Source organism: Suricata suricatta, chromosome 15 (genome assembly GCF_006229205.1).
Source record: "Suricata suricatta isolate VVHF042 chromosome 15, meerkat_22Aug2017_6uvM2_HiC, whole genome shotgun sequence".
Taxonomy (NCBI): Eukaryota; Metazoa; Chordata; class Mammalia; order Carnivora; family Herpestidae; genus Suricata; species Suricata suricatta.
In genome coordinates, this window is record NC_043714.1 from 16,222,871 (window position 1) to 16,294,959 (window position 72,089).

Here is a 72,089-nt window from a genome sequence, read left to right on the forward strand (position 1 = left end):
ACTTGGACATGCCGAGGATTCCCTCCCCCTTGGCCCGTCAGAGCAGGGGTAACCTAGAGATTCAGGGATGAGTTTTAAGTGTGAGTCACCTGAATCTGTATCTCAGCTTTTATCTGTAACGCCATTGGAAGGGGAGAGTCCATTAGCTTGTATCAAATTTCTAAAGATGAAGGACACTGCCGTTGAGCTGCCGCCCTGCTTTACTTCCCAGGTTCCTGGCCGCTTCAGGCCTCTGAGCTAAAGTGTCATAGCTGAGTCCTTAGTGGCCTCTGTAGCACAGGGAGGGTTAACTTTCACAGTTTTATTTACAACCCCTTCATTCTGTAAGCAACAGGCTTTACCTACTCAGAGTTCAGAAACTGGACGGGCAAGCCTTTTTTGGAAGCTCAAATGAAAAGTGCCATCTTGACAACTTACCTGGGCTCCTTTTCTAAACTTAGAGGTGGTGATAGGTAGAGAGAAAGGGCGTCATTGACGTGAACTCTGTTAGGTAAGGACTGTTATGCCAGCCACACTTGTCTCCCCACACCTCCAACAAAAAGAACTTTGTTAGGACAGATCACCTCACCTAAATAATAAACTCTGGAAAGGAAAAGCAGAAATTGTTTCAAAGAAGCAATGAAGTAGGAAGACAACTAAACTTGCCAGGAATAAATATACAACTTCGTGAAGGGGTTTTAATGAAAGACTAGATTAATGAAAACAAAAGCCAAGATGATGAATAATATGCTTTTGATGTTTTAGGCGGGACCAGATGATATCAGGAACTTTGATGCAGCATTTACAGAAGAAACCGTTCCGTATTCTGTGTGTGTGTCTTCTGACTATTCTATAGTGAATGCCAGTGTACTGGAGGCAGATGATGCATTTGTCGGTTTCTCTTACGCACCTCCTTCAGAAGATTTATTTTTGTGAACGGTTTGTCATCCAGAAACCATTGAGCAAATACAAGCCTACAGATGAGACTGAAACTCCTGTTTGTGTGAATATATTCAAATCTGTTTAACTAGTGCCTCATTTTTACATGTAATGTTAAAAACTATGAAAAATGTATTTTCTGCTGTATGCAAGAAAATAGGGCATTTCAAAGAGCTAAGTTTTGGATTAAAATTTGTATTATTGTTTATTAAGCTTATTTTTAAACAGAAATTTTAAAAAGCTATTGTTCTCAGCATTAACCTATTTTTAAAGAAAACTTTTTGCTAATGACTGTTTTTCCCCCTGAGTTTACACTAACATCTACCGAAGACAGACTATTTCTCAGTAGCCTATTTCAGTTCAGCTAACTGCATTAATGCCTTTGTAACTCTCTACTTTGACCTTTGTTCTCAGATCAGAACTATGCAATTGGTCTGTGGTTAAGAAGAAACCACACCTTTCCATGAGAAGTCATTGATTGACAAAGTCAGTTCTTGGTAGGATTAAAATGTAAAAGCATAGTTAGTACATGGGCTATGAGTTAACACTTTGAATGAGTGTTTGCTCTGCAGATCAAATTAAGAAATCACAAGGAGATCCTTTGCTTTTGAAATACCAGTTCAAATTTGCGAATTATTTTTTTCTGGAAGAAAAGCAAAGACTTAATAGTTAGAAAGTTTAAATATTCCCAAAGATCCAAAGGGTAATAAAATACTACTGGATTTTTTTTAGGTGGTGCCAAAAATGAATGTCTCTGTGTCATGTATTTATATTACAAATACATTCTATTTATGTTCTTTCTGGTCTTTTGATGTTATTGGTAAGCAGGCCTAAATCTCAGTATTTGCTTTTGCAGACAGCTGTGCAAAACTGTTTTTCTAATTGGTTAATAAGTGAAAAATATTGAGCTTTCTAGAATTTTTACCTAATTGGGAATTGAAAAATAGAATAGCAGATTCTGAGTCAATATAAATATATATTTCACTACAGTTTAACAAGTTAAAAATAATTCAGGCGGATGCAATGTCAGTATCTTATTTGTCTTAGAAAGAAAGTACAGGAAACTGACCTTAAAATCAGACTAAAACCCAACTGTGGACTTGTCATGATGAAGAGAATACAGAAACACTAAAAAGAATGCTTGTCTTGGAATTCTGCTTCTTGGAGATTTTTCAGATCCTGTAGGAAACGTTGTGAAAGTTTAGAGACCAAGTTTAAATGCTTCAGGTACAAGCATTCTTTCCATGTATTTTCTTTTGAGGAAAAAAGAAATCGCAAAAGCATTTCACACCAATACCCTTTGGCTTAAAAATGCTCAGCAAAATGGTGGGAGAGGGAGTGTGCTTTTGCTAGTTTCATAACATTTGCATCCAATACACTGAATCTTACTTTAGAGGTAAGACTTTAATAGTGACACTGTAAATATTCGGTTTTTTGGCACTACTGTAAGTTCTGCTTTTACACAAAGCTCTTTGCTAATTATAAAGCAAAATAAAAACTGTAGTCTCCTGTATGATTTATTTTTTACTCAGTCACTCCTTAATTAAACTGCCAGAAATTAAAGTGCAATATTGTATATTTTTAAGAACGAGTTTAAAATATTATGCTGATGTTTACTGGATCACAAGAAATAAAAATCTTATAGTATAATAAAACTAGCAAAAAGATTAATAATCCTCTAATTCCTGTCATTATTTTAAATTAAATTGGTGATGGTTTATAAAAGTCATTACAAAAATGAATCACTTGTATATGTGAAGGATAAAAGTATAAAAATTTTAATTTTAAGTATATGGACACATAAAAATTAGTTTATCTAGATTATCATAGGCTACATTTAATATTTAGGGAACAAAACCTTTTCTAAGTTTCAAGTTTTTTTTCTTTTATAGCATGCTAAGTCTTTTAGAAAAGAAATGTTGTGCCCTTTGAATAGTTGAACCATTTCATGGCTATAACCAAAATAAACTCAGAGGTCTAAATGAAAACTCCCTAACATTCTCCATGTTATCCATACCTCTTACTTTATTGCATATGGTAAAGTATAGCGCTTCCCAGCCATTGTTACATCATCGCACACACTGAAAATTACAAATTTTTGCCACACCTGAGGAGAGGTGCTAAATGATGTAGATACTGGCAGCAGGTTCTCTGTTTAAGATTTTTAAACTCCAAGATAATTTCTGAACTTAAGATATTTAGAGAGGGGGCCAACAAACACTGTTCGGATTTAATTTTAGCAATGGTGAACATTTAAAAGGCAGTTTAAATACTTGAAACATTTGGTACTGTAAAATTTTATTATAAAAACCATTACCAGTGTCTTTAAGCATACCTGTTAACTAGTAATTATCCATAGCATAATATTACAAAACTTTACACAGATATTTTCTGAGTCATTTTTTGGTACATCATACACTATATGAAAAGTAGGAGTGAGAATTACAGAAACATTTTTGGTGTTGCTAGAACGAACTTTCTCAAAATGTTTTGAAATTGATAACTTAATTCCTCATTTATGTAGTTTGGAAGTTAGGTCTGTTTTAAAAGTGGGATTTCCTGCCACTTACCTTTAAAGTCAGTTTTTACTTCTGTGGGTTGTTACAGATTATTCCATATTCCAGGGTGATTGTTCATTTATGTAGAACCCTAGAAGTACATAGACAAGTTTCAGGTGGCTTCAGTACCTTGAAATAATATGCCAAGTTTTGTGTATAAATGACATTGACTTGGGATAGGAGGTGTTACATGGCTCTGTTTCAATGCCCAGAAAGATTCACTGCTATAAAAGGATCGTGTTTCTTCTCTGCCATTTTAGTTCTCCTTTACTTATCTACTATTAAGAGAAATTGCTCTTGGGGCATCTGGGTGGCTCAGTTGATGGAGCATCCAACTCTTGATTTCAGCTTAGGTCATGATCCCAGGGTTGTGGGATAAAGTCCCGCATTGGGCTCCACACTGGATGTGTAGCCTGCTTAAGATTCTCTCTATAAAAATATTAAAAAATTTAAAAAACTTTTTTTTATAGAAATTGCAAACTTCTCTGACAACATTCCAATTGGGAATTTTTCTATCTTTAGCATTTTCGATGTCCTATCAATACTGCATAATCATTCATTTGTAATCCTTTAAACCTAGTCCTTAATAGTTAAAAGGACTCCTGTGCCAAAATATTTTACTATTCCCTTACATCATATGCATTTTTACAGAGGTAATTAAGTCAAAGAAATGTAGCCATCTCAAAATGTACCTTTTAAATAATTTACCCAAAGTCAAAATAGTAGAGAATAGCTTAAAACAATATTACACCAAAAAAAAAAAAAAAAAAAGCCTAAGAGAAGTATAAATTCAGAGTGCTAGTTATAGCAATGAAGTAGCAAAAGAATCCTACAAACAAGAAGTTATTTTTGGGGCGCCTGGGTGGCTCCGTCAGTCAAGCGTCTGACTTCAGCTCAGGTCATGATCTCACAGTTTGTGGGTTCGAGCCCTGCATCTGCCTCTGTGCATACACCTCGGAGCCTGGAGCCTGTTTCGGATTCTGTGTCTCCCTCTCTCTCTGACCCTCCCCTACTCATGCTCTGTTTCTCTCTGTATCAGTAATAAATAAACAAAAAATTTTTTTTGTTATTTTTACATGTACTGAAAATGATGAATCACCGTATGAATCTTAATAATGTAAAACAAAGAATTGCATCACTTTGCATAACCCTTCTTACTGGAAGAGCCAGACATATTTTGTGACTTTACAAATCTTGTGCTCAAATGTAACATGGAAGTTTTTACTATAAATTCTCTTTTGCAGTAATAAATCTCACAGATTTATCATTTTTTCTAACATTTTTCATCATTTTTCATGTTACTAGGAAGCAGGGATTTGCACTTCAATTTTAGATAAGTTTCTGTGGGAAATTCTACACTGAGTTGTCAATATTTTAGTTAACTCATGGAATCCAGTAGGCGATAAAACAGACCTACCCACATAGTCTAATTTGATTTCAGTGTGAGACTTTTTCAGTTCTTTCCAGATAGTAGTTAATATAGCTTTGCTTTGTTGAAATTTTCTCTTATACTTCAATGATAATACAAAAATTACAGCCTACTTTGTTAATGATACATTGATGATGATTATTAATACTTATTTATCTTAGCCATAGCTATATGCCTCAATTAGATATCAAAAGCAAAGCTTCGTATTTGTCAAAACTCATATGACTTTAATACTTATGAGCTGTGCATTTTGCTCTATGTAAATTATACCTCAGTGAAAAATACTCAAAATAAAAACAAAGCTATATATGATAAAATTATAAATCATTTATAATGCTACCATTTTACCACATTATGAAAAAATTCAGGAATTTTCAGCCAAAGAAAAACTAAAGGCAAAAGGGTGAAAATAGCACAACCTGAGCCATGTAAGCACACAAGAATGCACAACAGAGACTTCCATTTTCCAGTTCCCCCTGTAAGGAGCTTAGAAGTTGCCAAGTAAAAAGCCGAACAGACTGAATTATCAACAACTCTTCTTCGATACAGAAGAAAAGCGAGAACACAGGGCAAACTGCTACCCCTAACTGTGGAGAGATGGGTGAATATAGGGAGCTGCAGCTTCCTGGAGCAGAGACACAACCGCCGCGGGAGCCAGTGCAGGAGCAGGCAGACCTGAACCAGATGAACACATTGCTGGCGGCTAAGTGTAGACCCCTGAGAGTTCCAAAGTCCAGGGGGACCCAGTCATAGGGATCCCCACAGTTTTGTGAAGTTGACCACCTAGCTTCTCACAATAAATATTGGGGGGAAATTCTTGTATGTCCAGTAGGAGGAGGAGAAAAGGGACAACTTTTTCTCTTTTTTTTTTTTAAAGAGTGCAAGCAAGGGAAGGGCAAAATGAGGGGGACAGAGGATCTGAAGCTGGCTCTGCTGACAGCAGTGAGCCTGATGTGGGGCTTGAACTCACACACTGTGAGATCATAACCTGAGCTGAAGTCGGACGCCCAACCAACTAAACTACCCAGGTGCCCCAAAGACAATTTTCAAATATGCCAGGACACTCTGATTTTCTTAACATTCTGGTCTTCTAACTTTAGGAAAAACTAGTTAATCAGAACGTGACCTATAAAGATTTTTTTTCAGAGTCTAACAGCCTAATGTGCAAGAAGGAAAGCACCAAACTTACAGTCTGTTCAACTCACGTAGGAGAAGGGAAATACCCAAGTTCAGTCCACATCACCCACCCTGTCCCACCTAATGAGGGAGAAAAAAACTAAGAAACACACTTGTTAAGTTCCTCCAGAGGCATGGGTTCACTAAAATAAAGACCTATCATAGGAGTATAGAACACTCCCCCTCCCACTATACCTCATTGCCACATTTTAATTTGTAGTATATTTATTTGTAGCACTTTCTTTTACCCACTACATCATATTTGGTTACCAAGAAAAATTACAAGGCATACTAAAAGGCAAAAAAAAAAATCGCAAATCAAAATTTTAACAGAGCATCAGAAACAGACATGTCAGGGATGTTGGAATTATCAGACCAGGAGTTTTAAAAAAAAATTATGATTAATATGTTTAGGGCCCAAATGGATAAAGCAAAAACAGATGGGCCATGCAAGCAAAGCAAAGGAAATCCTAAGAAAGAATCAAAAAGAAATGCTGGAGATTTAAAAGACAACAACAAAAACTAACAAATGAGGAATACCTTTGATGGGCTTATTAGTATACTGGACACGGCTGAGGAAAGAATCTCTGAGCTTGAGGATATTCCAGTAAAAACATCCAAAGCTGAAAAGCAAAGAGAACAAAGGCTGAAGAAAACAGAACCATATCTAGGGATAGTGGGACAACTACAAAAGGTGTAATATATATAGCATAGAAATACCAGAAGGACAAGAAAGAGAAACAAAAAATACTGGAAGCTATTATGACAGAATTTTCCCCCAAATTAATATCAGACACCAAACCACAGATTGCAGAAGGTTAGGAACACCAAGCAGAATGAATACCAAAAAAATTATACCTAGGCATGTCGTTTTCAATCTTCAGAAAATCAAAGATAAAATATCCTGAAAGAACCTGGAGGAAAAACATCATCTTACATATAGAGAAATAAAGATAAGAATTACATCTGACTTGAGGGGCCTAAGTGGCTCACTCAGTTAAGCATCCAACTCTTGATTTCCGCTCAGGTCATGATCTCATGATTTGTAGGACCAAGCCCAAAGTCAAGCTGTGTGTTGACAGTGCAGAGCCTACTTGTGATTCTCTTTCTCCCTCTCGCTCTGTCCTTCCCGCCCCCCAAAAATAAATAAACATTTAAGGGGGGGAAGAATTAGACCTGACTTCTCCTCAGACATCATGCAAGGAAGAAGAATGGAGTGAAATATCTAAAGTGCTGAGAGAGAGAGGCACCTGCCAGGCTGTCAGTAGAGGATGCAACTTTTTTTTCTTTCTTTCTTTTTATTTATAGTTATTGTCAAGTTGGTGAGCATGCAACTTTTGATCTGTGGGTTGTGAATTTGAGCCCCACACTGGGTGTAGATATTACTTTAAAAAATAAAATCGTTGGGGGCCACCTGGATTTCAGCTCAAGTCATGATCTCATGGTTCATGGGATTGAGCCCTGCGTTAGGCTCTGTGCTGGCAGCACTGAGCCTGCTTCGGATTCTGTGTCTCCCTCTCTCTCTGCCCTCCCCTTCTCATTCTCTGTCTCAAAATTCTTAAATAAGAAATGGACAGATCCAGCAGGCAGAAAATCGGTTGAGAACCTAGTTGAACTCAACAACACCGTCAATCCACTGGATACAATTGATATCTATAGACTGTTTCATCCACCAACAGTAGAATACATTCTTCTCCAGGTCACATGAAACATTCACCCATATAGACCAAATTCTGAGCCATAAAACACACCTTGCCAAAATTATAAGTATAGAAATAATACAATCTCTGCTCTAAAACCACAATTAAACTAAAAATTAATAACAGATAACCAAAACAGATGGAGATTAAATGACACACTTATAAATAACACATGAGTCAAAGAAGAAATCTCAAGAGAAACTTTAAAATATTTTGAACTAAATAAAAATGAAAGCACAACTTACTAAAATGTGTGGGATATAATGAAAACAGTGCTTGAAGGAAAATTTATAGCATTGGATGCATATATTAGAAATGAAGAAAGATCCAAAATCAATAATCTAAATTTCTACCTGAGGAAACAATGGAAACACTAATTAAATTCAAAGTAAGCAGAAGAAATAATAAAAACTACAGCCTAAATCAATGAAATTGAAAAGAGGAAATCAACAGAGAAAATCAATGAAACCAGAAGCTGATTCTGTGAAAAGACCAATAAAGTTGATAAGCCTCTAGTCAGACTAAGAAAAGGAGAGAGAGACACCTAGGTAGCTCAATCGGTTGAGCGTCTAACTCCTGATTTCTGCTCAGGTTGTGATCTGGTTTCATGAGATTGCGCCCCATATTTAGTTTCAGTGCTTAGCACAGAGCCTGCTTGGGATTCTCAATCTCTCTCTCCCTCGGCCCCTCATCCCCACTCACATGCTCTCTCTCTGAAACAAACAAACAAATAAATATCATTTATGATGTTCAGTAATATTCTATAATAATAAAGTGTAAGTATAGCAATGTAGCAATAAGATGAAATGAAATTTTGGGGTGCCTGGGTGAAATCAGTCGGTTGAGTGTCCTACTTTGGCTCAGGTCATGATCTTTGAGTTTGTGATTTCAATCCCCTGGTCAGGCTCTGTGCTGATAGCTCAGAGCCTGGAGCCTGCTTGGGATTTTGTGTCTCCTTCTCTCTGCCCCTCCCCTACTCATATTCTGTCTTTCTCCAAAATAAATAAACGTTAAAAAAATTTTTTTAAAGAAGCAATGAAATTTTGACTCTAGATATAATTATCATTTTCAGAGAGTTTGCAACATGCAGTAATGCACGAATACTTAAGATTTTAAATGCTATTCTTATGTCTATTTTAGATATTGTATTAAATATGTAAAAACCTATTAGGTTTTCCTGGACTTGGTTGATTAAAAACTCCATTATTACTTTGTCATGGAAATGAATTGTTATGGTTAACTGATTAACCAAGACCTTTATATATATATATATATATATATATATATATATATATATATATGTACCTTTTTGTGAATTGATTCTAAAAACATAAGGCCATCAACAGAACTTTCCATTTAAAATACTATTCATAACCACAGAATTATTGTACAAAAGTTTAATATCCTTTTGCTGTTACAAGTTGATTTTGTATCCAGCAAAGCATTTGCATCACCTCATCACTAACAAAGATTTTATTCCCCCAGAAAAACAAACTCTGTGGTTTTTTGTCAACTTTAGTCAATGTTAAAAAAAATGGCTTCAATTACTTTTATTCTACCACCTGGGTCCTCTTCAAACCATGGAATACATCAGGACAGATAATGGTACCAAGTAATGTTGCAGGGTTTTATTTCTCAATACCCAGGATTCCTTGTCTCCCAGATTCGAAGAATGAAGAGGTGGACACAAAATGAGCAGCAGGTAAAAGTTTATTTGAGTATAAGATGGGAAAGTAAGAATAGTAGGAAGTTCTCTTTAGAGAGAGGGGACATTAGAAAATGAATGCCCAAGGACTGTAGGCAAGGGTACTAACGTTTTATAAGGTTCTGTCAGCCTTCCCACTCCACTTCCCTTCCCCCTTGTTCCTTCTAGGTTACCAGCCTTATTGGCTGGATAACTCTAGGTGCTGGGTTGTCCATTCCTGATTGACCGTTTCCATTGTATGAGGGGTGTTCTATGGCCAAACCGGTCCTTGTGGGTCATAGGTTTTATGGTCTACTTATTTTTAGTTGTCTTTTGTCAAACTCCTGAGGGAACCTGAGGATTTGTAGGTGGTGTCTAGCCTGGGGGAGGGGAGGAGGGTTTGCTGTGGTCAAACACTCCCAGCATTGTTCCAAAATATGTCTCCCTCCCACCCCCCACCCCCCAGGGACCTCAGGTCCTAACCCTTTCCCTCTCTGCCTATTTTATCCTCCCCCCTTTTTTTTCTTATTATAGTTATACTAATGGTGAAGGAGTCAGCACAAGTTTTAAGTTTGCTTTTTTGGTAACAGCTTTATTGAGATTTAATTCCAACACTATACAACTCACCAATTTAAAGGGTACAACTTACTGGCTTTTAGTTTATTTGGAGTCATGCAACTAACACTACAATCAATTTTTAGAACATTGTCATCACCTCAGAAGGAAATCTTAAATGGCTGGATAAACCAAATGCCACATATACCTACAATGGAATATTATTCTGTCTTGAAAAGGAAGGAAATGCTATAACATGTTTTAAACTTGAAGACATTTTGCTAAGTGAAATAAGCCAGTCACAAAAAGATAAGGACCTCACTTATATGAGGTTCCTACTAAAGTAGTCAAATTCATGGACGCAGAAGGTAGAATGATGGTTGTCAGGGTCTGGGAGACGGCGGTAGGTGTGGGGGGGGTGGGTAAGGGGAGTTACTATTTAACGAGTATAGAGTTTCATTTTATATTATGTTGTGTATATGTTACCACAGTTAAAAAAAAAAAACTGTGGGGCACGTGGGTGGCTCATTTGGTTAAGTGTCCAAAATTAAAAAAAATTTTTTTGATGTTTATTATTTATTTTGGAGAGAGACAGAGTACAAGTAGGGGACGGGCAGAGAGAGGGAAACCCAGAATCTGAAGCAGGCTCTAGGCTCCAAGCTGTTGGCACAGAGCCCAGTGCAAGGCTCCAACTCACAAACTGCGAGATCAGGACCTGAACAGAAGTTGAACATTTAACCGACAGAGCCACCCAGGCGCCCCAAGCGTCCAATTCTTGATTTCAGTTAAGGTCATGATCTCACAGTCTGTGAGTTCGAGCCCCGAGTTGGGCTCTGTGCTGACAGCACAGAATTTGGGGTTCTTTCTCCCTTTGCTTTCCCCTCACTTGAGGGTGCTTATGCATGCAGGCAACACTTTCTATCATAATAAACATTTTAAAAACTATTTAAATAAATAGAAATCCTATACCCATTAGCAGTCAGTCTTCATTTCCCCTCAAGTCTAAGCAAACAATCTACTTTCTGTAAGATTTGTCTATTCTAAACATTTCATATAAACGGAATCATACAATATTTAGCCTTTTATTTCTGGCTTCCTTTGCTTTGCCGTGTTTTCAAGGTTTATCCATGTTGTATCATGTATTAGTACATCATTGCTTTTGAAGGCCAAATAACATTCCATTTATCCACATTTATCCATTTATCACTTGTTTCTACTTTTTGGCTATTATGAATAATACTATGAACATTTTATGTGTAAGTTTTTGTGTGAACATATGTTTTAAATCCCCTCATTATATGTGGCAGTGACTAGTTGGATCCTATAGTAATTCCACCTTTGAGGTAGCCCCAGAATGGTTTTCCAAATTAATTACCCCATTTATATTCCCAGCAGGAGAGTTCTCGGTAAATAAACAAAAACCAACCATGGACGCACTTGGCCTGCGAAAACAACAACTAGCAAAAGCTTGTATCTATCTTTCTTCCTCTTCTTAGCCATGCAGTGGTGGATAATCAGTGATTTAATTAAAGGAGGTGGAGAACGACTCGGAAACCACCTTTGTGGGAGTTTGCGGAGGGGAGGCGGTCCCAGCAGCCCCCGCGCCACTAACGTCCGCGAGGTAAGCGCATGCGCGCGAGCGTCTCCTGTGTTCGTCCTCAGGTGGTCCTCGCCTGGTAGAGTTCGGTGCGTGAGGAGAGGGTGCTGTGCGCTGCTGGGCGGGGGTTCCTCTAACTGGAGGCTACGGGTGTGAGTGGGTGAGGTCGTGGATCCCAGGGTGTGAGGCCAGATTCGCTTTTATCCGCTTTGTGTGGTGTTTTTCTGCTGACGCGGCAGGGAGAGAGGACCCGACCTCCTTCGCCTGTTCAAGTGAAATATCACTTGAGTTCTTGAGAGTATGGAAACATTTGTGAATTTTATCCCCGTTCGCTTACTTAATGCTTCTCTATGTCGTTTTCTACTTCTCCTTTCTCAAAAGCGCATCCATTCCCAGGATCGCTGCTTTACACATGATACCCAGAGCTTTATCTCTAGCTTCAATCTCCCCTCCCCACCCCCCACTAACCTGCTGTGCTCCAGGTCCTGATTTACGTGCTTATATATCTGGGTGTCACAAGAACCCGTCAGAATTAGAGCATCTCAAATGAACTTTGCATTATCATTTTCCTTCTCTTTTCCGGGGTTCCGTATTTCTATTAGAGCACCATCATTCATCCACACCCTTTTTGAAAACTCATTCACAGGCTGGTGACCATGAAATCTTTTAAAAGTCTAGAATACGTCTGCTCCAGTTAATTTCATTCCTAATGCCCAGGATTTGGCCATGCATCCCTTTGGGCTATTTCAGTAGCTAGGCAACTGATTATTATCTCTTCCTCTGTCCAACCCATATTCGACAATGTCAGCAGGCATTGATTATCAGTACAAAAATCTGACCATATTTTTCCCTGTTGAAAACTTTGATGGGTTCTTTTTGTCTGTATAATCATCATGAACTTCAAACACTTTTATAATCTGATTGAGACTCACCCAACCATTTTGTTATCAATAGCCTTTCTTCATTTGACCCCAAGAAACCTTATGTTCTAATGAAGCACAGATGAAATGTCCTAAATACAACATACACTTTAAGATCATTGTATTTATGGCCAATGAGAAACTCTGAGGTTTCTCCATTATACAACAGCAAAAAGGACAGTCTCAATTACTTTTCTTTGGCAAGTGGCCTGAATTCCGAGTAGTAGGGGTATGGATTCAATATGTTAATTAGGATGCCAGGGGGTTACCCCTATCTTTGGAAAAGTCCTCCTGTCTTCACCTCTCCTCCAATTAGTGAAATCTTTATTAAATACCACCTTTAAAGTAGAATTCATTGCTTTTCCCCTATGACTCACTGTATTAAACCAAAATATCCCACCTAAACCAATAGAAAACAAAGCCAGAAGAGGCCTTATCATCTAATACAACCCTTTCATTTCCTACAGATGAAGATACCGAGCCAAGATAGCTCAGGTGATTGCCCCATAGCAACTAGGAAATGCTAGATCTAGGACTAAGTTTTCAGATTTTTTAGGTTAACTACTTTACTTAGGTTGAATTTTGAAACAGTTTTAACCACTTTCATTTTTTAAACATCATCGTCTAATATTTATTTCAACAGACATGTTTTGGAAACACCTCTCTAAAGAGATGGTTAGGGTTCCTGTTCTTAAGTTTGAAATCTTGTGGAGAATCTCATAATCTACTGTTCATAAAAAAAAATGTTGAAAACAAAACTTTGTTTTCTTTTGCGTAGGAATTTTTAAGTTGGGAATTTTACTTCATTTCATTTCATTCTCAATTAACAACAGCGTGTAAGATTTTATTAGAGATCGTGAGGTGTAAATTCTAATTTATTTTATTTCTAGGTATTCTCATCTTTTCTGTTGTTTCACCGTCTGTATTCTTTACCAGCAATTGTGGTTTAATCAATTTGTAATAGGGAAGAATCATTAGGAGAAAATGGCAAACCTAAAAATGAAAGAGGCTGCCCTTATCTATCTTGACAGAAGCGGAGGCCTCCAAAAGTTTGTAGATGATTGCAAGTACTACAATGGTACGTTCAGCAAAGGTGACTGTATATTTTAGAAACTTTAAGATAAATTCCTATGTGTAACTACCCTCACTTTTATGTTTGTGAATTTTTACAGATTCAAAACAAAGTTATGCGGTCTATCGATTCAGTATTTTAATAAATCCCTCTGATATTGTTGAATTGGATGCTGAACTTGGAAATCACATCTTACACCAGCCATTAAAAGCTGCTCAAATTTTTCAATCAGTAAGTTAAAGAAAGAAATAATTTTATGCCACATGGAATTTTTGGTAACTTTGTTTGTTTGAAATTACAGGTCTGTTTTGTTGCTGTTAAGACTCTTTCATTAATCGGACAATTACAGACTGAAACTCAAGTAAGTTTTTGTTAAATTTAACAAAGAAAACTAAGGTAAAATACTTTGAATATTACTTGTAAATAAGCATGTTTATATTCATATTTTGTTTATTATTAGTATTTTATTATTGTTAAATAATAAATCAACAATATTTTGTTCATCTAAAAAGGTACTATATTTTTTTCAGAGTTCAATAGACTATCTTAAATACACATCTTTACTTCCTGTATTATCACTTATAACATTAAATATTTTTATAATAAAACATTTCAAACATACCCCAAAATAAAGAGAATAATCCAGTGAACCTTCATATATCTGTCATTCAGATCTAATAGTTTGCAATATTTTGCCGTACCTGCATCATCAACTTTTTCCAAAATATTTTAAAGCAAACCCCAGACATCCTTATGTCACACCTATGTACTTTACTACTAACCTCTAAAAATTGTGGACATTTTTCTTATATAACCACAATGCCATTATGATCCCTTTAAAATAATATTTTGGTATCATCCAGTCTATATGGAAATTTACTCAATTGGGCTCTCAAGCATGTCTCACAATTTATTTGTTGAAATAAAGATCAAAACAAGGTCTACACATTACAATTGGTCCTTATATTTTATTAAACCTCTTTGAATCTAGAGCAATTTCCTCCCCCTTCCTTTTTATACCATTGGGATTTTGAAAAACTTAGATAATTGTCCTGTACAATGTCTCATAATCTGGATTTGTCTGATTGTGTTCTTGTGGCATTTAAAAAAATTTTTTTCAATGTTTATTTTTGAGAGCAAGAGAGAGAGAGAGAGAGAGAGAGAGAGAATGAGAACGAGTGGGGGAGGGGCAGAGAGAGACACACACAGAATCCAAAGCAGGCTCCAGGCTCTGAGCTGTCAGCACAGAACCCAACGCGGCATTCCAACTCACAAACCATAAGATTGTGACCTGAGCCAAAGTTGGAGGCTCAACTGATTGAGCCATCCAGGTGCCCCATGTTCTTGTGGCATTTAACTTATTCTTCCATACCCCACATTTCTGGAAAAAGGAAATTTTCTCTTAAAACTTTCTTAAATTCAGATTCAACTCATTTTGACAAGAATACATCATACTTAGTTTCATGTATTTCATATTACACTACATTAGGAGAAATACTCTATCTGTTGATCCACTTTTAGTGATCCCACAATTGATCGTTAGGTTTGGGTGAAATCAGTCTGATCTCTTCCATACACAGACTCCCATCAACTTCCACCTAATAGTTTTTGCAGCCACCGATGACCATTGCCTAGAATCCATTATTTCATGAAAGTTGCAAAATTTTTTCTAATTTTAGCAACCTTTCTGAACTTATTAGCTGAAATTATTCTATAACAGAAGTGTTCTCTCATCAACTATTTGGTTACCCTGAAATAAAATTTGTGCCAGAAAGGAAGAATGAATGGTTGATTCTTTCCATTTATAAATTTTCAGAGAATAAGTTGAAATCATTATTTTGTGAGCCTCCAATGATGACCAATAATTCTTTTGGTTTTGTTTTTTTTCATTTTTTTTTTATTATGAGGAACTCAAGAATTTAAAATATATCTGACATTTGATATATTTAACATATCTGATATATTTAATGTATTTAAAATATATCTGGTATATTTCAATGACTCTTTATCATTCCTTTTGATATTTATATTATCCTGCCTTTGGTTACTGGGAGTCCCTTAAAGTTTGCTTTTATGTCCTTTTGACAGATCCTATGTTTTAGGTTTTGTAGCTCTCTTGGTTTCTGGCACAAGGAGATACACCGGGTCCATCTGGCATATTTTCCACCCCAGACCTGGAGTCAGCCATTTCTCTTAAGCAGCCTTGGTTCCTGTTGACGAGAAATTGTATTTAAGAGATCACAAAGTGGGCACTAGAAGTGTTCATTGCTATTGGATGGTCATTGTTTTTATAGGTCTTTTCAATGGATGTAGGCAGGAAATGTGTGGTTTTAAAGAAAAATAATGAGTTCATAATGATATTCCCAATTAAAATATAAGATGTAAAGGGTTTGCATCTTTAATTTTATATTCAATTTTTTCTTATGCTTACATTTTGATTCCTAGTAACACTAACAAATCATTTACTTGATTTACTCCACAAATATACTTACTATAGTGTAATGCAAGTGCAATTGGATCTTCAATTTTATTAATACCATTTTTACATTCTTATTAGATTAATATAGTGCTGAAGTTAACACATTTACCTCCTCTGAGAAGTTATAGTCTTGATCTTTGTGAATTTCCTCTTGATTATGCATCTCAAAGATTTTATATGATGCAAGGAATTGTGATTGCAATGACAACTGTAACCAAGTACACACAAGGTGCAAGATTTCTTTGTTCAGATGAAGCATGCCCTCTGTCAAAAGGTATATATTAAAATGTAAAATCAGAACACCAAACAATTATTGTTTAATCCTAAATCATGTTTATCAATAGTTATGAAACATTCATGGAGTAGAAAGAATGAAATAAAACTTGTTGTCTTATGTTTATAGTTTATTTTGCATAATCTTGAAATACATTCTTTCTTCCCCCCACCCCCACCCCCCACAGTTTAACAGTGCTCTTGGATTACTGAAGTACTTGTTGTCACAGATTGTTTCATGACTATTTGTTCGTGCTTCTCCATGCAATGTCCTCTCTCAAACCTTTGCCTTAACTTCAGTTCAGTCCTTCTCAGGACATCTTTTCCATTCATCCCCACTTCTCATTGGGTTGGATGCCATTCCTCTCATCTCTCTCAACAGTCTAAATGAAAACCACATATTGAAATTATCTGTTTCTTATTGCTGCCTTTTGAAACTGTGGATTTAAGTATCCATATCACCAGTCCCTCAACACAGCGCCTGGCAAGAAATAGCCATGCAATAAATGTTAATTGAACTGCTCCTGAACCCACATGCAAAATTGAGTTAATTATGCTTTGAATTAGATTTCTTTTATTTTTTTAATTAATTAAAAATTTTAATTTTTACATCCAAGTTAGTTAGCATATAAATGCAACAATGATTTCAGGAGTAGATTCCTTAATGTCTCCTATCCATTTAGCCCATCCCCCTCCCACAACCCCTCCAGCACCCCTCTGTTCTCCATATTTAAGAGTCTCATGTTTTGTCCCCTCCCCTGAATTAAATTAATTTTAAAGGATTGAAAATGAATAGCTAAATCCAAGAGTAAATTTAGCTTATCTTTGTTTACTTTTAGGATTCGAGTATATAAGAGTGCATGTGCCCGGTGCTACAGAATCTGCAACAGTAAGAAATGACTTTTTGTGTAATCTCTGCTCATCTTCACTTCAAGAAGACAGAAAATTTAGAGTACTTGGTGGTAAAAATGCATTTACATTTTGTAATTACAAATTTTAAAATATTGTTGGATATCTTAATGTGGAAATGAAATTGAATGTGTATTCAAATACCTAATTCTTTTTTTGCTATTTGTTTTAAGATAAACAGATAGTTGAAATAATCACAGCAAAGGCACTACATGCTTTTCAAGGATATTCCAATAACCAGCCATTCAGATTCCAATCTCTTACAGTTTTTCTAAGAGGTAAGTAAGTTTTGTGTGAACTAAAAGCAAATTGCTATAAAATGTATAAAATATGTAATTGACTTGTTTATGACTATCATAAATTGGTACTTCTGTAGCTTAAGAATTGTTGGTCTTTTTTGGAATGTTTTAAAGAGTCATATTTAGCTAATATATCAATTGTTCATTGAGTCATACATCATTTACTTAAAAATATATTAGCACCTGCCATGTCCCAGGCACTGTGCTAAGTCTCAGGGCCACAATTATTTATGGTAGTGGCCTCCCATTAGTCTATGTTGTGTCTTATGTAAATATTGGGGTTATTTTAGAATGTAAACTTCATGAAGTTTTTTTTTTTACTGCACATAGTAAAAACTCAATAAACATTTATTTAAAAATGAATGAGCATGCCTGGGTGGCTCAGTCAGTTAAGTATCTGACTTTGGCTCAGATCATGATCTTACGGTTCATGAGTTCGAGCCCCATGTTGGGCTCTGCATTGACAGTGTGGAGCCTGCTTCAGATTTTTCTCTGCCCCTCCCTCACTCTCTCTTTCAAAAATAAATAAATAAACTTAAGAATAATGAATAAGCTGTGACATATGATTAATTGTTGAGAACTTCGTGAGTAAAGACCTGTGGAATAGACAGAGTCTGCCATGAAGGAAATCATTAACAGTATCAGTCACCCAGGAAAGAGATGAGTCCTCGCTGAAAAGCCAGAACAGTGAAAATGAGGGTGGGCTCAACTTCCTTTCTTGGGTTGAAATTGGAGGAATTAAACTGTTTAGGAGAGAGCTTGGATGCCAACCATGTAGAGGAAACTCAACAGTTAGGAAAGTAGAGACTCAAACAAGAACTCTTTCCACCATGGCTTGACAAGGATGAGACAGGCATGTAAACCCAAATGATAATAGGTTATTTTTATATAGCAATTACTGTGTGCCAGGCACTCTTACATATATTAACTCATTTAGTTGCAACTCTATCAATTAAGTTCTATTGTTATCTCAATTTTACAATTTAGAAACAGAGGCACAGAGGAGTTACTTCTTGGAACTTGTCCAAAGTCATATGGCTAGTATGTGGCACAGCCATAATTCAAATTCAGGCATTCTAGCTTCAAAGTCTATACTTTTATCTACTTAATTCTGTTATATACCATATACGAACAACACAATATAGAAATATAAGTGGCTATCCAACTTATATTTTAGTAGAAAATCTTTTCTTTAAATAAACTCTTACATGGAAACTAAATGAATTTTTAAAGATTTTAATTAATAAATACAGGCCTTTGGGGGTTGATATTAGAAGAGGTAGGCAGATTTTCTGGTGTCCTGGCTTTTCTCTTGATCTTTCCTGGTCAGAATACATCTACCAAACTACGATTCAGTAGAACAGCTGAAAAACTGTTTGCTTTTATTTTCCTCTTGTAATTCATATTGTGTCCTTCAGTTAGTTGTTTTTTGTTGTTGTTGTTTGGTTGGTTGGCCTGCAGTTTTTATTTTCTCAGGTTTCAAGCCTAATTCGTCCCTTCCAGTCTACAGGATACACCAATATGCTCTCGGGAACCCCTCCCCACCAAAGGGGAGAGATAGTGAGAGAGAAGGAAAAAAATGATGGAGAAAATCAATGTTTAATCTTCACAGAGAGGAGCTAATCATATTCCTCCTTATATGCCTTTTTTTCATAACTTTATAACCACCCAACTTCCGTGTAATGGAAGATCAAGATTTTTAGTGTCTGTTTGTAAAATAAATTTTGACTTTGTGCAAAAGCTTTGCACAATCTGTAGATATGAGAAGGCAAACCTAGCATAGTGCAAGAAGGAGATAAGCAAATCTAGATGTGAATTTCAGTTCTGCTACTTGCCGTTTAGTAAATGCCTTCTGCAAATCACATAACTTCTGTTTATTTATATACAAAGTGGGAATAATAATATCTAACATTTTTCAACTATGGTTGAAAATATATGTATATGTAACAATACCTTGGGGCGCCTGGGTGGCTCAGTCGGTTAAGCCTCCGACTTCGGCTCAGGTCAGATCTCACGTTCGTGGGTTCGAGCCCCGCATCAGGCTCTGTGCTGACAGCTAGCTCAGAGCCTGGAACCTGTTTCTGGTTCTGTGTCTCCTTCTCTCTCTGCGCCTCCCTCTCTCATGCTCTGTCTCTCTCTGTATCAAACATTAAAAAAAATTAAAAAAAAAAAAAGAAAATATATGTATATGTAACAATACCTTGCCTATATCATAGACAGTGAATAAAACCTTTTAAAATTATTTTCTTCCCAAATTATGGTAAATTATATATTATATAAGTAAATTATTACTTATAAGGTCATTTTTATTAACATTTCTTGTCATTTAATGCAAAGATGTTTCATCTTAAATAGAATGATCTTGTTATCCTTTCATTGTATTACAGGAAGTCTGTCTAATTGCTATGTCTCATGCTTCTTGAAGTTAATTTATCATTGCCTATAAATATCAAAATTTATCAGCAATAAAATTGCCTCAACTTATATTATTAGTGCCACTCTATATAGGTATTATACTAAACAGAAGTAGATACAACTAACTCAACTACTGAATTGTTACTAGTTCTAGATCATTGAAGTATATAACCATGTACAAGTTTCATTTAGTGAATACATATTTTCTTTTGTGTTTAATAATTTTAGATGAATCTGTGAGTAAAATGAATATAGGAAATGAGTATAAAATTATTGGAATTCCAACCTGTGTAAGGACTTCACAAACTGCTGTCTGTATAGAGGCAAACAGTATCATTTCTTACAACCCAGAAGGTAAGAAAATTGCTAGCATCATATTTAACAAATATTTAAATTTAAGTCCACGTGTTCAGGAATTAAGTATTTTTTCAGGAAATAAGTATTGTTAGGCACACTTTTAAGCACTCAATATATAGTTGTAATCAAGACAAGCAAGGTTTCTTCTCTTAATCATATGGTAGACAGCCAATAAACCTATAAACTAATCAACAAGATGATTCCAGATAATAAAGGGTATGAAAGAAAGAATTGATAATGTAGAACCTCGCCCACAGGAAGCACTCCTTTTTTGGCTTAAGCTTTATTTTTATTTTTTTCATGATCAGCAATGAGAAAATTGTCTCCATATGTCAGGAGTTTGAGATTCACCAAAAAGTTTTTCATCCTACCTTTTATTTTCTAGCTAAGGCAATGTTAAGTAACTTGTTGTCTGAGAAAAAGAACCCAATAACATAGCATCCTGTTCCTCATCTGAGTTCTGAAACAATCAAGAAATAAGACAAAAGAGACAGGCAGATGGGGGCCAAAATATCACGTTTATAACTAGCAATTTCCTTTAATAACTCCAACACAAATAAGCATTAAGTAAAGGAGAGCAGACCTACTCCTTCAACTTTGCACATAAATATTTAAATGTAGGAAGGACTAGTTAAATCTTGCATAGATTTAGATATTTATTTACTTATTTATTTATTTAGGAATCAGTAGATAATCAACCACAATAATGGAGGCTCAAGTTGAGTTAAATACAAGTAGATTCTAGGGGCATCTGGTGGCTCTGTTGGTTAAGCATGAACTCTTGATTTCGGCTCAGGTCATGATCTCATGATTTTGAAATCTGGCCCCATGTCAGGCTCTGCACTGGGCATGGAGCCTGCTTAAGGTTTTCTCTCCCTTTTGCTCTGCCTTTCCCCTGCTCACACTCATGTACGTGCATGTGACTTCCCCCCTCTCTCTGAAGGAAAATAAGTAAGTAAGTAAGTAAATAAATAAATAAATAAATGAGAATATCTGTTTGGGGTGCCTGGGTGGCTCAGTTGGTTGAGCATCTGACCCAGGATTTTGGCTTAGGCCATGATCCCAGGATCATAGGATCTAGCCCACCACCGCGCTCTGTGGTGATAGCACGGAGCCTGCTTGGAATTATTTCTCCCCTTCTGCCCCTCTCACTCACTTGTATTCTCTTTCTCTCTCTAAAATAAAAAATAGGGGGGCCTGGGTGGCTCAGTTAGTTAACTGTCCAACCTTGATTTTGGCTCACATCATGATCCACAGTTCATAAGATCAAGCCCCAGGTCAGGCTCTGTACTGACAGCAAGGAACCTGCCTGGGATTCTCTGTTTCCTTCTCTCTCTGCCTCCCTCCTACTCATGTGCATGCTTGCCCTCTCTCTCAAAATAAACATACATTTAAAGAAACAAAAAAATTTAAAAATAAAAAAATAAATGCAACTATATTCTAGATACCTCTGCTGGTCTTGAAGAGAAAAGCTTCTTAGAAGAATAAAAATATTGAACAAAGAAAGCACTAATGGACAATAGATATTTTAGTGATATTTTAAATATTTTCTGCTGTGAGGTGTTCCCAGGCTTATTGATTTGGTAGAACAGGACTTATATGTAGTTGAGAAAGTGTGCTTTCTCATGTTGCACTCCAGAAGTAGGCAGATTTAACCACCCACATGTGGCAATAGCTACACTAAGGTAGGCTTCCCTTGGTCCATGACCATGGTTAAATAGAAGAAATCATTGCTCGATGATGGCAGTTCAAGAGTTAGGAGAAAGGAACTGGCTTATACATGGATAGCAATTCCTGTCAATGATCAATTGGATGAAAACCTCATTTCAGGAGCTGGACAGAGTAAGGGAGTGGAGAAGACATAGAATGTTACAGTGCAGTGCTTTCAAAGTAGTAGAGAATAAATCTTCCCTTTTATTTTTGTATTTTTATTTATTTGTTTTGAGAGAGAGAGTGAGTTGGGGGAGGCAGAGAGAGAAAGGGGGAGGGGGGGAAGAGAGAGAGAAGGGGAGAGAGAGAGAGAGAGAGAGAGAACGAACCCCATGCAGGCTCTGCACTGCCAGTACAGAGCCTGATATGGGGCTTGAACCCTATAAACTGTGAGATCAAGACCTGAGCCAAAACTAAGAGTTGGATATTAATCGACTGAGCCACTCAGGGGCCCTAAATCTTCCCTTTTAATAACAAAATTCAAATATTTCTCATTCTGCTAGTTAGCCCTCACTAAAGTTAATATTATTTCAAACACAGAAATATAGAAGGTAACACTGCAACACAGGTGCCCCATGATCTGGCTTTGTTTACATAGGTCTTAAAAGGAGAAGAATGAGGGATTTGCTTGTACCCCACAGCCAATATGTGGACACATGGGGTAACTGCTTCCTTTTATTATATTCCCTGAGATGAAATTGAGAGACCAGAGTGACCTCTAATCATAATTCAATATCATTATAAGAACTCAAATATGGTACCACTAGAAGAACTACAATTTGGTAATATTTTAGATAAATGGAATTAGATATCTATAATGTCATTTTCTTGTTTTAAAACCCTTTTTAATATATGTGTTAATATTTACTTTCAGTTCCTTCAGGAATAAGCGACAATTTTAGGTATCTCCTCTCTTTGACTTCCAGCTCATGCTGGAAATTTACAGCGATACTTGCCAATATCTTTGCATCACAAATTGTTCCTCCTGGGACTTACAATTTGCTCAAGCTCTGTTTGTTGATGAGTCTAGTACAGACAAGTGACCGTAACAAGGAACTGAAAGATTGCCTGGATATTTTAATCATAACAAGTGATACTCTACTTGTAGACAGGTAAAATATGTGACATGAATGTTTTCAAATTATAAATTCGTCACAGATTTGCATAAATCCTTTCCATGAGCATTATTGTAAAAGAAATGTTTAGAATTATCTGGGCAGTATAAATATTTAAATAAACTTTTATTAATGGAATTCAAAACTTTAAACACAGAAATGGATAAATTGCATATTTGCTTTCAATATTTTGAGAATTTAACCACTCAAGAGTTTCAACCAGTTTCCCCACTCATACCTTTACAAATACATACATCCTCACAGGCTTCCTTTTACCTCCCTGCAATTCCCTAGCTCAGTGTTCCACTTTTGTACTTTATTTCATTTAAAAATAATCTCCTCCCAAGAAGCAACAAACCATTGTCTTATTTTTCTACAAGATTCCATTCAGTAAAACTCATTCACTGTGCCCAAACAGGACTGTGAAAAGTGCCAGAATTACTGTTCTGGGACTATCATCCTAACTTTGGAATAAGCTTCTACTCAGCATCTTGGGGCTCCCCACCAGCAAGTACCATTTTTAAAGTAATTTAAATGTTCAAAAAGTTAGGAATAACTTAATAATACCTTGGATGCATTTGTAAAGCAAAAACAAATTTATATAATGAATTTTACATTAAAAAATGCAAATTAACTTTGTTGGACAGATGATGTTTTGCTAAAATTCAATTTTTGCAAATTAAATTAAATTTCAATGTAAATGTAGTACTAAGTGCTACAGACTACACCAATTTCATCCTCCACTGATGAGCGTGAGAGTATGTCTTTCCTCACCAACACTGGACATTGTCAAACTTTGAACTGTAGCCATCTGATGGGTGGAAAATGGTATTTTGTTTTGATATGCATTTCTTTAATTAGAAGTAAGTTTTAGTGGGGCACCTGGCTGGCTCAGTTGGTAGAGTGTGCAACTCTTTATGTTGAGGTTGAGTTCAAGCCTCACATTGGGTATAAAGATGGCTTAAAAATAAAATCTTAAAAAAAGAAGTTTTAGCATTATTTAGAGGTTGTAAACACTTTTTTAAAGTAGGCTTCACACCCAATATAGACACCAATACAGGGCATGACCTAAGATTAAGATGTGAGCTGAATTGATTCAAGAGTCAGACGTTTAAGTGACTGAGCCACCCAGGCACCCCGAGAGCTTGTTTAACACTTTTATTCTTTTTCCATAAACCTCCTTGACCATTGTCCACTTTTCTATTGTTTATTTCTAAATTATTTGCAATGCCTCTTGTAAATTCAGACCTTTGTGTCTTTTCCTGTTTGTCATTGACCTTTGACTTTTCCTATGGTATTTGGGGTGTTACGAGAGATTTGAGGTTTTTTTATTTTTTAGTTAAAATTTACATATAGTAAATAATCAGATCTTAAGTATATAATTTGATAAATTTTGATAAGTATATACATGGCTATAACCACCACCACAATAAGATATAGAACATTTCTATCACCTCAGAAAGTTCCTTCAATCAATTCCTATCTCCTTACGTAATTTTTATATCCAGGGTCAATTTTCCTGTTCTTGAACTTCATAAAAATGGAATCATGACAATGCCTCTCTTGAGCCTAGTCTCTTTCACTCTATATGTATCTGAAATTGACCCAGTTGTGTGTATCAGTAGCTCATTGTTTTTAATGAGTAGTATTCCATTATATGAATATAGCAGAATATGTTTATCCTTTCTTCTAGTGATGGACATTGGGTTTTTGCATGTTTTGACTATTATAAATAAGCTGCTGTAAACATTCCTGTACAGGTCTTTCTGTGGGACTATGTTTTCATTATCTTGGATAAATACCTACAAGTGGAATTGCTATGTCATTAGATAGATATATATTTAACTTTGTAGGAAACTGCCGAAAAGTTTTCCAGAGTGATTATACCATTTTACATTCCTACTAACCATGTAAGGTTCCAGTTGTTTCTATCATCACCAACATCTTTTGTACTATATGTGTATGTCTGCTCATCATAGTTGATTGCACCAGTGAGCTATGATTTCGGTGGTATCAGATTTGAAAGCTAAGCTTAAAATAATCATCATCCTTTCTTAGAATTTAAATTTGAGAAATTAAGAGGCTGAGGCAATTGGCAAAGAGATTAGAAAACAAGATGTATCAAGAGTCACCATGATACATAGGAGGCAGGAATAGTCATGATGGGCTATTGGCAAGTCTAAATGTAAACATTCTCAATAAACAAGAGAAAGCAGTCCACAAAGAGGAAGGCTCAGATCAAATTTCATCTCTCTATTGCTTTCTCTAACTTCCTTCCTGGAAGAAATAATACTCTCATATGGATATTCTCATGATATTATTTTAGTACTTATCACATTGTGTTTTAGTTTTTTATGTCTCTCTTGCTAGACTGTGAGGTTTCCAAATTAAGAACCAAGTCTCAAAAATGGTTTTATCCCTAGCAAAAGTGTTCACTAGGGGTGGGTACCTGGCTGTCTCAGTTGATAAGAGCATGTAACTCTTGATCTTGGGATTGTGAGTTCAAGTCCTATGTTAGATGTAAAGATTAAAGTCTGTAGAAAAAAAGTTGCTCACTAAACACTGAATCAAATTTAATTGTGTAGCTGTTATACATTATGACTTCAGAAAATCAAAAATTAAATAATAGTAATGAATAATTTATTTTTTCCTAGGCTTTTGAATTTTAGTTTAAACCTTGTGCCTCGTGGCATACGTCATCCAGTCTCTACTGAAATTTTTCCTGCTCTATCCAGGAATAAGTATGGAACTGGAGCAGTTAGCATTCAAGCTGGCAGTGCTTTGCTAGCGAAAGGTGGTATCTGCTTTATAGGTGACTTGGCTTCACACAAAAAAGATAAATTAGAACAGCTTCAATCAGGTAAACAATATTTTTTTCTAATTAATTTTCACCTTTTTAACTTATAGTCTCATCAGTGTCAAGGAATTACTTAATGGTTAAGATCGTATTGTACATATTTTAGGAACTGAGAAATTATATTTCTCATATATATTTCTTATATGTACTTCTCATTTTACCTGTTTTAATAAAGAAAAGAATTTAATGTGCAAATGCACTGTTTTAATTTTTCCCCTCAGTTGTGAACATGTGAGTTTGTATTGGGCCAGATTTCTTGTCTTGTCTTGTCTTACTGTATTAACTAGGACTTGCACGCTGATGCTGAGAAACAGTGGTGAAAGGAGACATCCTTGTCTTGTTTCTGATCTTCGCAGGAAAGCATTGAGTTTGTTACCATTAAATATGAAATTAGCTGTAGGTTTTTTTATAGATGTTCTTTTTCAAGTTGAAGGAGTTCCCTTTTATGGTGAAATACACATAACATAAACTTTACCATTTTAACCGTTTTTAGAGTACAATTCAGTGGCATTAAGTACATTCATAATGTTATCAATACCACTATCCATTTCCAGAACTTTTCATAATCCCTAACAGAAACTCTGTACCCATTAAACAAGAACCCTACTCCCCTCTACCTCTAGCCACTGGTAACCTCGACTCTACTTTCTTCTGTCCTTATGAATTTGTCTATTTAAGAATCTCTTTTCTTCTTATTGCTGAATCATATCCCATTTTATGTATATATCCACTTTTTAAAAATGTTTGTCCTTTAGTTGAAAGAATCTTAGGTTGTTTCTGCCTTTTGGCTATTGTGAATAATGTTGCTATGAATATTTGAGTCCAAATATCTGTTTGAGTCCCCAGTTTCAACTCTTGGGTGTTTACTTAGAAGTGGAATTGCTGGATCAAAAGGTAATTGTATGTTTAGCTTTATGAGAAACCACCAAACTGTTCTCCACAGCGGCTATGCAGTTTTACATTCCCACCAGTAAAGCATGAGGGTTCTAATTTCTCCACATCAGTCCTATTACATTTTGTACGTAATAAAATATTTTTAAAGGAAAAAGCTTTTTATATTAGTGCTCTTATTAGCAGCTTCTCCTCTGCTTTTGATTAAGAAGCCCAGATTTTTAGTTTACACTGGGCCCCACATAAAGTAGCTGGCCCTTGCTGCTAGAATGGCAAAAATTAAAAAGACTGAAAACAAATGTTATGAAAGATATGGAAAAACTGTAATTCTTACATATTGTAGGTGAAAGTATAACATAGTACAACCATTTCGAGATCTTTTTTTTTTTTTTTTTTACAGTTACTCACTTTTGAGAGAGAGATAGAGTACTAGTGTGGGAGGATCAGAGAGAGAGGGAGACACAGAATCTGAAGCAGGCTCCAGGCTCTGAGCTGTCAGCACTGAGCCCGACACAGGGCTTGAACCCATGGGCAGTGAGGTGATGACCTGAGCCAAAGTCAGACACTTAACCGACTGAGCCACCCAAGTACCCAGTACAACCATTTTGAAAAGTGCTCTGGCAGTTTCTGTAGAGTTAAATATATATTTACCTTATGATCCAGGAGAAAGGTACATATAAAGAAAAGATTCTCTTATCATGTATAAAGAGAAGTTTAATTTGAGAAGTATTTGGAATATGGAATTGTAGGATTGAATCCATAGGTTGAATGGTTATAAGGGGTGAAGGAAGGATAAAAAGGAAACTGTGGTTTCTAGATTCTTTTTTTTGTTGTTTGGGTTTTAAGTAGTTGGATGGTGATTTCCTTAATTGCAGATAATGCACCCAGAGCCATTTGAGGAGGAAAAATTATGAATTTGGTTTTCAACATGTTTAGTTTGAGATATATTTTCCCCTAGTCATTGTAGTTTATATTCTCTATCAATCTTACTCTCTTCTCTATCTTATAGGTGTCTTTCCTTTTTTTTCCACATAAAAGGGTATCCCTTGATTTCAGCCCCTCTTGTAAACCTGCACTAGTATAACCAGTATCTTAACCCTCTGCCTGTTCTACCCAGACACTGACCATAATTCTAGCTACATGCTTTGGACTGCTGTTCTCATCAAGTCATGGGACACATAAACATTCAAATATTTGTCTTGCCTTGCTCTTTTTCAAAACATTTTTAATAAATGTGCATTTATTTATTTTGAGAGAGATGGATAGAGAGCAAGCAGGAGAGAGGCAGAGAGAGAGGAAGAGAGAGAATCCCAAGCAGGTTCTGCACTGCCAGTGCAGAGCCCAACTACGAGGCTCAAAAGCATGAACCATGAGATTGTGTATGACCTGGCCAAAGGCATGAGCCAAATGCTTAACCAACTGAAGCACCCCTCTTGTCTTATTCTTTTTATTAGATCCTCTAATTAAGCCATATCTTGCAAAACAACCAAATTTATTTGTGTCTTTATTGCTCCACATTAAGACAGTAAAATTCTATATAATAGTATTTGTTATTAAAAATAATATTTGTTAGTGATTTATAGACATTTAGACCAAAATGAACTTAAATAACAAATGGGTAATGTCTTTTGACTTAGTTGTGGAAAGTAGAAGCATCACAGTATACATCCCAGGAAAGAAGTTTGGGGATGACATTAATCAACAAATGACTTTTCCAGTTCAGTGCAGTTTTTGGTCTTTTGTTGATATGGATTCATCTTCAAGGAGAAATATGCAGAAAACCAACACTCTCATTGGTCAGATGGTAAGGTATATGTATTTTTTATTTTTAGAGTGTTGTGTAAGGAATTTAATCACAGATTTAGTTCCAGTACTAAATAACAATGCAGTTGTCTGAAATTTTTCATTTTCTTAGTTATGCAAAGCAGGTGTCTACATACTAGAAATTATTATATGACTAGGTAGTAGGGTAGGCTTTAATGAATAATGTGTAAGAAAATAATAGAGTGTTAAAAAAATTGGTCATAGTAAGTTCCCATGCTATCCAGGAATCACTTTAAATAATAATTAATAATATCAAATAATGAAATTTTAAAATAGCTATATAATATATTACTATAATTAATATAAATATATTAAGAATATAAATAATTATAAACAGTATTAATTTATAATTATCTAAAGCATTTGTGGAAATGCTAGAGTTTAATGTTTGCCTTTTACATTTTCATTTGATGTAGGACTGCAGTTCGATTCCAGCTAATCTTGTAGAGGCTTTCGGATTATTGATTAACTGCAATGAATCATCTTCTTGCTACCCACTTATTTCTACTGTGCAACACACTTTAAAGAAAGCCATCGATCCTGAAGAAATGCTTTATGTAGCTTCTAAGAAGTTCACAACTGAAGATTTTGAAAAGGTAGAGGTAGAAAAAATGATTACCAAGGATACATATGCTAAGGTTTCTCAGTTTTAATAGAACTCACTTTGAGCATCCAATTTTCTTTATTTGAAATTTTTATTCCAAGTTCAGCTTTTAAATATTTTAAGGACACTTATAGAAAATATTTGGGATTATAATTAAATTAAAAAATATGTAAGGACATAAATATTAAACTGTTGAGTTAATTCTTTGCACCACTGTCAAAATAGCTTTAAAAATTCTCATTCAAAGGAAAATCAGTAGAATATTTCTGTAGAGAATTATGATGAGAGGCTATATAGGTATACAGTTATTTACATTTTACAGACTATTCAAGAGGATTAACTTTATGTAAATGCCTTCAAAGTTCTGACTTTAGAGAATACCTTTCATGACTCACTAACCCGTTTCAACGTCTTGACATGGAAACACGTGCAGCATGTTCAGAGAGCCCGAGAGTAGAGGTGAAGCTCTTGTAATATTAGCTACTCAGAAATCTTTTTACAGTAGAGTTAAAGTACCTGGATAGGATAGGTGAAAGGGCAGGGAGTATTGGGAGTGGGAATCTGTGAGTCATTAACAATTTTGTTCATACCTGCCTCCTTTGTAGGTAGATTGCATGGGTAACAGGTTGAAAAGTGAGGTGGATTTAAAACTGAATCATGAACTTTGTTTATTGACATAACTTAGAACAGAAAAAGTACAATATTTATGATAAATTATGTCAGAACAGAAAAAGAACAACATTTATGACAAAGTAGCTCTTTTTGTTTAGTATATAAGAAAAAAGCAGTTAGTCTCTAGGAATTAGGGTGAGATATATTTATATATCCCAGAGAAAATTTTGTTATATATATATGTTAGTATATAAGAAAAAAGTAGTCTCTAGGAATTAGGGTGATATATATCTATATATATACATACATATACATATGTACAGATACATACACACACACACACACACACACACACACACACACACACATCCCAGAAAAAATTTTGCCCAGTTTTTCCCTGAAAAACAAACAAACAAAAAACCCTTGGAATTTATTAATTAGCTATTTATTGAATATTTTATGTATATTAGCCTATTTCTGCTCTTTTATATTCTCACAGAAAAATTTTCTTCTTTAAATAGTTCATCATTTAATTGAGACATAAACAAAATATATGAAACCATTAAGGGACAATATAAGTGCTAACCTGGGTGGTGCTAATGATAAGTATTTTAGGAATTCAGGAAGGAAGATCTCAAGCAGAATGCAGGAATTGGGAAGACTTCAAGGAAGTGAGACTTTAGTCAGTTCTTAAGCAAATGTATGATTTAGATGCCAGGAAGGAAGGGCATTCTAAACAGAATTAAAAGTAGGAGCAAAGACTTAAAAGTAGAAATGAATATACATGGAAAACTGTGAGAAAACAAAACTGATTGGAGCAAAAGTTTTATTGTAGAGTCATTGGGATTAAGATTTGGCAAATTTGCAATAAGCCTTGAAACCTCGGCAAAAGATTTTATAGCTGATTCATCAGACTGTAGAGAACAACTGGACTTTACTAGGCGTGTGAAACAACAAAAATGATTTCTCCAGAAGATAAATCTGTCCGTTACCCAAGACAGATGGTACAGAGCGTGTCACTGCTGGCTCTCCGGGAGGCAGACTGAGAGTAGGCCGTTGCTTATTAGCGAGCGCTCCTCTAGCTCTCCGAGCAGTACCTGTGGAAGGGAAGCGGAAGCAGGATTGGGCAGAGGAGGGAGTCCAGCTGCAATGTAGGCCTAAAGCTAGCCCCACTATGAGCGCTGGAGTTAGAGACCCACCAGAATTGTCCTGCTTTGGATAGAAATAGAGGGACTTTTTTATAACACTCGCTCCCACTTCCACTTCAGTGAGTCATTTGATATGGATGGCCCTGAGGGATTCCCTGAAGAAGTTGGCAACTGGAGGCCAATGCTGACAGCACTTTCAGTAGCTGGGGGGAAGTCCTTTCTTGAAGGCAGAGTTAGGTGGCACAATACTGTGACTCCATAGGGTAGAACCTAGAGATGGCTATTGATATTATTAATAGTATTATTATCCAGTTGTGTAGGTCTGGAGGGAACTGTGAAGTATAAGGAGAATAAAGAAGAGAAGACAAATCCAGATCCTTTAAAAAGTTAATTTAACATATAATATTATAGTTAATAGCAACCTTATTATGATTAAATGTTCCTTTTGATTCTGAGTTGAAAAAAGCAGAAAACAACCAGGATGGTGAATAGTCTGGAAATGATGTCATGGATTAAGAATTTAAGGGACTGAGACCCAGTCAGAAAGAATAAAAGCACAAAGCCCAGAGAAAACAGTGCTAATCATTATGTTGAAGGTTTACTGGAGTCTCCAAGGCCCACCTTCATAGTAGTTAACACAGTGCCTCCTACATTGCTAGTGTTCACTTGTGTTTAAAAGGAAAAAAAGGAAGTAAGACCCATAAGAGAAAGTTGTAAGGAAATAAATTGTCAAAGAATTAAAGCTATTCAAAGGGAAATAAGCTGTTGAGGGAAACCTCTCTCTGAAAGGAGCTGAGTGAGCCTTTCTTTATTCCACTGGAAGCAAAGACTTGATAGTCATTCAAGTACATTGCACAGAACATTTCTGCACTAAGAGGGGGAAAGAGATTATTCTGGCTAAACTGTAATAATATTTGCAAGTATGACTTTGATTTAAAGTGCTCAGTGACTTTGGGACAACACCAGCTATGTAATGAATTTTGATGTAAATAAAATACACAGACTTTGGGTTTTTGCAATATAGATTCTATAACAAAGTTTGAATTTCTTAAATTTTTCACATTTTTAATTTAGATGCTGGCTTTTGCAAAGAATTTGAATGTAGAATTCAGTTTGGAGGCAGAAAGAATGATCCATGGCTATTATCTAGCAAGTCGCAGAATCAGAACAGATTCTATAAGTGGATCAAAACTGTCAGCATCTGCATTAAAACATTTGTAGGTATTCAATATAAAACTTCAAAGCCAGTATTGACTTTTAAGTGATGTGTTTATGTTTTACTTGCTTCTTTGTTTGTTTGATTGTTAGTTGGTTGGTTTCTCATTTATCTTGTTCCAAAAGAATTTAAGGTGACTTAACAATTGCTGTTGTTACATCATTTGACCCTCTAATACATGTGTTCACCAAATTATTTTTTATTGGAACCTCTTTATGAGATGTATCTGAGTAAAGTGCATTGATTTGAAATACAAATGATTGATTTTTTTAATGTGGCTTTTTTACATTCTAGGTATTTTTTTAGCTGAACTTAGGAAAAATTCTTTTTAAGTATATTGTTCTGTGTACTTCTAAATACTTTAATAGACTCATCTGTTATCATTCCTTAAAGATTTTTTAAGCTAATTTTTATGATTTAAGTATAGACAGTAAAAGACTAAAATAATGATTAAGGTGTCCAGCTAACTTTACCCGTTGCTGTCCTACTCTAGAGAGATTATCACTGTTAACAGTTTTTATGTATTCTTCCAAAAATTATCCATTTTTTATTTTAATGTTTATTTACTTATTTTGAGAGAGAGAGAGAGAGAGGGCATGCTAGTGAGGGAGAAGCAGAGAGAGACACACAGAGAATCCCAAGCAGACCCTGCACTGTCAGCATAGAGTCCAATGCGGGTCTTGATCTCATGAACCCAGAGATGAGACCTGAGTCGAAACAAAGAGTTGGACACTTAACCAACTAGGCCACCAGGTCCCCCCCCAATTATCCATCTAAATATTAGTGTGTACAAATATGTAATTTAAATATGTGATGTACGTTAAATATATATTTTATTTGAATATGTTATATATTTTTCAATGAATATGTTATTTAAACAAATTATAGACAGAGACAAGTCCTGACTTAAGATGGTTTGACTTAGAATTTTTTTGACTTCATAATGGTGTAAAAATGATACACATTCAGTAGAAATCACTTGGAATTTTGAATTTTGATCTTTTCCTGGGCTTGCGATATGCAGTACAATACTCTCTCTTATTACAGTGACAGTGGGCTACAGCTCACAGTCAGCACGAGAATGAAAGGGGAAAACTGATAACCGAGCTATATCTGTGCAGCCATTCCGTGCTTTGCCTTCAGTGCAGTATTCAGTAAATTATGTGAGATAGTCGACACTTTATTATAAAATCAGCTTTGAAGGCTGATGTAAGTGTTCTTAGCATGTGTAAAGTAGGCTGGAATAAACTATGTTTGGTAGGTTAGGTATATTAAATGAATTTTTGACTTATGATATTTTCAGTTTACAATTGATTTATTAGGATATAAACCCATTGTAAGTTGAGGAAGATCTAACTATAAATATCTATATATTCATATGGATATATTCTCCTTTAACACAAATGGAATGATGTATGATTTATGTATTATAATACTATCAGAACTTAAGGAATTACCTTATTCTGTTTTAATAGTTGCATTACAGTGTGCTTTGATGTGGCTGTATCATAATTTAAGCAGTCCTGTCCTGATATTTCATTTGATACAAACTAATGTATAATCTCAGACAAATTATAAAGTAGGACCAGGAGTAAAATAATCCATTAAATAAATAAATATGTTATAACTATAATATAAAATAAGATAAGTGAAGGACTGGAAGGAAATGTCAGATATAGGTCTACAAGAGATATATTTAGTTAACTTTTCCAACTGTATATTTATCTTCATAGAACTGAAAAAATAGTACTGAAGATAAGAGAAGGTAGAAATCAACTGTGATGTTTTAAAATAGTAAATGGAATTTTGTAATGTTTTCCATTTTCAGAAGTAATACTTAAAATACTCAAATCAGGGGTGCTCAGTCAGAAAAGCATGCAATTCTTGATCTCTGGGTCATGAGTTCATGCCCCACATTGGGTGTAGAGCTTACTTAAAAAAAAAAAAGTTTACTCAAATCAATACTCAAAGAGTCAATACTCGAAGCCTCAGAAATCCTATTTTCTCATATTTTTTTCTCTGTAGCAAAAAGATATTTCTTTAAACTCATATAGCCTCAGTTAACATATGACTATATTAATCCAAATATAAAGCAGAGTTAATTTGAATATGATAAATCTACTTCCCATTGTGGAAATGGGAAGGTGTAGAGGTGTAGGTGGGGTTTATGAAATAGCAGAATAAATGAACTCAGAAGAGTCATAACCCTTAAATTTTTCTCTGACTTTGATACACAGGTACCTAATAACACTATCCTTGCTCTTCTAGAGAAGTAGAACTGAACAGTACTCTCTTCTCTTTCTCTGCAAGGCTTTATACATATTCTGTTGTGGTCAACATTTCCAAGGGAGCTTTGGCAAGGACATCAGAAACATAATAGTCAAATCTGAAAATAAGCAACTCTGGAGTAATCTCGATGAACTCAAATGATGATCTTGGTCTGAGTATGAATGGATAAGAAAAGGTTGATGGCTTATTATAAAAAGACTTGAGGAGGACCGGGTGGCTCAGTCGGTTAAGCGTTCAACTTCGGCACAGGTCATGATCTCACATTTCGTGGGTTCGAGCCCCATATCAGGCTCTGTGCTGACAGCTAGCTCAGAGCCTGGAGCCTGTCTTTGGATTCTGTATCTCCTTCTTTCTCTGACCCTCCCTTGCTCATGCTGTCTCTCTCTCTCTTTCTATATCTAAAAAAATTTTTTTAAAGACTTGAGATTTTATTCTTTTTTATGTTTAATATGAGTAACAATGTAATATGGCTATTAATAATACCGTGAATTCAGGTTGTGTTAATAGACCATAGTATCAAGAGTAAAAAAATTCTAGTTCTGCCTCACCTCTGCGTTGCTGGATAAATCATACCTATAGTACTATACTGAAAAATAATATATTTTAAAACATTTTAAAAATGTTTATTTATTTTTGAGGGGCAGAGAGAGAGGGAGACAAAGAATCCGAAGCAGGCTCCAGGCTCTCAGCTGTCAACATGGAGTCAGATGAGGAGTTCAAATCCACAGATCATGAGACCATGACCTGAACCAAAGTCAGACACTTAACTGACTGAATCTCCCAAGGGCCCCTGAAAAAAAAAAATTAACCAAATCTGGTCATGAGGAGAGCAGTCAGAATGTTGAAAGACCTGAAAATTATGTCTTATGACATTTTTTAAAACATTTTTTAAAGTTTATTCATTTTGAGAGAGACAGAGACAGCATGACATGGGGAGGGGTAGAGAGAAAGGAAGAGACAGAAGCCTAAGCAGGCTGTACACTGTCAGTGCAGAGCCTGACACAGGGTTTGAACCCACAAACCTGAGCTGAAACTAAAGATCAAATGTTTGACCAGCTGAGCCACCCAGGTGCTCCATGTCTTATGACATATTAAAGGAGCTAGAAATATTTTATTTTGGAGAAAAGGAAACATAAGGCAAATAGAAAAGTTGTCTTTGAATATTTGAAGAGATGTCCTAGTTAAGAAGTATTAGGCTTTTTTTATATTCACAGAAGACAGAACCAGTGGGTGGAAATTTTAGTGAAACCAATTTCAGCTTAAATTTATATAATCTTTGTGGGTGAGTCCCACAACTTTCAAATACTTTCTCTGAAATCATAATAACTCTAAATTATATTGTCCCCATTTTATACCTGAGGGTCAAAATTTTTTTGAAAGTAAATGATTTATATGAAGTTATACAGCTAGTAAAGTCTAGAGACTTAGACCAGGTTTTCTGATTTCCAAGTTTGAGCAGTCATTCAAGTACATTACATATGCCTAATGAGAGCTAGAGAGAGATTTTTAAAAAAATTTTAAGTGTTTATTTTTGAGAGAGAGAGAGAAAGTGGGGAGTGGCAGAGGGGGGGAGTAGAGGACCCCAAGCAGGCTCTGTGCTATCCGTGCAGAGCTCAATGTGGGGCTCAAACTCACAAACCATGAGATCATGACCTGAGCTGAAATCAAGAGTTGCATGCTTAACTGACTGAGCCACATAGGCACCCCTGAGGGAGATCTTTTAGGTAATTAAAGTTTAGTTTAAAAATAAAAGATAAAGGAATGTGTTCCCAGTGAACCATAAGAAATGTTTAAAAGAGACTGGTCAGTAAGTAGCATGGGATGTTGTGGAGAAAATTCAATTATCTGATAAGAGTTTGAATTTTAAGGTCTCTTTCAAAACTGAAATTTCAAGATTCTATGAGGACTTCAAATAGATAAAGAACTGGAAGGAAACACCAAAGATAACTATAAGAGTTAATTTTCTTAACTGTACATTGAGGCAGGGGGTGTAGAATCATAAAAATAAAGATAAGATATAGCAGAAATAAAGTCTGATAATAAGTCAAGATACTTGTTTGTTCTGGCATAGTTTATTGAAATTGGTAGGAAAAAAATGCTTTGAAAAGAAACTAGTATTTTTTTAAAAGTAAAAATATGCTGGTCTTTAAAGGTATGGCTTGTGTATACATATAACTTGGTTTATTCCTGCCAAAATATATTTTATCTTTATAATATCAACATATTTGATTAGCATCAATTTCCTTTTTCAGAGTTTCCCTAGCGGAAGCACATGCTCGACTGAACTTAAGGAATAAAGTGCTTAAAGAAGATGTACTAATTGCAGCCTTATTATTTGAAACATCACTCACACTGAAATATGGTAATCTATTATTAATTTGTTAATGATCACTATAAATAATTATACTTAAATATTCTTAGTCTGTTAAAATATCTATAACATTTAATAAATTTTAAACATTTATAAAATAAAATGTTATAGATTTTTTTTAGTTTTTTTAAATTTTTACTTTTTAGAATTTAAATTCAAGTTAGTTAACATATAGTATAATAATGATTTCAGGAATATAATTTCGTGATTCATCACTCACATATAACACTCAGTGCTCATCCCAACAAGTGTCCTACTTAATGCCCCTTGCCCGTTTAGCCCATCTCCCCACTCAGTACCCCGCCAGCACCCTCATTTTGTTCTCTGTACTTAAGAGTCTTATATGGTTTGTCTCCCACTCTGTATTTTTGCTTCTCTTCCCTTATCTGTTTTGTATCTTAAATTCTACATATAAATGAAATCATATATTTGTCTTTCTGACTGACTTACTTCACTTAGCATAATACAATCTAGTTTCATCCATGTTGTTGCAAATGGCAAGCTTTCATTCTTTTTGATTGCTGATTATATCCCATCATATGTATATACTACATCTTTATCCACTCATTAATTGATGGACATTGGGCTCTTTCCATATTTTGGCATTGTCGATAGCTCTGCTGTAAACATTGGGGTGCATATGCCCCTTCAAAACAGCATACCTGTATCCTTCGGATAAATCCCTAGTAGTCCTATTGCTGGATTGTAGGGTAGTTCTATTTCTAATTTTTTGAGGAACCTCCATACTGTTTTCCAGAGTAACTACACCAGTTTGCATTCCCACCAGCAGTGCAAAAGGGTTCCCCTTTCTCCACAGCCTTGCCAATATCTGTTGTTGCCTGAGCTGTTAATGTTAGCCATTCTGACAGGTGCGAGGTGGTATCTCATTGTAATTTTGATTTGTGTTTCCCTGATGATGAGTGATGTTGAGCATCTTTTCATGTGTCTGTTGGCCCTCTGGATGTCTTCTTTGAAGAAGTGTCTATTCATGTCTTTTGCCCATTTCTTCACTGGATTATTTGTTTTTTGGGTGTTGAGTTTGATAAGTTATTTATAGATCATATTATATCCTTTATAAAGGATACTAACCCTTTATCTGATACATCATTTGCAAGTATCTTCTTGCATTCCGTCGGTTGCCTTTTAGTTTTGCTGATTGTTTCCTTCACTGTGCAGAAGCTCTTTATCTTGATGAGGTCCCAATAGTTGCTGTTGTTTTTTTATAATTTTTTTAAATACTTATTTATTTTTGAGAGACAGAGAGAGACAGAGCACAAATGCAGGAGGGTCAGAGAGAGAAGGAGACACAAGATTCAAAGCAGGCTTCAGGCTCCAAGCTGTCAGCACAGAGCCTGATGCGGGGATTGAACTCCCAAACCAGGAGATATGACGTGAACCCAAGTCGGACACTTAACCGACTGAACCACCCAGGCAGCCCAAGGTCAAAGGGTTTTTGCCTGCTTTCTGCTCTGGGAATCTGATGGCTTCCTGTCTTAGGTTCAGGTCTTTCATCCATTTTGAGTTTGTCTTTGTGTATGGTGTAAGAAAGTGCTCCAGGTTGATTCTTCTGCATGTTGTTGCCCAGTTTTCCCAAAACCATTTGCTGAAGAGACTCTTTTTTTTCCATTGGATATTCTTTCCTGATTTGTCAAAGATTAGTTGGCCATATGTTTGTGGGTCCATTTCGGGTTCTGTATTCTGTTCCATTGATCTCAGTTTCAGTTTTGGTGCCAGTACCATACTGCTTTTTTAAAAAAAAATTCTTTAACATTTATTTATTTTTGAGAGACAGAGAAAGAACATGAGTGGCAGAGAGGCAGAGAGAAAGAGAGACACAGAAACTGGAGCAGGCTTCAGGTTCTGAGCTGTTAGCACAGAGCTTGATGCGGGGCTTGAACTCAGGAACCATGAGATCATGACGTGAGCCGAAGTCAAATGCTTATCCACTGAGTCACCTAGGTGCCCCAGTTACCATACTGTTTTGATGATTACAGCTTCGTAATACAGCTTGAAGTCTGCAATTGTGATACATCCAGCTTTGGTTTTCTTTTTCAGGATTGCTTAGGCAATTTAGGTCTTTTTGGTTCCATAAAAATTTTTGGATTGTTTGTTCTAGCTCTGTGAAGAATGCTGGTGTTATTTTGATAGGGATTGCTAAAATGTTATACACACACACACACACACACACACACATATATAATGTTATTTTTAAAATTAGTGAACTTAAGAAAAATTTTTAATGTTTATTTGAGAGAGCAGTGGAGGGGCAGAGAGAGAGGGAGACACAGAATCAGAATCAGGCTCCAGGCTCTGAGCTGTTAGCACAGAACCTGATGCAGGGCATGAACCCCTGGACCCGAACCAGTCAGATGCTTAACTGACTGAGCCACCCACGTGCCCCAAAAATTAATAAATTTTTAAAGTTTGTTTATTAACTTTTGAGAGAAAGAGAAAGAGTAAGCACATGCATGAATGGGGAAGGGGCAGAGAGAGAATCCCAAGCAGGCTGTGCACTGTCAGCACACAGCCTGATGCAGGACTCAGTCCCACAAACCTTGAGATCGTGACCTGGGCCAAAATCAAGCGTTGGGTGTTGAGCCTACTGAAACACCCAGGTGCCCTAGAATAATAAATTTTTGTGAGGTAAGGTCTGTTTCAATTTGAACACTTACTAATTATTTATAGGTAGTATCATTATCTGGTAAGTTCCTAGTTGTGCATGATTCCTTGGATACTTAAACTTTTCCATTGCTTATAGAGTTCTGAAAAAACATGTACTAAATACAACATGAAGTGATTCTAAATTTATCTATCTTTTACTTAAACGTTATTTAATGTTTATTTATTTTTGAGAGAGAGAGAGAGAGAGAAACAGAACGCAAGTGGGGGAGGGACAGAAAGAGAGAGACACATGCAGAATTTGAAGCAGGCTCCAGGCTCTGGCCTGATGCAGGGCTCGAACCCAAGAACCATGAGATCATGACCTGAGCCAAAGTTGGACACTTAACTGACTCAGCCACCCAGGCACCCCAGATTTTATTTTTTAAAGTAATCAGATTTTTTTAATGTAATCTCTACACTCAACGTGGGGCTCAAACTTACACCTCAAGACTCATATGCTCTATTGACTGAGCCAGCTAGGCACCATATCTTTTACGTTCTTATTATTTGTATTTAAAAGCATCCTTGATAAAATCTAACACACATTTTTTAATACATTGTAACAAAACAATTCTGCCAATTTTATTATGACATCCTATCAAAACTAAGATATAATTAGATTTCAACAGAAGACAAAAATTTGTGTCTTTGAATTTAGAAACTATAGTATTAATTATAGGGAGTCCTATGGTAGAATATGGCTAATTTCACTTGGTAACTATTTTGTCAAGACTTTCTTGAAGCATTTAAGAAAGCATCTTTGAGGAAAATAAAATTATGTGAAGATATTTTCCCCTTTAGTTATTTTTTGTTTTCATAATGAATTTCGGTTAGGTATATTGATTTTTAAGTCTTAAACAAAACATGAGATTCTTAAATGCTGGGGGGCCTGGTTGGTTCAGTCGGTTCAGCATCCAACTTCAGCTCAGGTCATGATCTCGTGGTTTGTGGGTTCGAGCTCCATGTGGGGCTCTGTGCTGACAGCTCAGAGCCTGGAGCCTGCTTTGAATTCTGTGTCTCCTTGCTCTCTGCCCCTCCCCTCCCCTGCTCAAAAATAAACAAACACTAAAAAAAAAAAGCTCCTTAAATATTATTTCAATTATAGCAGGAAATTGAAAAAAAGAAAAAAAAAGAAAGAAAGAAACATAGCAGGAAATTGATCCCTACTCAGGGACATTTTTCTTGGATGCAAAAACCAATAGGTTGTGCTCATGAACCAGATTTAGAAGTTGGTACAGAGGGCAGAAGGAAGAATTAAAGAAAACTCCCAAGTTTCTGCCTTGAGCCACTGAATGGATCTCAATGCCATTTACCACAACTAGGAAGAAAGAGGAAAAGGATTGAGAGAAAAACCAAATTATAGATAGATATGTTTGAGACATCCTACAGAGATACCATTAGATTGATAAAAGCATCTGGAGTTTAGGTGAGAGTTCTAATTTAGAAATTTAATTTGGGAACCATCAGCTCAAAGATGGTACTCATAGTCATAGAATGGATGATATTACCTGAAATAACCTATATTGAGACTATACAGAGAACTCCAGGACTGCCCTTGAAGAATTAAAATATTTAGAAATGGGGTTGAGGAGGAGGAACTAACAGAGGAGAATGAGAATCTCCAGCTATAATGTAGTAAGAAAATCAAAAGTAGTTATAGAAACAAGACAGTTTAAGATTAGATCTTAGAGAATCAGGGTAAGATCAAAGGAGTAAAATCCTTAAAGAGGTGAGAGGGGATGGAATCCAGAGCACATGTGAAGATATTGGCCTCTAATAAAAAAAAAAATTCATTATATAGGAGGGAAGACAAATGGATACAGAATCAGCTCTGTAGATTTGGTCATACACTCTACACAAGGTCATCAGCTAAAAACAAAAGGTTTGAGGAGAGAAGAATGGAATATCATAGTCACGGGCAGGAGGCAGAAGAACATTTGTCTTAGACAAGCTCAGCAGGGTTTTCTGGTAGTCAAGTGTGCATCCATTTGAGGTTTCTGTGATTCATTTAAAGTGAAACCAAGAAATGCCAATTAACGTGATTTTCTGCCTAGCAGCCTGAATACAGGCATAAAGTAAATTGTTGGGTTCATGCAGAGTTGAGGTTTTGATAGGGGAGTGTGATAGACTGTTGCAGAGGGGTAAGGAAGTGGGGACATTGGCTTGGGAGCGATTCTTAAATAGGTTCAAAGAAGGAAGTGAATTGAAGGAAACCGATTGGAGGTCACTGGGATAGAAGCAGAAAGTATAAGACGTAGTATAGAGAAGGGGAACATTTGAACTAATGGTTTTGAAGTAAGTTTTTAGTGATTCCAGTTTCCTGTGATCTTCCTATGTGTAGTGGAGGTATTGGGGAAATGGTCCAGACAGAGAGGTCTGGAGTCATTAAATGGGTCATTCACAAGGAAATCACTGAATGGCAGGTATTAGGGAATAGAGGAATGTTGTGAGCCGCGTGCTGAGAGGTGATTGACTTCACCAAGGAAGAGAAAGGGTAATAAGCCCAAATGACACTGGGCATCAAAGGAAAGCAGGGATGAGAATGGTCTGGTAGCAGCAAAGAGGGAGCAAGTTCGTCACTGTCTCCGTCTTGTGATACTAAGGTATGAGGGGTGTTTGGAGAAAAAGCAGCTTCACTTTAGAGAGCCACAGGGAACGCAGTGTTCTCAAGCGACAGTAAGGATTCAGGTAAGATAAAGAGAGCAGTAAAGGGAGCACATGGCAGTCCGAGGCTACGTAAGTGTGCCCTGATGACAGACCGCTCTAGGAAGGTAGGCACTGTCTGCTTGGCTAGCAACCTTACTCCTGCCCAGTCACCACTCGTACTCATTCACTGAATCAACGACGAAACGGAATTGAAGAGCTTAACTCCTACAGTGATAGTCAAAAGTTTTTTTCTTTTAAATTGTGGTAAAATATACGTAACATTTACCATCTCAACCATTTTTAAGTGTATAGATTAGTGGCGTTAAGTACATTCACACTGTTGACACCATTCATCTCTATAACCCTTTCATTTTTTTAAACTGAAACTCTGTACCCGTTAAACAATAACTCCCCAATCTCTCCTTCCCCCAATCCTTGGCAATGACCATTCTATTTTTATGAATTTGACTTCTCTGTGTATCTCACATAAGTGTAATCATATGTGTTTGTCTTACGGCTCACTTCACTTCATAATGTCCTCAAGGTTTATCCATGTGGTTGCATGCATTAGAATTTCCTTCTTATTCATGATTGAATATTCTATTCGTTTGTATGTATGTACACACACACACACACACACACACACACACACACACACACACACACACCGTTTTGTTTATTCATTCATGCACCAATGGACCTTAGATTGCTTGCACCTTTGGCTAGTGTGAATAATGCTGTTAACATGGTGTATGCTTACCTTTTTGAGACCTTGCTTTAAATTCTTTTGGGTATATACCCATAAATGAAATCCCTGGGTCATATTAATTTTTTGAATAAACTACTGTTTTCCATAGGGGTTGCACCATTTTACATTCTCACTAGCAGCAAACAAGGGTATTTTTCTTCATATCCTTGCCAACATTTGCTTTTTTGGTAGTACCCATCCCTATGGGTGTAAGATGGTATTTCATAGCATTTTCCTAATGATTAGTGATGTTAACCATCATTCATGTGCCTGTCTTCTTTGGAGAAATGTCTATTTCTCCTTCACCCATTTTTTTCAAAGTTTAAACAAAATATAATTTATTGCCAAACTGGTTTCCATACAACAACCAGTGCTCATTCCAACAAGTTCCTTCACCCATTTTTGAATTGGGTTGTTTTCTTGTTGATTGTAGATCTTCTTTTAGATGCAGTTTGAAATATTTTCTCCCATTCCATGGGTTACCTTTTCATTCTTCATTGTAGTGTTCAATGCACACTTTTGTTTTGTTTTTTGATGTGGTCTAACTTACCTATTTACTCTTGTTGCCTGTGCTCTAGTGTTATAACACTAGAAGTCTAGTGTTATATAAATTCTAGAAACCACTGCCAAATCCCATGTCATAAAGCATTCCCCCAGTGTTTTGTTTTTTAGTTTTTATGCTTAGGTCTATAAGGAAAGGGACCAACTTTAGTCTTTTTTATGGGTATTATTTTCCCAGTACCATTTATTGGAGACTGCCTTTCCCCATTGGTCTCGGCACCCTTATCATAAATCATTTAACCATGTATTTGCGGGGTTCTTTCCAGGCTGTCTATTTAATTCCATAGGTTTATGTCTGCCTTTATGTTGATGGTTTTCAACAACTGAGAAATGTACAAAGATGTCTTTATCCTCCATCATCCACTTACCCTTTATCAAAGTGTTTCCCTACCTTCTAATACCTTCTCCCCTACTTCTTCCACTTCCTCACAGCACTATTCAGGTTCAAAACTGCAATGACTAGGTCAAGAGATAACAAAGTTCTAGTTTCTACACTTAAAAAGATAGTTTACTTTTGAGAGAGTGTACAAGCTGGGGAGGGGCAGAGAGAGGGGGGCACGAGGATCTGAAGTGGGCTCTGTGCTGACAGCAGTGACCCCAGTGTGGGGCTTGAACTCATGAACTGTGAAATCATGACCTGAGCCAAAGTTGGGACACTCAACTGAGCCACCCAGGTGCCCCTCTAGTTTCTACACTTTAAAATGTAATCATATTTTTTTTGGCTCTGATTAAGTCTGTGCATATAATGAAACTATTTCATGAGTCTCAAAAACAGATCAGCTTTAAATGATTATTGAAATATTCTATTAAATAGGTCAGAACTTAATTTTAAAACTCCTACTATTGGGGGTCTTGGGGAGCTCAGTAGATTGAACATTGTACTTTTTTTAAAGTTTATTTATTTGAGAGAGTGGGGGAGGGGCAGAGAGAGAATCCCAAGGAGGCTCAGTGCTGTCAGCACAGAGCCTGATGTGGGCGATTCCATAAACTGTGAGATCATGACCTGAGCTGCGATGCAGTCAGATGCTTAACCAACTGAGCCCTGCAGGTGCCCTAATCATCTGATTCTGTGTTTCAGCAGGTCATACCATGATCATGGACTCGAGACCCACACCGGGCTCTGTGCAAAGAGCATGCTTGGGATTGTCTTTCCTCCTGCCCCTCTCCCCAGCTTGCGCTCTATAAAACAAAACAAACTCATACTCTTTTGTTGAAAATGTGATTTCACATTCAGCATTTTAAGGAATTCTCACTTACACTTTTTTCCTTCTTAGGGGCCACTGTATTTTGTGTTGCTCCAAATGCAGTATTTCCATTTGAATTGTATAATGAAGAATATTTGGAGCAGAGGGATATCTATTTGACTCAATGCCAACAGCAGCTCCAACAGTTTATTGCCACATACGGACCTGGGACAGCTATTTTCACTAGTGATGAATAGGCAATCTGAGGAAAATTATTTTCTTCACTCATATTTAAGCAGTGGAAAGGTGTGATTTTGAAGTAATGCTTCAGGTAATACTATGTACATGGTACACTAGAAAGCTATTTTAAAAATAGAATCTGGAAACTAAGCAATGTAATTTTAAAAGAATCTGGAAACTAAGCAATGTAAAAAAGTCACTTTTATGTAGTTCCCTCTACTTGTCACAAGATGGCAATAATACTTTATAATATTTACCTAAAAATAAATCATTTTTCTTACACCTATGAATCTGACAAATGACAGCGACTTATATACCAGAAGCCTCTAATTTAAGGACATTTCCTAATTATGTCCATTAGTTTTGTAGGCCCTAATTATGAATTCAGGGAAAGGTTGGAAAATTTCCATTTTATTTAAAACTAGGTTAAATGAAAAAAAAAATTATAACAAATTAAGGGGCAAGAGTTGGCTCTTTAAACCTAGTTGGTTACAAGAAAGGTACCAAAAGGCAAAGACACCAATTTGCAAACCGTCTTAATTTTTGGAAGTAAGAGATCTATTTTGAAAGCGTGGGGGCAGGGAAACACTGAGAAAATGTATTTAACTTGTAAAATCCCCAAATCCTTTTCAGTTTTCAAAGGCGTAGTAAGTTAATTTACTTTTTTTTTTTTCCTTTGGAGAGTGTGAGGGAAGGGCAGAGAGGAAACCTAAAATCTGAAGCAGGATCCAGGCCAACTTGCAACCTGAACCCATCAACCATGAGGTCCTGACACGAGCCCATGTCAGACACTTAAGGGAGCCACTCAGGCACCCCTGGAGCTAATCATAAAAAAAAAAAAAAAAAAGACACTATCATGCCAATTCTTTAGAAACCAGTACTTAATGGTACTTAATGGAGCTTAACTATAAAGGTGGACAGCTCTCTACAGGCCTTTGGACAAATTATTCCTAGTCACTCAACAATATTTACTAACTATTCACTAGTGCCAGAGACTTGTGTTACTTTTTCAGAAAGCAAAGCTAGGGTTTTGTTTTTACCTAAAGCTTTTAAGTATTTTTTGGGCACAAGAGAATCCCAGATAGGCCCCATGCTGTGTGGACATGGAGCTGGGCTTGACCTCATGATCTGAGCCAAAATGGAGTCCACAAAACTAGTTTGTAAAAACAAATTACATTACAGCTCTAGAATTCTAGACTTGCCATATTGAAATTATAACCTGGACAAAAGCAAGTAACTTATGTACTGTAGGACTCAATGGGAAAAGCAAGATTTAGCTAAGTTTTAAGTCTTTACACAGTTAAGAATTCAGCTTTAGAATTCCTGTAAATTCTAAGTCTGGTCAGACTGGACTATCCAGTCACTGTTTCCCTTAACAGAACATGTTATTATCTGTACTAGGATCAGGATTTTTTTTTCCAAGGCAAAAATAAAGAATAAGATTAAAACTTAAACTAAACTATGTAGGTCACAGGTGAAATTTTTACTTGTAAGGGTAATTCATTAAGGTATTTAAGAGATTCCAAATACTTGTTTATTGACAAGAACAGAGATCTTAAAATATGCTAAAAACAAGTCCGACTAGTGATTATGGAACTGGAGATGTTTAAACACTTGATATATTTTAAAGATAGCAGACTTTACTGCCCAGCAATTAAAAGTATTCAAAAGCATGTATTTCTCTACATAACTTTGTGAGGTGATCAAAGGATTAATTCTCATCATCTGCTTCAATTCATGTCTTCCTGACCAATTCTTCACATTTTCTTCCAATTGCATGCCTCTGGGGAAAAAAAAAAATCAGAAACCAACAGTAAAAATCATTCCATAGTCAAAATCAAAGGAAAATCAGACTTATGACACACAAGTGACTTTTTAAAAAAGTTTATTTTTGAGAGAGACAGAGGTGAATGGGCGAGGGGCAGAGAGAGGGAGACAGAATCCAAAGCAGACTCCAGGCTGTGAGCTGTCAGCACAGAGCCCAGCAAGGGGCTTAAACCCACAAAACTGTGAGATCATGACCTGAGGAGAAGTTGGACGCCTAACAAACCAACCAGGTCACACAGGCAACTTTAACAGGAAATGGCCCTAGCCCTTTGGAGTTTCAGACACTTTTGAATCATTAATAGCTGTGATTGCTTGACAAATCAGAATTACTTACCTGAGGCAATGAAGAATTTTTAACAGTTATGGACCTGAACATTCATCTGCAGCCACTTATATGCTGAAAAGAACATGTAACACATTTTATTAAAAAATTGCATTATACTTGAGTGATTCACATAAACAGCATAGATAACTGGCATCTCAGTGTTCAAATTATTTCTTCAAAGAAACTCTCAGCTGGGTAAACGGCAAAAGTAATTTAAGTCATCATTGTGCCAGTTATTGTATCTATCTAGGTCAAAAAACCTACATTTTTGGTACCGCTCTTCATGGAGAGTACCACAAATACATAAAAAAGCACACTGTTTATCATTAACTTTTGGTACCTCATTACATGCAGTTAGACTCCTAGTGGTTTTATCACAGCCATCCTGAGATGTTTTTGGAAATCACAACAATTCATTCATCTTCACCTCACAGCTTCTATTGCACCTGGAAATTAAAATTAAAATATTTTAATTTGTACTTGCCATCTGTTTGGCATCTTACGTGCAGGAATGGTCCTGAAAGCCTTTTTCATTATTAGGAACCCTAAACATATTTATACTTAACAACCTTCCTGACTCCCAACTAACTTTTTAAATAAGAACTAACATTAGAGGCCATATATTGGAATGATTTTGTTAATGCATCTCTCAAAGAACAAAATACTTTTTGCTTAGTTCTACTTTTTTGGTAGTCAAAACAGATAACCCTCACATTTAGAACCTTTGTAATGATTTGAGATTAGTACTTTTGACTGTTCAGGCCCTAATAATTCTGTAAATGGTCTTTCCCAGCTGGGAGTGGGTATATTAACACGGACAGGAAAACCTGTGGGTGTATACAGGATGTTCTTTACTGTGGCGGTATCGATTTTAAGACATGATGGTCCTAACGAGTACCTAACCATTGCTTTTCTGTCTCAGAGCTTGACAAGGATGAGCAATGAGTCAGGTTAAAGGTTAGATATATAGAAAAAAGTGTGTAGACCTCCAACTAAAGCATCACAATGGCAAGTCTAATAGAGTTTTAGAGCAGATACATTATGTTGGCATCATTATTGGACAGTCTTGTAGAATTAAGTCCCAGGCTGCCTGAAAGCACGCTTAGGTAGTGCAAAGGGAGTGGCCAGGGCCACAGATCATCTCCTACAGCACCCCAGGAGGATAAATCACTGAACCAGACAGCTACTGGAGATGATTTATGAAGACACATCAAATGCTGTACCTTGCAAAACAATTTATCATTTTCAAGTCCGGACATATTTTCATATCGTCAATATTAGGAACACAAACTCTTAGTTATGAATAATTCCAACTTGGAAAGTTTCAGTGTAATGAGATTCATGGGAACTACTGACAACTATATCCACAATCTCATTTGTGTAAAGCTTACAAGAATGTTTAGTGATACACTGTTGTAATAAAACTGCTATTCTTCCCACTCAGCTCAAAAGGCTGAGAGACCTGATACAAAATCCCAGAGAGGCACCTCAGAATTAAAGGCAGGAGGATGCAATAGGTAAGGAATTAGACTCTAGGGTAATGAGAAGAATCACAGTTCCTAAATGGTTTGATGGGCTCTGTATTTATTTTGCTTCAGCATTTACCAGAGTTACCAATATTTTTACCATTTAGTTTGAAAAACTTTTTAAAGCCCAATATTTAGCAATAAAAATAGGATTGATGCCACTTACGCCTCAAAATAAAGAGTACTAATACCAAACGCAGAGTACTGTCAGCCATCAATCGCCCTGTTGACAGCAACATTACCTGGGAGGGAACAACCGCCCCCGGATTACACCTTTTCATCCATGTGGCGTTAATACCTTCATTTTTTAAATTTCTTTTACAGTCTGTCAAGTTGGTTTCCATACATCACCCAGTGCTCATCCCAACAAGTGCCCTCCTGCATGCCCATCAGCCCTCAGTTCTCAGTATCCAAGAGTCTCTAATGGTTTGCCTCCCTCCCTCTCCCCAACAGTCCTGTTAAGTTTCTCCTGTTCCACTCCAAGTGAAAACATATGGTATTAATACGTTTTTAAAGTATTTATTTAAGTAATCTCTACACCAAAGTGGAACTTATCTCATAACCCCACCCCAAGATCCTCCAACTCAGCCAGCCAGGCGCCCCAATCATTTGTTTTTAAATAGGCAACACGTTCTTCCAGCCTCCCAGCTGTTGGCCCGTTCCTTCAGTACGTCCAGATATACACGTCTCTATATAAACGCAAGCATCTAAGGGCCGAGCAGGCATTTATGGCCTAGGGAGCTTTTAATACAGAACATACACTTCTCTCAACTTCAATACCACGTCTTTAAAAGACATTTACAAAGGATGATTCACAAACACATGCCACAAGTAACTGTACTAAGTCACTACCAGAACTGTTACTAAACGGTTCTTAACAATTGTAAAAGCCAATCACAAAGTACAGTTAAGTAAAGGTTATCTTAATATCCTAGAGATAATCCCCTTCCCCTTTTATAAAATGCTCCTGTACTACGAATAAATGAGTAGCCCATTTAAGGGACCCTCAAGCCGTCTAGGCTGCATACAAGGCTTTGCCGGGGATACAAACGGGCTCCGAAGGAGGCCCCGAAACACACCAAAGCCATACGCCATACCTTCCAGCCGCCTCGAAACCACCTGAATCTGAGCAGGCCCTTTATTAATTTTTGATTTTAGAACAGTCGAAACGGGCTTTTACTAAATAGATGGCTCAGTTGCAACTCGTGGCTGGTTACTCAAAAAAAGGTAACTGAGCCCACAACCCAGGAATCTCGGGGTGGGGGAAGGTTGACTCCCGGGCCGATCTCGCGGCTGCGCTTGGCAAGGTCGCATGCCCTTAACGCGGGGCCCCAAGGGCAGAGACCAGAGGCGGGCCTGGGTTCCGTCACCGCGTCGAATTGCCGGCACAAACAGTGTGAACTAAGACCGCAAGGACTCCCACCTCGAAGGGCCCAGCAACTGGTCCGCTGGCGCTGCCGCCCGGGCCGCATGACCGACAAGGCCTCCTAAGCCCTCCTCCTTCGACAGCCGAGCGAAAAAGAAAGAACAGCTTCTAGCGTTGGGCGTTTGGGGCTCCGCGCCCCGCCCCTTCCGGGCCCTGGCCCCGCCCCTGACAAGGGAGCGTGTCTCCGCGGCGTAGCCCGTGCTAGGCGTAAGGGCTGTGGTTGGGGATGCTTTCTCTACGTCTGGCTGGCGTCTGGTGCCTCCCCGAGATGTGCCTTCTCCCACTGCGGTGGAGTGCTACACCGCAAGTTCATAGTGAAGGGGACTCTTGGAGGCTTTCAGGGCTCATGAGGACTTCACCCAGAGCTATTTCACCGAGTATGCAAATGTGTAATCTGTCAGTTTGTGATGGACCGAAGAGAGCGGGAAATGCTCCGAAAAGGAAGGGTCTCCCATTCTTAATACGATGTGTTTGCTTAGTCTTCTACTCCTTCAAGTAGTTCAGTACTTAAAAAGCTGGTGGAGTTGGACATCCCAATTTAGCGTAAGGGTATCCGGAATCGACCCCATCAAATACATAGAAGGACAAGTTACCAGAAAAAAAGAAAGCTCTTATACTTCCCTTATAAGGATAGTGCTGCTGTTTTTGTTGATGATACTTCTACAGCATTTAAAAAAAACATTCCTAAGGCAGTCACCGCCTTGTTTAGGAACATGTAATTTGCTATCGATTTTTGTGTTTTTTACTCTTCTTTCAATCATTTTATTTGAGTTCTGGCTACAAAGTGCGAGACATAGTGCTGGAGGAGACAGGCTGATGGTCTTGTTTGCCAGAAAGAACACACATGAAAGCATGTAATTAAACAACTGAATCAGTAAAAGACATATCATCTTTCCTTTAAAAATTGGAAGTCCAGGGGGGCCTAGGTGGCTCTGTCGGTTGAGCATCCGACTTCGGCTCAGGTCATGATCAAAGCCTGCAGCCTGCTTCCGATCCTGTGTGTCCCTCTCTGCCCCTCCCCTCATGATCTGTCTCTGTCTCTCAAAAATAAATAAATGTTAAAAAAATTAAAATAAAATTGGAAGTCTAAGAAACATTAAAAATCCAGCTTTCAAAATATATCCAAAAATATATTTGCCTCAAGGAAACATGGCAAAGAAAGTCTAACGAAACCTAGCAAAACAAATTGTTGATTATACTCACTTTATCAAATTTCTTTCTATATAAGGTTTTTGCTGAATATTTTGCAGGGGGTTAAAATTCTTTGTTTGGGACCACAATGGGCAATTTATTCTGTCAGGTGGTGGCTTGGACCTCAGCCTGCCATTGCAGACTCTTGGCTGGATGTAACTTCTACAATCTAATTTTGCAACCTGAACAGCCACCTCTCCCAGGCCTTTGCCTACAAGTGGATGGGCAGGTGTGGGTGCTACCATTCCTGAAAATTGTATCGAAAGAGGAGGGTAACTCTGGGTAAATGCTATGGCAACATTTTAGGCATGTTCTCAGTGCCTAGGGCCGTGTGAGAGGGAACTGGAGACCAGGATGGATGCTCCTGCAATAGTTCCCTACAGCATAGCTCCTAAGTTGCTGGTTTTCCCTTCCTTCAGTGGGAGCTCACAGGGCACTTATTAGCATTTGCTTCTGAAGGATACCTCACCCGGGACCATAGAATATGGAAAGGACCACTGTTTTAATGACTTAATATGTTCTTCAGACTAGATACAATTAAATTCCAGACCTAAAATTTAGGTGTTCCTAAAACTCCACAGCCACCCATTTTCAGATTATCACCTTAAGTCAGTTATTTTTTTTAAAGTTTATTGACTTATTTTGAGAGAGAGAAAGAGAGAGAGAATCTCAAGCAGGCTCTGTGCTGACAGTGTGCAGACTGTGCTGCACCGACTGACATGGGGCTCGATCCCCACACTATGAGTTCATGACCTGAGCTGAAATCCAGACTCAGATGCTTAACTGATTGAGAAACCCAGGTGCCCCAAGTTATTTATTTATTTATTTGTGTATCTATTTACTTAATTAATTAATTTATTTATGTAATCTCTATACCCAGCATTTGGCTTGAACTCATGACTCCAAGATCAAGAGTTGCATGCTCTTTAAAAAAAGTTTTTTTAATGTTTATTTATTTTTGAGAGAGACAGAAACAGAGACAGAGTTTGGGAGGGAGAAGGTGGCAGGGGGCAGAGAGAGAGGGGACATAGAATCCAAACCAGGTTCCAGGCTCTGGGATGTCAGCACAGAGCCCAATGAGGGCTTGAACTCAAAAACCGTGAGATTGTGACTTGAGCCAGAGTTGGACGTGTAACTGACTGAGCCACCCAGGGGCCCTGGAAGTCAGTTATTTTAATTGATTAATAGTATTATCCATTAAATAAATGGTGTGTTTTCAACTGCATCGCAACTAGATATATTTTAAAAAATGAGTAGTGTATTATTCCACATTGCAAGAAGTCCAGAGTTAGCTGGTTCTAGGGATGGTTGATTCAGTAGTTACTGAAACTACTGAATTGTCAGAAGCATTGTCAGAGTTTGTGGTCTTTTCGGAGACTCTTGATTTCCCCCTCATGTTTGCAAAAGGGCTTCCACAGTTATAAATATCACATCTTTTTGTAAAAACATGCAACAGCAAGAAGGAAGGACTTTTTTTCAGGTTTTTCTCTTTCTTTTTATGTTTATTATTTTTATATTTTATTTTATTTTATTCTTTGTAGAAAGAGAGGAGAGAGCATGAGTGGGGGAGAGAGAAAGAACCTTAAGCCGCTTCCACGCTCAGCACAGGCTGGATGCAGGGTCGATTCCACAACCCTAGGATCATGACCTGAGCCAAAATCAATAGTCTGATGCTCAGTCAACCGAGCCACCCAAATGCACCGTGGTGTTTCTCTTTTAATTGTGTTGAAAAGTATTACCAGGGATGCCCTTCAGATGCCTTTGACCATGGTTGGGTTACATGTCCAGAGATGATCAGCTCGTACTGTGAGAAGGTAGGTTGTGTCAGAAAAGAAGGAGAAAGGGGAATAACTGTTAAAAAAGCTCTCAGCAGTTCTTGCCACATCAGGTAATTTTAACTTTAAGATTTGGGGGTATTGCTATGAACCTCAAGAGCTCTCTTCTAGGGATACCTGGCTGGCTCAGTCGATGGAGCCTGCAACTCTTGATCTCAGGGTTCTAAGTTCAAGCCCCACATTGGGCACAGAGCCTACTTAAGATAAATAAATAAATATTTTTTAAGAAAGAGCTCTCTTCAAAGGGAGATCACATTATAGGGGCATGACTAAGGATATGGGAATTCTGAGAAAGAATGGGTTCAAATATTTATCTTCTGTCCCAAAAGTTACCACAAAAGCAAAAATTGCTTTTTAACACAGATTTATTGACATACTAAGAATTGCACATATTTAAAATGAAACATTTCTGGGGCACCTGGGTGGCTCAGCTGGTTAAGCGGCTGACTTCAGCTCAGGTCATGATCTCACAGTTCATGGGTTCGAGCCCCACATCAGGCTCTGTGCTGACAGCTCAGAGCCTGGAGCCTGCTTCTGATTCTGTGTCTCCTCTCTCTCTGACCCTCCCCCGCTCACACTCTGTGTCTCTTTCTCTCAAAAATAAATGAACATTAAAAAAATTCTTTTTAATGAAAAATGTCTAAGTTTTGACATGTATACACCTGTGAAACATCACACTGAAGATAATGAACAGGAGTGCCTGGTAGCTCAGTCAGTTAAGCATCCAACTCTTGATCTCAGCTCAGGTCTTGATCTCAACGTTGTGAGTTCAAGTCCCGTGTTGGGCTCTACACTGGGCCTGGAGCCTACTTAAAAAAAAAAAAAAGATAATGAACATATTTATCACCTCCAGACATTTCCTCATGCTTCTTTGTAATGTCTCCTTCATGCCCCCAAACTCCACCTTCAAACCTCATCCCCAGGCAGCCACTGACTGACTTTCTCTTGCTACGGATTAGTTATAATTTAGCTATAATTTGCTTAAATGGAATCATATAGTGATTACTCTTTGTTGGTTCTTTTCATTTGCATAATTATTTTGAAATTCATCCGTGCTGTTGTATGTAACAATAGTTAATTCCTTTTTAGTGCTGACAAGTATTCCCATACATGGATATACCATAGCTTGATTATCCAGAGATCCATTGATGGACATTTGCATATGTCTGTGTTTGGTTATTACAAATAAAGCTGCTCTGAGGGGGTTTCTAGGTGGCTCAGTCGGTTAAGCTTAGGATCCTTCATTTCAGTTCAGGTCATGATCTCATGGTTCGTGAGATGAAGCCCCACAATGGGCTTGTTGCTGTCAGTGCAGAGCCCACTTTGGATGCTCTATCGCCCTTTCTCTGTCTGCCTCTCCACCAATTGTGCTCTCCCTCTCTCAAAAATAAACAAACACACAAAAAAAGATGTTCTTCATTTTGAATAAAAACAGTTTATTAATTCTTTTTCTTATATGGATTTGGCTTTGGCTGTTACATCTAAGAAACTGAAAGGTCCTTACTACCACCACCCCCTGCCCCAACCATAGACCTTTTCAGTTTTCGTCAGCAGAATAAATATGCCCTTTTCAGGACTGCAGATCACTCAGCCAGGCTCATCAAATGACGTTTTCTACCCAAGATTCAAGGCTATGCCTGTATGAATTATGTCATGAATTTTGCTGAAATCCAATAAGCCCCCTCAACATTGAAAGACTCATCCTAATCCAGACTCTCAAAAACCTCATAAATATCCTGCCATTGACCTCCCCATTTTTCTTAATGTTTATTTATTTTTGAGAGAGAACACAAGTTCAGGAGGGGTGGAGAGAGAGGGGTACAGAGGATTTGAAATGGGCTCTGTGGTGACAGCAGAGACCGTAACACGGGCTCAGTCACATGAACCATGAGATCATGACCTGAGCTGAAATTGGATGCTCAACTGACTGAGCCACCAGGCGCCCCTGCCCTCCTCATTCTAAGATGCTATCGAGACTGTCAAGGCAGTAGTCTCCATTATTGCCCTTCTCCTTCCCTCTTTTGCAGGGTTTTGTGATAATTAAGGAACTTGGCTTTGTCCCACCAACAGGTTATTTTGGTGGTCTTTTCAGGGAGTCAGCAGTCACAGCAGTCAAAAATAAATAGAAAATAAAAGATGTCTCCAAGAGCGTAGGTAAACAGAGTAGAAGAGTATTCATCTACACCCACATCGTGTGTGTGTGTGTAACAGCCTAATGTCTAGAGACTGGGAAAATGAATTATATACATCCAAACAATGGGATGGAAATCCTACTCTTGTCTGGCAAAGTTATTTACCCCTTCTTTCAGCGTATTTCAGCCCATTTCTCCCTAAACTTCCTCTTTCTTTTTCCCCATATTCTTAGCTGATAACTTATTAGGGGAGTCAAGACCCTTTGAGAGACCACAAAGAGAAACCACAAAGTGATTTACACAGCCAAAGTTTAGGGGTGCCTGATTCTTGGTTGTGGCTAGGTCATGATCTCATGGTTGTGAGACTGAGCCCCACACTGGGCTATGCGCTGGGCGTGGAGCCCACTTAAGATTCTCTCCCTCTGGCCCTTCCCCACTTGGGTATCACCATGAGCACTCCCTTTCTCTCTCTCTAAATGAGGTGAAGTGAAATGAAGTGAGCTCAAATGAAATGAAATGAGGTTAAATGAAATAAACAGCAAAAGCTTAATATAAAGAATTAACTGTGGGAGCACCTGGCTGGCTCAGTCAAAAGAGCATGTGACTCTCAATCATGAGTTTGAACCCCATGTTGGTTGTAGACATCACTTAAATGAATAAATAAATAAATACTTTAAAAAAGAATTAACTGTAATAAGGGATTATCTAAGAGAAAAAGAAATTTTTAAAGAATTTGGAAATAGCATGTATGAAGCTGCCACCCCCTCTGGGCTGAGGCAGAACCTAGCAAGGAACAGATTTGGTGGAGGGCACTCCAGACTTTATGGCCAAGTGAATGGTGGACAAGTAAGCTGCCCTCTGGGTTCCCAGGGGAAGCTACCCACCGGAAGGTGCTATGTGCTGCTGAGAGGAGCAAACCAGAAACAGGAAGCAAAGCTCCCCCAGTCTCTCTTCAGCACCCTCTGCTGATGAACCTTAACAGTATGTACTTGGCAACAGAGAAATGTTTATACAGTCCAGGTGCACTATCACAGAGCAGGTAATGAGGCGTAGATCTGGAGAGGAAAGGCAGTAAATTGATAACTGGCACATTCTGTTCTCTCCATTCAACAAAGAGAAGCGGCCATTTGGGAAATCCTGCTCTGTGCATCAGTCCCCACTTTCTCCTTCTGTCTTGTTGCTGCCCGAAGTATCCCTCCTGTTAAAGGCCTTTGGTCCTTACCCTTCTTAATTGCTCACGGACTAACTCCTTCAAGTATCCTCTCTCTTCTGCCTTATCTGTCTGTCCCTTACTAATGGACCATTCCAGGAGCATAGAAATATGTTCCAGTCTCTTGGAACTGCTTATGAATTTTTAGCTATAGAAAATATATTTTGGAATGAGTACATTAATTTGGAAATGTATCCATTCCTACTTCTTTTGATAAAAGCACGTTTTGATGTTGCCCGAATTTACCTCTCCGCCCCAGACTTTACCTTCAAACTTAACACTCATGTATTTTCCTACTTCACCATCTCTAGTGCTGAGGGTGGGGGCAGGTAATGAACCTAGATCTGACCTTTGACTTCTCATTTTCTTCTCTCTGTTGAAGGCTTTGTATTTCTTCTTCCTCTCTAATGGCTACTTTGTTTATGCAGTTTTCGAGATTCCACTTCCTATGCATAATTTATTGTTTACTGCTTTAAACTTTGCTGGTAATAGTAAAGGGATTTTTGGAATTTAGAATTCCTCTTTCTCTTTCAAGTCTATCCCCTCAAAGAGACTTAAGGAAGTCAATGTAGAGACCTAGGGTTGCCTGCTAATCTTGGTTAATAATATGAATAATTTCATATTATACTTAAAAAATATCCATTTGAGGGATGCCTGGGTGGCTCAGTCAGTTAAACTGCTGACTGGCTTAGGTCATGATTCACAGTTTGTGAGTGAGTTCGAGCCCCATGTTGGGCTCTGTGCTGGCAGCTCAGAGCCTGGAGCCTGCTTCGGATTCTGTGTCTCCCTCTCTCTCATTCCTGCACACACTCTGTCTCTCTCTTTTAAAAAAAAATTTTTTTTTAAATATCTACGTGCATATATAGTCCGATGACTTTTGGCAAGGGTGCTAAGACTATTCATTGGGGAAAAGACAGTGTTTTCAACAAATGGTACTGAGAAAACAGTATCTGCGTGTGAAAGAATGGGGTTGGCCCCTTAGCTTGTAAGACAAAAATTAACTCAAAATAGGTCAAAGACCTAAATATAAGAGCTAAAACCTTAAAACTCTTAGAAAAAACAGAGAAATAGTTTCATCACTTTGGATTTGAGAATAATGTTTTGGATATGACACCAAAATGTCAGGCAACAAGAAAAAAATAGATAAATTGGACTTCACCAAAGTAAAAAACTTTTGTGCATTAAAAGACACTGTCAAAAATGAAAAGATAATCCACAGAATGGGAGAAAATGTTTGCAAAGCATATATCTGTAAAACTCCTAAACTCAACAATGAAAAAAACGAGACAAACAGTGCAAAAATGGACAAAGGATGTGTATTGACATTTCTTAAAGAAGACATATAAGTAGCCAATAACGGCATAAAAAAGCTGCTCAATATAACTAGCTGAGCAGGAAATGCAAATCAAAGCTGCAACGAGATGTATACCTCACACGCACTAGGGTGGCTATTATCCAAACAACAATAACGTAGCAAGTATTGGTAAGGATGTGGAGAAATTGGAACCATTGTGTCATTGCTGGTGATGATATAAAATAGTGTGGCCACCGTGGACAACTATGGCAGTTACTCAGAAAGTTAAATATGTGACCCAGCCTTCCACAGGGCACGTGCCCCAAACAATTGAAAGCAGAGGCTCAAATCCTTGTTCACCAATGTTCACAGCAGTGTTATTTATGCTCGCTGAAAGGTATCCATCAACAAATGGATGAATGAACAAAATGTGGTCTATAAGAGCAGCTGTTTACAGTGCCTGCCTTTAGAAAGTAAAACTTGGGGCACCTGGGTGGCCCAGTCACGTGAGCATCCGACTTCGGCTCAGGTCATGATCTCACGGTTTGTGGGTTTGAGCCCCACATTGGGGCTGTGCTGACAGCTGGGGGCCTGGAGCCTGCTTCGGATTCTGTGTGTCCCCCTCTCTCTGCCCCTCCCCTGCTCACGCTGTCTCTGTCTCTCAAAAATAAATAAATGTAAAAAAAAATTTTTAGAAAATAAAACGGGGTTTGTGGGGAAAGTGGTATTTTAATTTTTTATTGTATACCATTCTCTACTGTTTGGATTTTTACTATGGGTATGCAATTTTATAATTAAACTTTAAAATAACTTTAAAATAATAATAATAATTATTATTATTATTTTATTTTAGAGAGAGAGTGTGAGCAGGGGAGAAGCACAGTGGGTGGAGAGAGAGAGAGAGAGAGGGAGGGAGGGAGGCTGAGGCAGGCCTGATCTCATGACACTGGGATCATGACCTGATCAGAAATTGAGAGTTAGATGCTCAACCGACTAAGCCACCCAGGCGCCCCAAAATAATTATTAAAATAGTACACTTTTTCTCTCAACTGCAAAAATACACCATTTCTAAAATATGCCCCTTCAGCTCATCACTCCCTCCTTCACTCCTGACCTGTGTTGTGAAGAGTGTTTGGTATTCTCCAGCAATGAGCACGTCCCTGGGGGTTCCTGGTCTCCAAGTTGATAGACTGAATTAATGTTGCCAGTTTGCAAATACAGCTAAAACCACTTCAAGGGGAAAGATTTATGGTTTAATCTGATATAGCAGATGAACAAAAGTAACTTTTTTAAAAAGAGCCATTCTTTGACAGTATAACCAGGATTACCTTAGAAAGTTCACATTTTGTAGATGGACATATGTGTGGATTCAGGGTATAGAGGATATTATTTTCTCTTAAGCTGTCCGAATCTATAGTCTGTACTTTACACATGTAAATCTCATTAGTAAATTAATACATTTGCCCTTCAGTCCTTTTTCATACTAGTGAATGATTTGGAGAACCTCCTAGTTCCTCTAGATGTTTGCAGCAGAAAACGAGGTTGGAACTGGAAAGAAGTTGGCTCTAATAACCATATGCTTGTGCTCTTTCTTGCTCAATAGTAAGCATGTCAAAATAGAGTGAATGCAAGAGAAATGTAAATGGCCCTAGTCATAAATGCATGACTTTTATATGTAAGATCCTTTTACCTCAGGCAAGATTATTTTTAAACATAATATTGACATTAAGATAATCATAGCATTTATACCTCTCGTCAAGGTTAAAGTTCCAAATCTGTGAAAAATACATTAAATTGTCAGAAAATAGGGCACTGATCTGAATGAAAGTTGATTCTTAAACACTTGAAGTACATGAACATTACTGAGATAATTTTGGTGAAAATTACCTAAATTACTTATGATTTCTGCCCGGATCTAAAATAATGAGTGGCTTTAATTGTCAGTGTGGGACACTAGGGTTTTCCTTTTCTGTTGAAAAATTTAACTTTTATGTTAAGAGTAAGCCTCGCAAACAACTACTTAAATCCTTTGACAAATTCTAAATGTAATGGAATGTTAATTGAAATTATTCAAGCTGACCAATGGGACCTGAGGGGAAGTCTGCTAGGAGACCTCAGGGAAGTTTCCTTCTTTGATGAAAAAACACAAATGGGAAGAAATAGCTCTTCTTCCCCTAGATACAATCTGTGAAAGAATTCTTGGCCTTGCTGCAGCCATCTTGTTAAATGAGGGGAGCGTGCCGGAAATGGCCAAGTAGAAAGGAGAAGAAATCAAGCAACTTAAAGACATCGAAGGGAGCCACTCGGGTTTAGGCTTCTTGTTTTGTGAAATAATACATTTTTCTTACTGTTTAAAAAAATTATTTAAGAACGATTACACAGAGAGTTGAAAATATGGAAGTAATTGAAAAAATTCAAACTAAGGTTAAATTATGTTGTTATTCAGACCTCAGTGATGATCTAATGCAAATTATGTCCTGAAATTAATACTTCACTAACTTAAACATGGCATAGATTCTGAATGTTTCTGCCACAGTGCCTACTTGTGCATATGTATGAGAGTTTCTCTGTGTTCAGTGGTATTGTAATAAATAGGTTCTAAAAACAAGACAAAATGCCCAAACCCTTATTTGTAGCATTTGCAGATTTCTGTGGTGTAAATATTCCCATCATGGCTGATTTCAAGATGCTAACTATTTAACAGCTAGCTTACATAATACATGCTTGAATACTTGAATAGTTAGGAGTTGGTTCTCAGAGAACACCATTGCCCAAAGAGACTGAATTGCTGTTGAAGGACTGAAGGGGAAACGCATCTTTATACTTGATACCGTCAAATTGTTTTCCAGGTGGTTGTACCACATCCTGTGAAAACTTGCTCATTTCAGGGCCCCTGGGTGGCTCAGTGGGTTGAACGTCGGCTTCAGCTCAGGTCATCATCTCACGGTTTGTGGGTTAAAGCCCCGTGTCGGGCTGATAGCAGCCTGGAGCCTGCTTCAGATTCTTTGTCTCTCTGTCTCTCTCTCTCTCTTTCTCTCTGCCCCTCCCCTGCTCATGCTTTGTTTCTCTCTGTCTCAATAAAACACATAAAAAAAATTAAAAGAAAAAATACTTGCTCATTTCAGAATTTAAACAGTTTTGGCAATCTGATAAATGTGGAATTGGTATTTATTGTTAGTTTAATTTGTATTACCCATTAGGTTGAACGATAACTTTCCATATATTTTCTTTTTTCTTACATTTTTTCATATGTTTTTAATCATTTGGGTTTTCTCTTCTGTAAGTCCTAGACTTCAATGGTTGCTTATTGGAGTACTTATAATTTTTAAAATTGATTTATGGGATTTCTTTATATTTATGGGATTTAGGACACTAATGGTTTATCAGTTAACAGCCACATATATTGCACATAATCTTTCCCCGTCTTTTCTTTATCATTATACTTAATGGTGTTTTATGTACTCTTCTCTCTGCTTACCTAGAGCTTCCTGACATCCAACACCTCTGCATTCCTATGGAGAATCTGGCTACCCTGAAATCCAAATTCTTTAATGTATCTTTCAAGGTACTCCTTGATTTGAAAATTGGGGATGATGTAGTTACTTGTTCCTGTAGTTTTTGTGGGGATGAAGTGAGATAATGTATGTGAGGTATCCATCCCCTTCCCCATGTTCTTTTTTTCAACATTCTTCTCCTTTGCTGTTCCCTATGCCTGGAGTGTTGCTCTTGTCCCTCTTTGCCTTGTCAGGAAAGTCTTCCTCGATCTCATAAGGCTGGGTCAGGTACCCATGGCAGACACTCCTGTTGCTGTCTCCATAGCCATCCTCGCCCTCTTCCCTGACAATGAAACCCTGTTTTTGTGTTTTGTGCCTTGTCTTAGGGCTATGCCAGTGCATTAGCCTGTCTCCCCTGCCTCCTGTGGTGGATGCTGGAGACTGGCTCACTCGATAGCTATTCCAGCCTCCTTTAATCTGTGTTTCTGTACTTCAGTGACTGAAAAGCTAAGTATTACATGTTCCAAGACTCTCTTGTAGCTAGGATTCTGGATGCGAATTGGGTCATGCCAATCAATTGCATTGGTGTGAAACCTGAATTCTAAATCAGGTTATGTGATGAGAAAAGCATGCCATGAGCCATCCAGTTTGCTGACGTATGTGCAGTGGAGACAGTGTGCTTCTAGAGTCAGCCACTGTGGGGGTCATTTCCCATTTAGTAGGCAGCGTCCAGATCATTGCAGAAGTATCAGCTGCCTTGGCAGCCCAGTTCCATGGAATGACTTTGGAAATTGTTCCTATAAATTCAGCCCAAGTTTGTTTCATTCTGTTAGTGACTAATGCCCTATAATAAGCTTCTATCTTTTTAAACCAGCTGGAGCAGATACCTCAACAAAACGCAGACTGATATATCTTCTTTACACCTGGGGTGACCTTGTGACCCAGTTCTGGTCAATGAGAAATAAGTAGAAGTCTTGGACCCTGATGACTTTCTGAAGCCGTCTTTGGATGGCTGCCTACCTATGGGTTTCTTTTACACAATAGAATACAATTCTAATTTATTTAAGCCCCTATGGTTGGGTCTTTTTTTTTTCTTTTTCTTTCTTTTTTTTTTTAGTAGGCTTCACAACCAGTGTGGAGCCCAACGGGGGGCCTGAACTCATGACCCCGAGATCAAAACCACAGAGCTGAGATCAATTGTTGAACATTTAACCAACTGAGCCACTCAGGCACCCCTGGTTGGGTCTTTTTTATTAGCAGCTGAATGCAACTCCTAACTGATGTAGTAAACATTGAACAATGTGTGCTGTAGTGTTAAAAAAATTAGTATAGTAATAACATAGTATTGTTATAGTATAATATAGTATTAAAAATGGGCAGAGAACCTGAGTAGACATTTTTCCAAAGAAGACATACAGATGGCCAATAGACACATGAAAAAATGCTCAACATCACTCATTACCAGGGAAATGCAACTCAAAACCACAATGAGGTATCACCTTACACTGGTTAAAATGAATGGAATCCAAAACATGAGATACAAAAAGTGTTGGTGAGGATGTGGAGAAAAAGGAACTCCCATGTAGTATTGGAGAGAATGCAGATTTGTTCCTCCATACAGCAAATTGCTGCTGTGGAACACAGTTTCCGCAAAAAATTAAAAATAGTAATAGCATGTGACCCAGTAAGTCCACTATTGGGTATTTATCCCAGGAATATGAAAACATGAATTCAAAAAGATATCTGCATTCCTGTGTTTACTGTATCATTACTTATAGTAGCCAAGATATGGAAGCAATGCCAGCTGTCCATCCATAGATGAACAGATAATGAAGATGTGGTGTGTGTATATACAAACATACATACTCATCCATAAAGAAGAATGAGATCTTTTCATTTGCAACAACATAGATGGACCCGAAGGTATAATGCATAATGCTGAGTGAAATGAGGCCAAACAGAAAGACACATATGATTTCAGTCGTATGTGATATTTAAGAAAACAAATAAAAAAGAGACCAAAAACCAAAACAAAACAGACTTAAACACAGAGAGCAAACTGGTGGTTGCCAGAGGGGAGGTGGCTGGGGGGTGGGTGAGATAAGGTGGATTAAGAGTACAGTTATGAGGAGCACTGAGAAATGTATAGATTTGTTGGATCATTATATTGTACACCTGAAACTAATATAACACTGTAAATTATACCTCAATAAAAAATAATGAAAGAAATACTTGTGGGCCAACTGATGATTTATGAGTAAAAGCACTGAAGCATGGAATTGTGTGTGTGTGTGTGTGTGTACGCGCACGACAATGTAAAGTGTAATAGGAAGTGGTAGAGTAAGGGCAATGGTATACGTAGGAGTTTTATAGACCAAGTTAAAGGGTTAGACATCACCGTTAGATAATAAGGATTCATTAGAGGGATTTGAGCAGGTGTGTTACATCCTCAAGTTTGCATTTTTGATAGGTTAGTTGGGTATGGCCAGTACTGCAGGCATTGCTGCATTGTTAAATCTACAAATTGCAAGGTAAAAAATGATGAATGCTTGCAATAATTTTTTTTACCAGTATTTTATTTATTTTTTAAAATAGGCCACACTCAGTGTGGAGCTTGAACTCACAACCCCAAGGTCAAGAGTCACATGCTCTACTGACTGATCCAGCTATGTGCCCTGCAATAATTATTCGTACATTTGTGAATGTAAGTGTATCTTCAGGGAAATTCTTTAATGTAGAATTACTAAGTTGGAGTGTATACACTTAAAATATTGAGAGAGACTGTCAAATTTTAAAAGAGCTCACGCTCCAATAGCGTGCTCCTTTCCTTATCCTCGCCAATAATGGGTATTTTAAATTTGTAGCATTCTTTTCTCCCTCACATTACTCCATTTAATATTATCTTGGAGAGGCAGATTTGTGCCTAAAGGCACAAGGATAAATCTAGAGATTTATTTTCATCAAAAACACACATTCCCAAGCAATAGGGCCTGGTTAAAACAAGTTAATTCCAGCATGCCAGAAAAATTAATCATCATTTAACTTCTGAGTCCAGTTAACAACTTTCCCCCAGTTTTACTGATGTGTAATTGACATACAACGTTGCTTAAGGTGTACAACATAATAGTTTGATATATGTATGTGTTGTGGAATATTACACAAGTTAACATTCATCACCATAACAATTTTTTTTCTTGTGATGAGAATTTTTAAGATATTTCTTAACAACTTTCAGATATATAATACACTTGTTAACTATAGTCATCATGCTGTATATTACATCTTTACCCTCCATGTGACTGAGCCGACCAGCCAGAGAAGACACTCCTAACTCCTCTGGTGTCTACATGCACTTTCTCAGCTGCTATTTCACATCAACTTTGTGAGCCGAGGGGAACAGGAGGAAAAGGCAAGGGAAATTTATTGAGGGCAAACACTAAGCCAAATGCTTATCACAGTGAAAGACCAGAAGCAAAGAAGGATGTTTTCCAACAGGACTGGAGGTTGGAGACTGGAATGCCTGAAGCACCCAAGTAGATGACAGGGCAGGAAGCCTAGAGCAGGTAAGAACCAGACTCTCAGAGTTGAATCTGAATTCTGGCTCTGCCACTGACTAGCGGGGCATTCCTGGCCAGGTTCTCATACTCTGAATTAAAAAAAAACTTTTTTTCTAATGTTTATTTATTTTTGAGAGAGTGAGAGAGTATGAGCAGGGGAGGGTCAGAGAGAGAGAGGGAGATACAGAATCCGAAGCAGGCTCCAGGCTCTGAGCTGTTAGCACAGAGCTTGATGCGGAGCTCGAACCCACGAACTGTGAGGTCATGACCTGGGCTGAGGCCAGACATTCAACCGACTGAGCCCCCCAGGTGTCCCTTTCTGAATTTTTCCAATCCATTTACAAAGGTCCATGAATGTCCTCAGTGTCATCACAGTCACTCATTGAGGTGTGTTCTAAACTGGAAGGTCGAAACCACACACAACTGAACAATTATGTTGTAAATTGTCAATCTCAATGGTATAAGCAGATTAAAATGTCATGACTTGAATGTGAAGAAAATAATGTAGCTTTATTTCCTGTATCCAACTTCATCTTATTTTGGAATCCCCACCCTTGAAGAAAAACCTCTGCCCAACAGGCAGTTAAAAATGCAGTCACGTAAAAGTTGAGACTCTACCAGGGCTGTTTTCTCCTCTCAGTGGGCTTCTTCCCTGCCCTCCCCTTCAATCCCCCAAGCCTCAGGAAGAAGTTATGTAAGGAAAGGAGGTGGAGGGCGAGACTGTAGCCCCCATGCCTTTCTGTCCTCTGGGTCTAAACCTGATTGATATAGTGTGACTTTTACCTTGGTATCATGCTGGTGTCACTGCTGGAACCCTGAGTCCTGCTTAACAACCTTCTGTTCTTAGGGGGGGCCTCCCTGATTTCCTGGCATTCTGGCTTCTGCAACTGGCTGCCCTCAGGGCCCTCACTTGGCCATTGCTGCTCACCTTCTGTGTGTGGGGGCGGGACGGGGAGGGCTCTTCCAGGGATCTGCAGCCTCCCAGGCTTTGCCTAGAGGCGTGAGTCCAGCCAGCCCTTCTCCCCATCTCCTTGCTGCCCCACATTTGCTCACTCTACTCACAGCGGATGACATGGGGGATGACATCTGTCCCTTGGCCTGACTGTCCCCTCTGTTATCACTCAGAGTGAAACTGTTTATAAGCCTCCAATCTTTACTCTTAATACATAGAGGGAAACTTTTGGAATTTTGAATTTAATTTTCTCTCTTACTAAAGTTTGAATTTTAGGTCCATTATCTTGCTAGCAATGTTGAGTCAGTTTTGTGACTTCAAAGGTCTATAATGATTTCATTCTAGGGAGTGTCCCCTTAACCAGAGGTCCTTAATTCAGTGAGTAGGGGAGCCTACAGACTGCTGAATCAGTTTAATATTTAAAAATACATGATCCCCAGGGGCAGTTGGGTGACTCAGTCGGCTGCTGACTTCAGCTCAGGTCATGATCTCACAGTTCGTGGGTTCAAGCCCCGCGTCAGGCTCTGTGCTGACAGCTCAGAGCCTGGAGCCTGTTTCTGATTGTGTGTGTGTGTCTGTCTCTCTCTCTGACCCTCCCCTGCTCACAGTGTGTGTGCCTCTCTCAAAAATTAATGTTAAAAATTTTTTAAAAATACATGATCCCCTCTAGTTAGCGAACTACTTCATGCCCCAAGGGATGTACTCACATTCCCCCAACTCACCTTTTATTAAGAAAGTAGAATTAACATTTTTATCTAGAATCTATTTCTTTTTCCATCTCTTCTGGCCCCCCCACTCCTCGTTTCCTTAAGTTTGACTAGAGCTGGATCTTGAGTAACATGCTCTCACCTCTCACCATTTTTGCAGGAAGCTCTGCTTCCTTTGAACAAGGGAAGGGAGGGCACCGATGTAATGAGTGTGTATCTCCACAGTGGCTGGAAGTCTGGGTGGGGCTTGCATGGGTTGAGGGGTTTGGGGGACTGCATTTACTGTTTGAGTGACAAGAAGTTTCTGTCTTGAGTCAAGCCATTCCCACCACTGCCATCACTCCAGACATTGTCCAGCCTCTGGCATTGGCTGTCTGGCCAGAGAGGAAAGAAGAACTCCCACGGCTTTGTCCTTCCTGAGGCCCCTGTGGCGGCTCTCGGGCCTCCCAGGCGCGGCAGGTCTCCGTGTGAAGCTGGTCCTCCTGTGGGTCCCAGGACAACTCTTCCAGGCTGACTGGCTCCCTGGTGGGACTGGCCGCCTCCTTCTGAAAGGAGGATCTGGGAATAGCTTCCCATTTCCCACCATTCTTCCTTCTCTTTATTCTCCCGTTTCTGCCATAGCACATCACTTTTCCCACTTGGTTGTAGCCTACATTTCAAGATGACTCCAGTACAGGAACATATAATCAGCAAGAGGCACAGATATGCTGGACACAAAGAAGAAACAATCTGGTGCAGGACATTTTTTAAAAATACAACTTAACTAAAAAAAATATATTGATCTGTATGATATACCCATCTATGTAAAGCATTAAGATGCTTTATAATAGGACCTCTTTAAAAATTTTAAATTGAGTGGTTTCAGAACTTACTGGAAAATAAGAATGTTTGAAATCAATTCTTATTTAGACTTCACACTGACCATAAAAATGGAGACAAGTGATTTAAGTCCATCCCCAGAATTCCCCATGGACATTCTTCTTGGTCCTGAGAAGGCAGGAATGCATGAGTTTCTTCAGTAACATCATATGCACAGGAAATGACTACTGACATAATCTTTACGCCTAATAGTTAAGCTTATTCTTCAGCTTATAATTTAAAAGCTTCTGACAGCTGAATGCTATGGTACAATTTATAATGAAAGAGTTTGAGTGACTGAGGTATATTTCACTGAGCTGGTTTCTCTTATGAGTTGAAATTAAGACTTGTATAAACATAGGAAGGGAAGCCCTTCCCCGGTTTATGTAGTTAGGCAAGAATACTTAATGTCCCAGGTTCCCCACTCTGCTGTGGTACCACCTGTGCTGTCCTCAAGGTCTGTAGGAAGTAAATCTATAGGATTTAAGGGGCATTTTTTTTTCCAGTTAAAAGTTTCATACTGCTACCAGTATGTAACAGAAATACATATTAATTTCTTTGAGATCTATAATTTTATATTTCTCTAGTATTTCTTTTAAAAATTGGAAGTCTTAGCTCTGGGATATTTTTATTAAAGTTTATTTATTTTTGAGAAAGACCCAGAGAGAGAGAGAGAGGCAGAGAGATGGGGAGAGAAAGAATTCCAAGCAGGCTCTGCACCATCAGCATAGAGCCCGATGGAGGGCTCGAACTCACAAATGATCATGACCTGAGCAGAAACCAAAAGTTGGATATTCAACCCACTGAGCCACCCAGGCACCCTTGGATATTTTTAAAGTCACAATAAGAATAAAAACAAAACTAAAAAATTAAAAGTGTGTACCATGGAAAATGTAGCAATAGTACACTACTTATTTTAAGTCATTTGGGAAACTGTAGATATCACATCCTCCAACAATGATTTAAAAAAAAAGTCTGTCATGAGATTAAAACAATCTGCCAATGCTTGAAGAGTTCAAGTTTATATCTTTTCAAATAAAATATGATTGATATAATCTGCAATAACCTATACAGGGTTAGGAAAGAGTATTTGGATTAAGCCATCCTCTCAAAGTAAGATATCTAATATATTAATTTGGATCATAAACAATCTGTTTGATTTATAATTTATTTTCCCCTCCAGCTAAGAATACAATTTATGTGGAGCCAATAAGCAAATACAATTTATGTGTTGATTTTTAAGGGAATAATGTAGGCCACTGCAGAAGTGTTTTTTTCTATATTGGCTTATTTCCTCAGGATGGTACTATAATATACAAAGATTAAAGAGAAAGATTAAATGATGTGCTGGAAAATATATAATTACCTCTGTCCCCTAAAAAGAAGAGAAAAAGACAGAGAGAGAGAGATTTTACTAGAGCCTGAATACTTTTTCTTTTCTTGACAATAACTGGTTAGTTGCTTTTATGAATATAAAATGAGGACCTGTGAGAGAAAGAAAAATTATTGAATAATTTAACCTTAAAAAGCAATTTCAACTAAAATAATGACATAATTTCAGGAAGGTCAATCGGCATTTATTTTCCTTTTGCACAGCCTCTATGTTTAAATAAAGTCTCCATGAACAGATCAGAGAAGCACTGCTCAGGATATCTATAACTGCTGCTTGAAGTAGCTGGGCCAAGTAAACCTCGTAACTACGCAAAGCCTCTCTTTTCTACCACGTAACAGATTTCCTCACCCTTATTCTATATCCCGAATACCCTCTTCCACTGTAGGACTTTTACTTCCCACATTATCCCTTTTAAGTTTTGATTTTTAAAATGAGTTATGTATATACTTTTAATACAACTACTGATGCTAAATTGACATACAGTAAACCGCACTGTATTTTTATAATCAGAAAAATATTTTTAAAGTCTGTTGGAACTGGTTATACTTCTAAAAAGACATTTCTTTATCCTCTAAAATTTTCATTACAGAGGAATTTAAAGGTATGTTATATCACCGAGAGCACAGTGAAATGACAGAAATTCAAGGATTTTCCTTGCAGGGGTGCCTGGGTGGCTCAGTCGGTTGAGCATCCGGCTTCGGCTCAGGTCATGATCCCACGGTTCATGGGTTTGAGCCCCACCGGCTCTGTGCTGACAGCTCAGAGCCTGGAGCCTGCTTCAGATTCTGTGTCTCCCTGTCTCTCTGACACTTCCCTGCTCACACTGTCTCGGTCTCAAAAAAAAAAAAAAAAAAGGATTTTCCTTGCAGACTGCGGGATAATACTGTGATCCAAATACACCCTGTCCCCAGTCCTCATATATACTGTATTAAGGAAAGCATGGTGAAGATTCTGATGCCGAATAGTTAACTACTAGAAAAATTTTAAATGTACCTTAAGTACCTTAAATATTTGTTAAATATCCAAGGAGACAGATGCAAATTTAAGACTAAATTAATTTTCAAATTAATGCTTTATTTTAGTAATGCCGTTATCCCGACCATGCACAAGTAAAACAGCATGCTCCTTTGAAACTTTGGGTGAAAATATGCAATTTCTTCCTTGAGATTTTCCAGACTACCAAAAGCTGTTAGCATATTTAGCAATTTAATGAAATGTTATGTGAACCTATGACAGAAATATACTTCCTTGGCATTGAAACATTTCTTTTTTGTAAGTGGACAAGAAGAAATAAAAAGTAATAATGGTAAAGGCAAAGCCTAGCTATTTAACAGGATGAATTCAACAAAAGTCATTCATTATTCTCCCCCAATTAAATTCTTTAACAACTGTAGCCAAATAGATTGTTATTATTATTAGGAAGGAAATCATTTTTCTGAAATTCTTGCTATCATATGTAGTATTCAGAGTTCAGTTTCAGAAGTTTGATTTTATTCCTTAAGATAAAAGATTATTCTTAGCACTTTTTATGGCAATAACTTGGAATAGTGAGTGGCTGAATTCACATCTCATTTTACATTTTATTTCTTTCAATGTCATATGAGTGGGTAAATATATTCACAAATATTTAAGTATGTAAACATTTTTACTACATATTTATACATAGAAAGTTTTTATTATATGCTTTTCCTTTTAAAGCCATGCTTTGGTCACATTACAAGGAGTACTCACATTAAAGTAATGAAAATTACAAACTATCAGGTATGAGCCAAAATATGGTCATGTTCAGCTGAATCAATTGAATGACAGTTTTTGCCTTCAAATGGTCTTTTCCATCATTTCACTGTCGAAAGCTGGCAGAAAACGGAGGTGAGGAGAAAATAAAATGGTGGTCAACAGCTGTACTAATCCAACTAAGTCCATAAACCCATTAATATGCCTTTCTATTTGTTAATCTTGGATCAAATTCATCTACTTTAACACTGGGTTATTTAGAAATAAATGAACTCTACAGTTGGTAAGTGGAACAGTGAGGACTGAGGAGAAAAAGAAGAAAGGGAGTGAAGACATGATAGGAGACTGATGATTTTTTAAATCTCTATTACAGTCTATTTTGAGATTCAGTGTGTTCCCTGAAAAACATTCCTGCTTTCTGGCCCTGACCCCCAGGCTCCTGGTGAAAACTGAAACTGGCGCAATCCGGCAGAACAGCAGCTCCCTGGGCACTTGGTATGTAGTGTGGTGGGAGAGGCCCACAGCAGGGACCTTCCTGGTTGTAGGTTAAATTGGCACAGATTCAGTGGGGTCTGCTCTGCCTGATTTACCTCAGGGTAATCACTCTGTGTCCTCGGACCCTCTCGAGGTACAGATCAGTGCCAGAATTCCCAAATCAGACTGGTGGGGCTTGAACCCATGAACGGCGAGATCATGACCTGAGAAGTCAGATGCTTAACTGACTAAGCCACTCAGGCACCCCGATTTTTTCGTATTTCATAATAGCCAAGTAGGTAGATTGTGATCAGCAACTGACAAGGGGGAGAAGGAGCTTAGCCAAAGTGGTGACTGTCAAGGGTCATGGGTGCTCACTTGAGGCCCCTGACAGGCGTGGCTCTGGAAGGTGGCTGCAGCTGCACCTGCTCATCTAGTCCAGGACCTGAACGAGGGTGGGATGGAGAGGGAGTAACCAGGGAGGAGGGTGACAAACCCTGCAATTCACACTGGGCTGCAGGGATTCCCAAAGCTGTCCACAATTTGGAAACATAAGATATTTAATAGTCATCTAGGAAGGTGGCCAAGCCCTGTCCAATAGAGCAAACTATTCTAATACTCCAAGTTTTCTAAGAGGGAAAAAGAACTAGTTATAGAAGTTACTGCAACTTCATATTATCTCGACAATATTTTCACATGTATTTAGCTAAAACTGAATAAATGATCTCACACTTTCCAACTGAAATGGCTTCTTAGACCAACTTTAAGCACAAACTGATTTTCACAAAGATGGAATACTGGTGTCTTATAATTCTTTTTTAAATATCAAGACTATTAATAGTCAGCTTTTCAGGGTGTACTGGATATACTACAGAAAATGTGTGCATTCTTTGGATACATACACAATTCTTTGATTTTGGTGTTTTTATTTTCCAGTAGTTTTTCTTATAGTATACAGTAGTGACTATCTCTCACAATGGATAGATAAGCTGGGTGTTTTATATAAGACCAATTATTTAAATCCACATTTATTTAGATTAGACAGATAAATCTGAATCCCAACCATGGATTCATATGTAAACCTTCAGGAATGATGTTTGTTATATTTGATGTAATAAATATAGAATGATTTCCTA

General features: G+C 37.5%; 3 protein-coding genes, 1 long non-coding RNA gene and 1 other non-coding gene across 14 annotated transcripts in view; 2 read left to right on the plus strand and 3 right to left on the minus strand.

The window, feature by feature from the left end:
• The window catches only part of LOC115278992 (serine/threonine-protein kinase Sgk3), a 134,611-nt gene extending 132,019 nt beyond the window's left edge, over positions 1 to 2,592 (plus strand). For all 10 annotated transcript variants that reach the window (XM_029923484.1, XM_029923494.1, XM_029923493.1 and 7 more), the window contains one exon: positions 745 to 2,592. In XM_029923484.1, coding sequence (XP_029779344.1) covers positions 745 to 915 — 171 coding nt within the window. In that variant the 3' untranslated portion in view covers positions 916 to 2,592. The remainder of the gene's footprint in view (positions 1 to 744) is intronic.
• Positions 2,593 to 11,488: 8,896 nt separating this feature from the next.
• On the plus strand, positions 11,489 to 45,296 carry MCMDC2 (minichromosome maintenance domain containing 2). The gene is made up of 15 exons (XM_029923539.1): positions 11,489 to 11,641; positions 13,428 to 13,615; positions 13,710 to 13,840; positions 13,911 to 13,970; positions 16,167 to 16,362; positions 17,201 to 17,323; positions 17,444 to 17,548; positions 20,213 to 20,338; positions 22,926 to 23,163; positions 25,821 to 26,026; positions 28,552 to 28,718; positions 29,155 to 29,334; positions 32,177 to 32,319; positions 36,860 to 36,969; positions 44,869 to 45,296. The coding sequence occupies exons 2-15, from the start codon at positions 13,522 to 13,524 to the stop codon at positions 45,033 to 45,035; spliced, it is 2,046 nt and encodes a 681-aa protein (XP_029779399.1). The 5' UTR covers positions 11,489 to 11,641; positions 13,428 to 13,521; the 3' UTR covers positions 45,036 to 45,296.
• A 1,233-nt stretch (positions 45,297 to 46,529) lies between these two features.
• On the minus strand, positions 46,530 to 50,225 carry LOC115279030. Its single transcript, XR_003903164.1, has 4 exons — positions 50,120 to 50,225; positions 47,511 to 47,616; positions 47,180 to 47,242; positions 46,530 to 46,801 (listed from the first exon to the last, which is right to left on the minus strand). It is a non-coding gene; the product is annotated as an uncharacterized LOC115279030 (long non-coding RNA).
• LOC115279567 lies at positions 47,317 to 47,404 on the minus strand. Its single transcript, XR_003903518.1, has one exon. It is a non-coding gene; the product is annotated as a small nucleolar RNA SNORD87 (small nucleolar RNA).
• A 21,655-nt stretch (positions 50,226 to 71,880) lies between the features above and the next one.
• The window catches only part of TCF24 (transcription factor 24), a 7,225-nt gene continuing 7,016 nt past the window's right edge, over positions 71,881 to 72,089 (minus strand). The window contains exon 2 of the mRNA XM_029924026.1: positions 71,881 to 72,089. This exon is cut by the window's right edge and continues 162 nt beyond it. The gene's annotated coding sequence lies outside the window, so the exon portion shown is untranslated.

What these genes read in the sequence shown, in the direction of transcription:
- MCMDC2 (XM_029923539.1), top strand. Translation starts at nt 13,522, where the DNA reads ATGGCAAACCTAAAAATGAAAGAGGCTGCCCTTATCTATCTTGACAGA. An exon ending in AATTACAGACTGAAACTCAA is followed by an intron (nt 13,971 to 16,166) that starts GTAAGTTTTTGT and finishes CATTCTTATTAG; the next exon opens with ATTAATATAGTGCTGAAGTT. An exon ending in CATTTCTTACAACCCAGAAG is followed by an intron (nt 20,339 to 22,925) that starts GTAAGAAAATTG and finishes ATTTACTTTCAG; the next exon opens with TTCCTTCAGGAATAAGCGAC.